Source organism: Thamnophis elegans, chromosome 4, assembly GCF_009769535.1.
Source record: "Thamnophis elegans isolate rThaEle1 chromosome 4, rThaEle1.pri, whole genome shotgun sequence".
NCBI lineage: Eukaryota > Metazoa > Chordata > Lepidosauria > Squamata > Colubridae > Thamnophis > Thamnophis elegans.
The window spans coordinates 79,756,921-79,829,009 of NC_045544.1; the positions used below are offsets into that span (position 1 = coordinate 79,756,921).

At 37.3% G+C, this 72,089-nt stretch overlaps 1 protein-coding gene and 2 long non-coding RNA genes across 3 annotated transcripts; 2 read left to right on the plus strand and 1 right to left on the minus strand.

Annotated features, from left to right (window-relative positions):
- The first annotated feature begins 12,135 nt into the window (after nt 1-12,135).
- LOC116507011 lies at nt 12,136-14,141 on the plus strand. The gene is made up of 3 exons (XR_004255127.1): nt 12,136-12,335; nt 13,714-13,774; nt 14,047-14,141. It is a non-coding gene; the product is annotated as an uncharacterized LOC116507011 (long non-coding RNA).
- Nucleotides 14,142-14,194: 53 nt separating this feature from the next.
- LOC116507076 lies at nt 14,195-21,410 on the plus strand. The gene is made up of 4 exons (XR_004255144.1): nt 14,195-14,233; nt 14,345-14,548; nt 16,065-16,145; nt 20,397-21,410. It is a non-coding gene; the product is annotated as an uncharacterized LOC116507076 (long non-coding RNA).
- A 5,391-nt stretch (nt 21,411-26,801) lies between these two features.
- Nucleotides 26,802-57,812, minus strand: KCNK5 (potassium two pore domain channel subfamily K member 5). Its single transcript, XM_032216235.1, has 5 exons — nt 56,970-57,812; nt 34,939-35,050; nt 32,393-32,559; nt 30,885-31,053; nt 26,802-30,241 (listed from the first exon to the last, which is right to left on the minus strand). Exons 1-5 carry the CDS (start codon nt 57,153-57,155, stop codon nt 29,421-29,423), a joined length of 1,455 nt encoding a protein of 484 aa, XP_032072126.1. The 5' UTR covers nt 57,156-57,812; the 3' UTR covers nt 26,802-29,420.
- Nucleotides 57,813-72,089: the final 14,277 nt, after the last annotated feature.

A 72,089-nucleotide genomic window follows, 5' to 3' on the forward strand; every position in this document is an offset into this window, starting at 1 on the left:
AGGAAATATTCCAAAGATGCTATGGTATATGATATATGGATGCATGCTTGTACCCAAGGAAGGGTAATGCTTTCAGCATGGATAAAACCACAATGAATAATAAATATATTATTTCGGGGACATAAATACATACATGCCAGTGGTAGGATTCAAATAATTTAACAACTGGTTCTCTGCCCTAATGACCAGCTGGGTAGGCATGGCTTGGTGGTCATGTGACTGTGTGGGCGTGGCATACTCAACATCACTCGGTCGATGGGCGCTTTACCTTAGCTGTTACAATGTAGTAAGGGTTAACCAGAGAGGCACTTTTTGCAAGCAGGACAATAAAGCAGAGATGGGTGGGTTGCTCCCGGTTCGACCCAGTTCAGCTGAACTGGTAGTGGCAGTGTTGGAAGGCTTCGCCCACCTGCCCGGACACATCTGCGCATGCACGCAAGCATGAGTGAACCGGTAGTAAACTAGTTAGCATCCCACCAGTGCAGTAAAGATGAGGGTAGAAACAACACCAGAATGTTTCCTTCCTGCCTTCCTTACAGGATTTGCCCTGTAAAGTGGGGAAAAAAACAAAATAAAATTTCTTCCAACAACCAGTTCTTTGAACTGTGTAGAAAGTGAACAACCGGTGCTCCCAAATAGGTGCAAACTGGCTGAATCCCACTACTGATACATACATACATACATACATACATACATACATACATACATACACACACACACACACACACACACACACACACACACACACACACAAACGTTCAGCAAAGAACTATACGAAATATGAAAGAACTATGAAACTATAAAGAAATTATAGTTTTTTTGGTTGATTGAGGTTCTGGTTTTAATGAACTAATAGAGACCTATGTTAGATGGAAATGCTGTTGAATAACAGGAAACAGCCAACTCAGTGCTATCAAATTTAATTTACTGTAAGTGAAAACTTTTCAGGGATAACTGGGGGTTACACTTGACTTTGAAAAAAAAACTTTTAAAATACAAGTGGATTGGTAAAAGGAAAGTGGAAAGGGAAGGGTAAAGGAATTGAAACATCCCAAGAATGCTTGAAGTTCACTCAAAACCACAATAATATGCCTTCATCTAGATTATACACTGCAGAAATTATTTAACAAAGGCAAAGAGTGTAGTTAACAAACTGTGGCAATGCAGCCATGATGGAAATGAAAGCTTCCTTTAGATACAGTGGAATTATTACATTAGAAGCATTGTATTAAGAAGTATTGAAAAGACATACACAAACATGAAAGTACATGAGAAATGCAAAATAATTGCACTGCATACTAAAAAATGCTTTGAGATGCACATTATTATTAAGATGTATAATAAAAAATATATAGACCAGAAGCAGAAAAGCAACTAAACCACCAGTTGAATTGAAGAGTGTGACCCAGAATGTCCTTCTAAGACTTCTTAAAATTCAGCCATGACATTACTAAATATTAAAATTGGAAACTAGTTAAGGTAAGCACCATTTTTTTAAAAAAATCTTGGAGAAATTAAAATATATTTTAAGTAAATTGATGAAAAATTTCACATATATAAGAAAAAGCAATATAGCTTCTGCTAAGGAAATCTTTTCAGAGGTTAAAAAAAACATATCTGAACTTTCAGGGACAGATTTTTATGAAATATCTTTCCCCAAGAGACCCACTTGACATCTTCACTGAATTTTTTCCTTCCAGGTTGAAACATTTATTATCTCTCGGACATGTTTTTAAATTAGTTCTTAATTATAAGGACCTCATCATTCGATAAAGTCTTTAGAGAGTTTTATAATATCTTCTGGTGCTATTTATTAATTTACTTTTCTGTTTTTATTGTTTTATAGATCTTCTCTGTCACATTTTGAAGTGATTTTGTAATCTAACTGGAGGACTTTGACTATTGGGTGGAGTATAATAAATAGTTGTGATAGCCATTAAGGTGTTCAAAATAAAATGTAAACAGAAAGAATGGATACCGAAAGGCTTAAGATATTATCCAATGCATTTTACACATATGTCGTTATTTCTCAAGGCCAATGTAGTTAAAACATACAAAAAGAAACACACGCTCCATTCTTGTGAACACAGAATGTTCTTCTTGAATTTACACAATGAAAACTATTAACTAAAGATCACAAATTATGAAAACAAATTATGATCTAGTAGTAAAGTAAGACTTATAAAAACACAAGTATTTTTCCAACTGGAAATGTATTTTTTTTTTTTGTTATGGGACAGACTGGAACAATTACCCATATTATTCCCACAGTATAATGCCCTCAAGGAGATATTTTTAGAGTTTGTCCAAATCCTCTCACCAAACTCTTTCTCTACTTCCATTGGTAGTTTGAAGCTTCCAAGTCCTGTGTTCTTTAAGATATATATATATATATATATATATATATATATATATATATATATATATATATATATATATATATATATATATATATATATTTAAAGTCACAACCCCTGGTATGCCCAAATATGGGAGGAAGGTCACACTTCCACTCTCTGTCTTCGGCTCGTCATAAGAGACCATCCAGACAGAAACCCAATATTTTTTACTGTTGCCTTTTTGTTACATTTGTTATATTTATGCTGATAAATAAATAAAGGGAGACTAGTATAGATCTATTTCAAGCTATTTAGCTCTCATCAGCTAGCCATACCCTATGTTGGGAATCGAACCTGTGCTCTATTGCCTCTCAGGCAGATGTGTTAACCATTGAGCTACAAGTCTCGACTCCTTATCAGCCAGCCAGGGTGAGAGGTATATATTTAAAGTCACAACCCCTGGTATGCCCAAATATGGGAGGAAGGTCACACTTCCACTCTCTGTCTTCGGGGTTGTGACTTTAAATATATACCTCTCACCCTGGCTGGCTGATAAGGAGTCGAGACTTGTAGCTCAATGGTTAACACATCTGCCTGAGAGGCAATAGAGCACAGGTTCGATTCCCAACATAGGGTATGGCTAGCTGATGAGAGCTAAATAGCTTGAAATAGATCTATACTAGTCTCCCTTTATTTATTTATCAGCATAAATATAACAAATGTAACAAAAAGGCAACAGTAAAAAATATTGGGTTTCTGTCTGGATGGTCTCTTGTGACGAGCCGAAGACAGAGAGTGGAAGTGTGACCTTCCTCCCATATTTGGTCATACCAGGGGTTGTGACTTTAAATATATACCTCTCACCCTGGCTGGCTGATAAGGAGTCGAGCCTTGTAGCTCAATGGTTAACACATCTGCCTGAGAGGCAATAGAGCACAGGTTCGATTCCCAACATAGGGTATGGCTAGCTGATGAGAGCTAAATAGCTTGAAATAGATCTATACTAGTCTCCCTTTATTTATTTATCAGCATAAATATAACATACATAAATATAACATACATATATATATATATATATATATATATATATATATATATATATGTATGTATATACATACACACATACATACATATATACATATATATATATATATACATATACATATATATATATATACACACACACACACATACATACATACATATATAGATGGATACATAAAGGCTAACTCAGAGAAAGATCACAGAGAAAGAGAAAGATCTCTCCTTTTTAACAAAGGAGGTTAGATACATTTTTAAATGGATAGTTCAACAATTTTAAAAGGTTGCAGTGAAAGAGCACATAATTGTGCTTTGAATTCAGATATAATGTTTTCATAAGCAAAAGATGGAAAAAATAGTTGAGAAGCAAGTTCTTATTTTCTTTTAATGTATTTTCTGGATTCTAGGGAGGATGAATTATTGCAGGCTCAAACCCTTGGCCAACCCTCTAAAAGGCATATTTAGTTGTTTAGCAGTAGCAATAGCAGTTAGACTTATATACCGCTTCATAGGGCTTTCAGCCCTCTCTAAGCGGTTTACAGAGTCAGCATATTGCCCCCAACAACAATCCGGGTCCTCATTTTACCCACCTCGGAAGGATGGAAGGCTGAGTCAATCCTGAGCCGGTGAGATTTTAACAGCCAAACTGCAGTCAGCTGAAGTAGCCTGCAGTGCTGCATTTAACCATTGTTCCACCTCAGCTCTTTTGAAATAAAATAAAATAATTGAGCTCTGTCAGATAGTCTAAGAAGAAGAAGAAGTTGAAAGCTGCTGGAGCAATAGAAGAAGAATTAGGTAAAATGTAATTTTGAGAGAATTCACCGCTAGAAAAATATAGGAAATTGTTTTTTTCCATACCACGACGAAGAAATTCAAAAAAATTTGGAACCTCTTCTGTAGGTGTGGCCTGCTTTCCGGGTCTACTGGTGGAACTTCTTCTAACCAGTTCAGTAGATTTGACGAACTGATTCTATCGAATAGGTGCGAACCGGTAGGAACCCACCTCTGGACCAAGAGAACAATCCCTTCTATATCTGAAAAGATGCATTATGTTCCAACAACTACTTTTGTATTTTAGCAGAATAGGAACAAATTATACAGTTTCCACTCCATGACAGCAGTTTGACGGACTACTCTATGTTCACTGGGACTTATTTGTGCTTTTCTTTTGTATTTTTAAACTGTTGTGCCTTAAAAAAAAACTTGTGTTTAAAATGTGTTCAGCAGTACAATACTATTTTGTTCAGAGACTTTTATGAAAGTGTCATGAGAGACTTTCATCCCTTTTTGTGTGTTCACTTGCTGTATGTGTTTGCCTAGCTTTAGTACATTCCCATATTAAGGCACAGCAAAAACATATTTTCAAGCTGGAAGACTTAGCATGAGAAGGTCAAATTCAGCACAATACAAGGAAATATAAGTGATATACGCTAAAGAGAAGAATTATAATTTCCTGTATAGATTAATGGAATCTAAACAATTGAATAATGTTAAAGAATGAAGAGGATCTTCAAATAGTGGATAGTCTTAGTACGCAAATGTTGATAGCAGCAAATTTCATACTGATAAATTTCATATTTTTTCTTATAGAAAAAAAATGAACATAAATCCATCAATATTGCAAAAATAAACTTTTTGTAAGTAAGTGACATATACAATTTGTATTTCTGCATCTCAGGAAGAATACTGTAGAGTTAGAACATGTTCAGAAACAAGCAATTAAAATGCCTGAGAGACCTGAGCAAACACAAATGTATTTGATTCTTTAAAACTGAACAAGTGAAGAAATGATAGGTGTATAAAATTAAATATGAGCAGGAAGATACTTTATTATACTACAATTTCAGGTTATCCCATGAAATTAAATTGTGTAATATTTTATAGATATTGCTTTAATAAAAAAAATGTAGTATTTGACCCAAACAATTTTTTTTAAAAAAACTTTTCTCTGGATAACTTTCTTTCTTATGTTGTGATAACAATGGAGCAGCTGCCATAATTTGAAAAAGATGTAAATCCCCCCACACCCCAAAAAATCAATGCATGGTAGAGGGCTATGATTGCAAGTACAATGACAGGTTGACTGCATGTCTCATAGGGAAGACCTTGATATCACTTAGGTTGATTATGAATCATGCATAAAGTCTTACTCTTGTTCCCAAATTATGTGCCTTAGCATTTGGTGTCCATCCTCATTAATTTTTATTTCAGAAGAAGAGTCAGTACTTTCTTTGTTACCAGGTCCCTTTTGAGGGAAGTAATGAATCAGTTTTTGATTATGTATAATGTACTGTATGTTGTTATCATGGCTAAGTGCTATCTTAGACAAAATGCATTTTTTTCTCTTTCCTAACATTTTCCTGGAAGCACAGGGTCTTTTTTTGGGATCAGTCCACAAAATACAAATTGAACGAGAATAATAGTAATCTTTGTAATTTTTTACCTGCCACAAAATCATAATTAGAGATGATAGTAAGAAGATTACCATCTTATTTGTTTGGACTCATACACGGGTGCCAGATTTTCCTGAAGAGTCAATATCCAAATTATTCTGCTGTGGTATAACTTCTAAGAGAATTGTAATAAACAAGATAATATTCTTTATGAAGAAAACAGCTGTGGCCATCAGGACATTATAATAATAATAATACCTGTAGGGAATCATACATAATTCACTCTGATAGGTAGTTGCAAAGCATTCAGAAGAGCACTTCACAAAGTGTGTTAAAGCAATTAAGATTCCTTTCTCAGCCTGTTAAAGTAGCTGCATCTTTTGAAAATCTTTTACATTTGCTTCGAAGTCTGTCTCCAGCTGCTATGGATGTATTTCTGCTACCGTATATACTCGAGTATAAGCCGACCCGAATATAAGCCGAGGCACCTAATTTTACCCCAAAAAGCTGGAAAAGTTATTGACTCGAGTATAAGCCTAGGGTGGGAAATGCAGCAGCTACGGTAAATTTCAAAAATAAAAAATCAGTGTTATTTGAAACTCAAAGTTATGTTTATTCAAGGGACCCGCTTAATTAAAGTGTTCTATAATATCAGTATGACTTATAATACTGCAAGTCTGCAATATTAAAATACTTGTATAGGGGATCCCCGGGATCCCCCGAAGAGATCAAATCACAACCAGTATGCCACCTTCTTGGTATATTGTTTTTATTTTCACTGAGTTTTTTAAAATGAGCATTATTTCATCCTTTTTTTCTTTATGTTTGATTGGTATCTGCAATTTGTGTTAATTCTGTTCATACATATAATATAAATGAAAAACCCAGCTCTCTTAAAAAATATTTTAAGTTCTTTCTGGTGCTCCCTTTTAGAATTGGCCAACTAATATTTCTGTTCACCCAACTAATGTCAGGCAGAGTTAACTGAAAAAGTAATTTTTCATGAAAGGACATTTTCCTAGGATTTTAATTGTTCTTACTGTCAGATTGCTCGTTATTTCCAGCTTGAGTCTCCTTCTGACAAGTTTCCATTGCTTCTTGTCCTGTCCTCAGGTGCTATTGCTGCCGCCGCCTCCTCCTCCTCCAACAGCACCAGCACATTTGCTGCCCAGCGCTGCGGCTGAGGTGAAGCCGCCAAAGCTCCCGCTGGCGCCCCCGCAGCGTTGGGCGGATATCCGGCAGTGCTGTTGGAGGAGGAGGAGGCGAACCAGCCTGCCATCGCCGGCCACTGCCAGCCCCGCCGCTCTTCCCACCCCCTTCCAAGCCCCACAGTCCAGCGGATGGAGCAGCGAAGCCCCGGGGCTTCGCTACTGCTCCCCGCATTTTCTGCACGGGGCAGGGCTAGCGGTGGCTGGCGATGGCAGGCTGGAATCCCCTCTCCAAGGGATCCCCGTGCAGAAAATGCGGGGAGCAGTAGCGAAGCCCCGGGGCTTCGCTGCTCCATCCGCTGGACTGTGGGGCTTGGAAGGGGGTGGGAAGAGCAGCAGGGCTAGCGGTGGCTGGCGATGGCAGGCTGGAATCCCCTCTCCAAGGGATCCCCGTGCAGAAAATGCGGGGAGCAGTAGCGAAGCCCCGGGGCTTCGCTGCTCCATCCGCTGGACTGTGGGGCTTGGAAGGGGGTGGGAAGAGCGGCAGGGCTAGCGGTGGCTGGCGATGGCAGGCTGGAATCCCCTCTCCAAGGGATCCCCGTGCAGAAAATGCGGGGAGCAGTAGCGAAGCCCCAGGGCTTCGCTGCTCCATCCGCTGGACTGTGGGGCTTGGAAGGGGGTGGGAAGAGCGGCAGGGCTAGCGGTGGCTGGCGATGGCAGGCTGGTTCGCCTCCTCCTCCTCCAACAGGCAACAGCACTGCCGGATCCAGTTGTAGACTCGAGTATAAGCCGAGGCGGCTTTTTTCAGCCCAAAAAGTGGGCTGAAAAACTCGGCTTATACTCGAGTATATACGGTATATTTCTTTATGTGTATACAACCTTCTAAGGACACGGATGCAACAGGGCTTCAAAGAGCATTTCAGCAGCTATATAGTGCACCATTTGAATGTTTCGCACAGGCTTAGACAGTGGGCCTGGTGAAACTGCAGCCAACTACTCTTCATTGGGCTCTTAGAAGAAGACAGAGTTTTCCAGCTTACAACCTTGGTTAATACAGTATCTGAATCTTATACATCAAAATTAAAAGTGGTCCAGGACAATTACAATGTCTTCCTTCCTCCTGGTGTTGCATTTTGATTGAATGAAATTGTCTAAAAAGTCTTGCAATTACTCAATAACCCAGTAGAGGTCACCGAGTTACAAGTAGAGACTTTACATATAGCATGAGGCTATGGGTCAAACTACATATTACACATCTCCAGAAAGATTATTTTTTAAAAAAAATAATGTTAGTCTAATTAAGAAAGGGTGGGAAGAACTGATCTGCTTCACAATAAAAGGGGGAAGCAGATAGGAGCCATTTAGTGAGGAATAATTGCTGAACAAGGGGAGTTGATGCCACTACTCTTGTGTTTAAACTAAGCACAAGTAGATTTTAAAGGAGACAAAATTAGTATATGTTTATACCTCTACAAACTAGATATTGTCAATATTTTAATCCAGAAAAAATGTTACTTGTATACTATTATTTTCCTCCTAAGACCAGAGAAACCAGGATTGTTATTATTGCTCAATTTATACATATTTTTGTGCAGATATCCTTATGCTCTTATTTGTATATCACTTTTCCTGATATAGGCATTTAACACAACTTTTAAAGTTTACAGTTTCTTTAAATGCAGTTTATATAATTGTCTTAAATATATGCTGATCAAAAGTTGCAGAAAATTTAACTTCGCCCAGCTTGTACTGGTAGTACTTCTTTTGACAGAGAGGGGTAGATTACCTGAAAGAAATATTCCACAGTGACCACCACAAACATCTAATTCAAGTATTGTTGGAAAGGTGATAAATATGGTCAATATTATAACACCTTCATACACATCCATGGATTCATTAACTTCTGAATGGCATGTATAAATCAGGGGTTTTTTTGCACATCAAGAAGGATATCAAGGAAGAAATGGGAACCAAGATTATCATGGTGCCCAAAGACTTCTACAAAATACAGTTACCATATTTTTGGCTATCTAGTTTAGAGGAAAAACAAGAGGACAGAGAGATAGATATTTCTATCCTTTTCTATCCATATTAGAATGTAAATTCATCATGTGGGGTTAAATGATGGAAGATTCAGGGCTGATAAAAAAGTTTTTCCATTACAGATAGTTAAAATATGGAATTTACCATAAAATGTATAATAATAAATTTAAGCAGATTTAGAAGAGAATTGGACAAATTCATAAAGCATAATTCTACCAATAATTACAAATTGTGATGGGTATTTGCATATTACCTCCACATTTAGAGGCCACATACTTCTGAATACCAATAAATAATAACTCTGCTTATGTTCCTGTGTGCCCTTTAAATTGGTTTCTCATGATGCCGTTGTTTTACGTCTTACTTTGATCTCAAGGTTGAAGACAGAATGTCCAAGAGGATGGAAATATCTGCTTTGCATGCTCTGGTTTATAGCATTCCATTTGTGGCCATTCACTTGTACTCTGAACAGCTGCAAAATGTTACAGGGAAATGATGCTGTATATAAGTGGCAATGTGTAGGTTAGGAAAATGAGCCCATTGCAGTGCAATTGATGATATTAAGCTCATTAATCTTGAAAGGTTCAAGAATGCAGGATACAGCATAGGATTTGTGTGAAAAACATTCCAAGATTTCATTATTGGGTTTTTAATATTGGATTTAAGATAGAAACATCGGTGCTGGAGGAAATGAATAGAGGGTGTAGAGCTTCCTTGCAAAAGTGGATCCTTTGATTTATGCTACTCTTTTATGTCTAATTGTTGCTATTAAATGATGCTTATTATAGAACATTGCTTATAAGCAATAATATTATGATTTTAATAGTTTAGTCATTATGTTATACTTGTTGAATATAGGGATTATGTCAGTTCTGCTAAGTGTCAGTCTAGGCTGGGTTCTCTTTAAAATCTTCCCGGGTGTTTTGCATAAGCTTCTAAAACTCTTAGTTCTTTTCTGCACAAAAACTAATCAGAATAACTAAATGGACAACAGCTTCTACTTTTTCCTCCTTTGAATAAGAACAGGAAATAATAAATGAACTTACATCTGGAACAGAGCATAGTATTAATATGCTGCCTATAATGCAGGCTAACAGGTAGCAAACAAGAAGCATTTATCACATACCAACATAAATTTATGAGATAATTATCAGAGCTTTACAAGAGCTTTGCAAAAGCTACAGTGCACCAAAAGAATTGAATCTGCATATATCCTTTGATGGCTGGCATTTTATCAGTTCAACTGATGGATATCTAAAATATGGGGACAATCAGAAATAGCAATAGTGGTTTATTTACTGAATTTGCTTAAGAGCCAGGAAATAAATACCGCTAGTTTTCACAGAGTTCGCCCTGCAATGCTCAGGATAGGTTTCTGAGATTTGTTTTAGGAATACATATATGATTGATGGCAATTTTATCTATTGTTACCTTGCAGTATTTACTCAGTGAAATTTCCATGCAGAAAATCTTTTTATGAATGTTCTGGCTCCCTATAGAAAAAGTGCAATTTAATGTGTGCCTTAGGGAGAAGTACATGCCAGCAAGAACCAGCTTCAAATTATTAGCATAAGAAAAGGCTGTTAAATTCTGGAATTCCTCTGTGATCTTTCAGTGGAAACTTACTGACCCTGGAGGCTTGCTTTGAAAAGCCATTTATGGGAAATGACACACAAGCCTATATATGTTAAGTGATTTCTCTCTAGGGTTCAGAAATAAAATTTATTATGTAAAGATCTTCAAACAATTATAGTACAGTAATCAAGAGAAGAAAGAACAAAAGCTGTTCCCTGGATTGCTGTCTAAGGTGAAGTTCTGAGAAGGTTAATAAATTATTGTAATTATTTAAAGGAATCTTTAGATTTATGATAAAAAAATTCCCACCAATTTGCATGTTGATCAGAAATGTAAAAACGGTCCTCGCTGGCCAAAATCTGTTTATGAAAATTGAGAGCAAATGTGATGATTACTGACAACGGATTGCTGGTGGTGGTGATAATAATTGGGCTGGCGGGACAGCCTTTTCTATCTTCTAGAAGATGTTTTATTTTTATTTGATTAATTGTAAATAAGGTAACGATGCCCTCAAGTCGTATCACTTCCACATCTGATGAGGACATGAACTCCTCCATGCAATCACATGACAAGAGTTGGGAAGTAGTTTGACATTAGCTTCCTCTGGGATGTGGTTCATATCCCTCATCTAATCTACAGTCCTGGAATTCCCTGGGTGCCTCCCATCCCTTCCCATATTAACCAGGCCCCATCACTGCTGAACTTCAGAGCCAAAATAAAGCCTGGCACTTAAGACCAGAACTTTAAAATATATGTTTTATGTAACAAAGCAAAATGTGGCATATGCAAATAAAAAAAACGTAGCTGTCTAATATATCATTGTAAATAGCAGTAAACTAAAAAGCAAGGCTAGTGCATTTATTTATATTTTATTTTAAATACAGTAAATGTCATGATATTTATATGTTGATTTATGGTTAATATAGCCTCATGTTGAAATCAGTCATCTGGGTTTTCCTTTCTTTCACTTTCGAATCTCTCTTCTTATAGTATATAGTGCTGGTTTTTGGTCCACCAGAATTATGCTAGCTTTGACAAAATATACCTGTAAAGCTTAAGCTACTCTGAAAGAAGTATTATCTATCAATATCATCTATTGATAAGAATGAACAACCAAAATTATTTTGGAGTAAAAGACTGCAGTGGATAGGATACCTAATTAATAGGATGGTGACTAAGTAAACAGAGACACCATGAGAGTGGGCATTTTGATTTGAAGTGAGAAAAATATTTAGGGGATGGTTGAAGTGTCTCTTGAGTATGCTAAATCTTAAAAAAGAAACCATATTATTTATTTTTAGAAGTATTACTTTCATCAAAGCAATAGTAAATTGTACCATTGGCTGCACTGACATTTGGCAGCATGATTTAGTTTCTCCTCCATCATTGTCAAGGAAGACCTCAATAACTGATAGTGCCTAGACTACTGTCATGACTTGGACTTAAGTGAGTGAGATTTGCACAATGTCAGCCTCACTTTTTCTTCCCATAGCCCATCTGGATTCTCTGGTAGGACATAGTCAAGATGACTGAAGATGTGACTAAGTACAGTGGATGACCAAGATATCTTCTATGTCTTTTTCTGCTTGCAGAGACTGCCTTCTTAACCACAGTACCATCCAAGAGTCTCATCTCCTCAATCTGCTGGAGTCTGTCTTTCCATAGTGGAATAGACAACTCACTGTCGTACCAAAGATTAAAACCCCATTGACTATCTTCACCTGGTTTAGCTGACGATGAAGCCATTGCCGAGGTTGTGGCCACTGTTGCATGCAAGCAGCCACAAGGAGCCACAGGTGAGAATTGAGTACCAAGGGGGGGGGGGGCACAGGTGGGAAAACTGCCATAAAAAAGATGGGATATGTCCCCCTCCACTGGTGGCACCATATTACCCAATCTTGATATTCCATACACCCTAGCAGCATTCCATACTTTGGAAAGTAAGGGTGGAAATGAACAGCTAATTTCAGGTTGCCCAGACCTGATGTAGCAATAATCATTCTTACAATTTTATCAGTAGTTGATGTGCTACAAAGCACATTGTCAGCTTCCAGCATCACCTTAATTTTTAGAAATGTCTAACATCTTATGTAGGCATCTAGAATGTGAGAAAATAAACATTGCAGCCCAGTGCTATCTGTGAGAAACCACCCATTAGATCAGTGGAGAAAAGATGAAAATGAAAGTTTCTGATAAATGAGTGTATTTTGATTGGTAAAATTTCCTATAATTAATTTGTGAACATGGAACCCACTGGAGCAACCATTTTACCCATTGGCCCATAAAGACTGACAGGTCTTAAGTCATATTGAGCTACTAGGGTAGAACCCCAAATTCAAATAATATAGCTAACCTCACAGGGCAATTGTAAGGACACATCACTAGGTTAAGCTCCTTGCAGAAAAGGCGGTGTATGCTTATGTCTCTCCGTATGCACACATATAATAAACCAATTGAAGTTGGCAGCTATGATGGCTTCAAGAATTTTTTTTTGGACTGAACACCAGAAGCCACTGTCACAAGAATTCCTGTCTGGAAAAATCTGTGATTGTCTTTAAGGGTGATATATAGATAAATAGGGCCAGATGTTCTCACTCACAGGTGTTTTGAAATCAGTAAATTGTATCTAAATTCCCTTTCCAAACAGCCAGAATTCTCTAGTGAGAAATTTTCTTTCTGATTTGATTCCCAGACTTTCATAAATGATGATGGTATTTTGATCCACTGGAGAGGAAAAGAATTGCTAGACCAGACAATGATCAGGGTCATTCATATTAAGGAGCTGAAGTTTTATTTTGTTTTTTTGTTCTTTCCTGGAAGATAGACAAGCAGAACAAAAACTTCTGAAATAAAAATTAGCCCTTAGTTTCCAAATAAAGTGAAACAAAATTTTTAGAAGGATACCTTAAAGTTACAATGTTAAACAGCTGCAATGCCTGTTGGACTTTTAATTCGTAGGATAATTTGAGATGAGAGTCACATTAGGTTAATTGTAGCTGATGAAAATCAGTGGGTAGCATGAGCTTTCAGCCACATGTCATAGCCCAGCTGTTTCTTGTCATGAATATGAAACCCATATTGAGGGGACAGGCAACACATGGTCAATATTTATATGTATGGTGGGGCACAGGGCAAATGTGTAACTGAGCCCTTCAAATATTTCTTTTTAAACAGAGCAAATCTTTGGGATGCACTATGGAGGAGGCGCCACTAAGCAAGTAAAAGTAAGAATCAGGTAAATGTCACTTAGTTTAGTCAGAGAAAAGATCTTAGATTGAATTGGGACTTTAATATTCATGCTGAAAGCACTTTGGTATTGTTTGGCTAAGGTTCTCATGGGGATGGTATTTTCAATACCTCCCTCCAAACAGATTTCAGACAAACCTTGAAATGTTCAAAGCTAAATCCTAGCTACCATTTTCTCTGTGACTCAAAATTATTGGAAAATAAAATCAAATATCCAGCTTTTGAGTGAAACTAAATCATATCCACCTCTTACAAATCCAGGAACCAGCTGCTATCAATGAAACCGGCTGAGTATTACATAACTAAGGAAAGGACAGTGCAAATACCAAGTGCAAAAAGAAGGAGGAGGAGGAGGAGAAGGAAGAAGAAGAGGAGGAGGAGGAGGAGGAGGAGGAGGAGGAAGCAGCAGCAGCAATATGAAGCTGGATTCATTGCAAATAAAACAAATGTAATGAAACCATAGTTTTGTTTGTTATTAAAAAAATGAGCAATATGTTTCCCCTTTACAGTAACCATTAATGCTGGACTGAACTGATTAATTATTATTTAAATCTCAAAGGCAACCAAGGGAAGGAGAGAGGAAATGCAAAGAAAGTGGTGAATCAGAGCATAATAGCAAGCAGCTAATTTCTAAAATGGAAGGAGAGTGGAGAGAACTCTGAAAAGTTCTATGATGACAAAGCCTTATGAAACTGAAATGGAATTTTTGTTGTCTTCTGAGTTAAGACAGGAACATCGTTCCTCCAGACCTTCCTCTGGTATGGTAAGTTTAAGTTCATGCCTACTACTTTAATGACTCCATCCAGCCATCTCATTCTCTGTTGTCTCATTCTTCTTTTGCCCTTAATCTTTCCCAGCATTGGGTTCTTCTCCAGTGAGTCCTTCCTTCTCCTTAGGTGGCCAAAGTATTTGAGTTTCCTCTTCAGGATCTGGCCTTCTAAAGAGCAGTCAGGCTTGATCTCCTCTAGGACTGACTGGTTTGATTGCCTTGCAGTCCAAGGGACTCACAGGAGACTTTTCCAGCATCAGTTCTTGGCACTCAGCCTTTCTTAGGGTCCAACTTTCACAGCCATACATTGCAACTGGGAAAACCACATTAATGTTACTAAGTTAGAAATGTATTAAGTGAGTTTTGCCCCATTTTATGACTTTTCCTGTCATGTTTCTTAAGTGAATCACTGCAGTTGTTAAATTAGCAACATGGTTGTTAAGTGAATCCAACTTCCCCATCGATCTTTCTAATCAGAAGGTTGCAAAAGTTGATCGCATGACCCCAGGACACTTCAACTGTCATAAATATGAACCACTTGTCAATCATCTGAATGTAAATCATGTAAATCATGACGCAACAGTCATAAGTGTGAAATAATGGTCATTTTTTTTTCAGCAAAAACAATTTCATGTTGCATAAACACGAAATGAACAGTTGCAAATCGAGGACTATCTGTAGTTAAGCTCTGAGTAGTGAAGGACAGGAACACACTATTTGTTTCTCAGCTTACATAGTGTTGGAAGAAATGTCCATCTGGGTTCAGTTCCAACTGGGAAGAAAAACTGGAAACATGGAGACTGCTTAGAAAGTGGTTTTAATGGTGGACAGGACCACATGGTTTGAATAGCGATCACATGCCTTGGAGCTCCTGGATGGGAAAAAGGGAAGAGACGCTGAGAGTCCCTGGGTTTTATGCCCTCTCTGGGCTTTGAACTTCCTGGGGGACAGGAAGAGCATCCTGATTGGTTGCTATCAGAGGTCATAGGTTATCTGTGTGCTAAGTGTGGTTGAAACTTGGTGGGAGGTGCAATGAAGGGCAATGGGGTAGATCTTAGTTATATAGAATAGACTGGCTCAGGCCTAAATGGCCCATTGACAAGGGGGGGAGGTTATTAAAAGTGAGTCTGTTTCCTGCTTAAAAACATGTTTCTCCATTTCTCATCCAGAAAAATATAATATTCTGCCTTTTTAATATTTCCTAGGATATTTCTAGGAGACGGGTGGATGCTAACTTCCTACAATGGCAAACTCTGGATGCAGATCATTGCTACTTTTTTGGGTGGCATTTTTTGAGATGTGTAACTCACTTTGGCAACTATTGGGAGTTCACTTACCTTCTTGGTCCTGTTCTTTGTTTTCCTTCCCAAGGTCACTGCCTCCTTTAGTTACACAAATGATCCTACGCCCTGGCAGTTCGGTTTCTTTTCTTTTGTGCGACTGCTGCTGATTGGGAGCCAAGGCCTTATTTGTACAAGTGACTGGCTTAGTTTTCTTTTTTCCATTTCAGTGCTAAGCGATGACAGGAATGACCTGCTGCATCAGGAATGATAGTGCACAATGCATGGGAATCAGCAGCGTTGCTCTGGAGGTAAACTCCATTTGCCCTGATGCTTCAATTTGGGGAAGGGAATGAAACTTAGCTGATAGTATTCCAACATGGAAACTGGAAAGAGATCATGACAGGCAGGAAACTGCTGGCTAGGAATAATTATCAAATGCAATTTACAAAACTTACAGGAAGATTGCTTGCCACAGCAGGAAATAAGGATAGAAACTTCTCTGCTGGTTTCTAATTTATTCTTTTGAAAAGTGCCTGCCTGGATAAACATAAGATTATAGTGATATTCTAGTGAGACTCCTGTCCTAATCAGTCCTTTTTGTTTGCTTATGATGAAGACATTATCTGGCCCTGATTCAAATGGCCATGGCTCCTCTTAGATTTGATTGGAGTGTATTGGAGGAGTGTATTGGAAGAGGATGAGGAGGCTATAGCAGGAAACCAGCTGCCCAGTATTTGTAAAGTCTTAATTTTATTAATTGTATCAGAAATATAAACTCACTTTTAATTCAAATTCTGCAAAGGGAAATTATTCTTTTCAAGGACAAAATGTTGTCTCTTCTATTTCACATGTCTAACAAGACTATGGGTTGATGGTGGATGAATACAATGTGGGCACATGCTTGTAGTTCATCCAGAAGCTGTAGCTGATTCAGTTCCTTGTGCTTCTCCATCAGTGTGTGCTATATCTCTGTTCTTCAAGTTGCAATGGTTGCCAGTGTGCTTCCTGGTTCAAGATGTTAGTGGTTACTCTAAAGCCTTGCATAATATGGAGTGGGGAGTTGGGTTATTTGCAAGGCCACCCCTCCCTAATGGTGCCTATCATCCCATTAGCTCTAGCAAAAGAGACATGTTATGTGTCTCATTGATTAAAGCAGGGTTGTTCAACTTTTGTTACTTTAAGACCTGTGGATTTGAGTGCCCAGAATTTTCCAGTTCTGGGGGATTCTGGAAGTTGAAGCCCACAAGTCTTAAAGTTGCCAAGGTTGGACAGCCCTTGATTAAAGAATCCTATCTGGCAGTACCCAGAAAGAAAGCCTTTTCTTTCATAGTGCCTGCCCTGTACAGTATTGTGACCCTGGAGATTAGATTGGCTCCCAACTATGTTGGACTTTCATCAGGACTTAGAAACATGGCTGTGTTCCCAGACATGAGGGTCAGAATCTCAGCTAGAGCTCATTGTACTAAGAGTTGCTTGTTGTTTATCTTGGCTGCCAGCTCTGTATTTGTTTTGATGTTGATTTATTGTTTTTAATAATTGTTAGCTGTCCAGGGTCATCTTGTTACGATGGGCAGCCATATAAAATGAATAAAATTATTAATGAAAATAGTAATAAAATAAATAAAACAGAGGAGGGAAGATTGAGCTGGCAAAAAGGTGTGATATAAATGTGGCATGAAATCAATATTTGGAAGAAGGCCCTTGCACATTAATACATTAATATCTCCTTCCCTGATATGGGCAGTATAGTTCTGCTGACTACAAAGAAAAGGGTTTGGATAATTGAGTGAGAACAGGGACAACATAGAAGGCAGTTGTCCTGCTTCTGTGTTCCTACAGAAGTTGCATCACCATCCTTTCTTATAAGAGAACAGAATAGACACGTAAAAGGAAATATATGCCTACCCATGTTATATCTAGTGAGGTTCCTAGATGAATAATTGCCCATTTTATATTTCAATCATTAAAAATTAAAGACATGGACATTATTTTCCCATAATAAGGTCAGTAGTTATGGTATGAGTAAAAGATTGCACAGTTGAACCTGAGAATCTGGTTCCTCTAAGTGGCTTGTGTAATACGGTTTTTTCTTTGCTTACATCAGAAAGAAGCTGATGAAAGCCGCTTCTTAGCAACCGAGTTATAAGCAACCTCTATCACTAACTGTACACTGGAAACTTAAGATTCATCTGCATGTTCACTAACCGTTCATTGAACCTATGCACACACATTGTGTCAAAATCTCTCAGCTCACCACATAGGAAGCTCCTCCTCATCTTTGCTTTACATCAAAAATGGTGCTTTCGGCTTCAGCTGCCACAAGCTGTATGGAGCAGTGAATCATTCTAACCTAAGTTGAGAAACAGGGCTTGCCATGACACTAAGCTACTGTGGACAGGCCCCTCTATCTGGGTGATCACCAGTGATTGTTAGGGATGCTCACATTTTGGCAGCAGGAAAATTCACAGTATCAAAAAGAAGCATCAATTCCATTTGCCTTGCCAAATGACAAGAACATGAGAACAGGAGGAAAGAAGAAAGAAGGATGAAGATTTCTAGGATTCAGAAGACCCATTTTCCCATATAGAGTAGTTGAAGAGAAAAGGGCAGAAGTAGTAGAACAGCCCACACCTCCATTGTAAGGTCAAAACAGCTCTACCACAGGGATGCTGGCTACCAAGTTCAAGGAATTACTGCCTAAACCTCCTGCATCTTAGGCACCACAGCACCAAAGCCAAGGGGGGAGGTTCAGTGGTCTTCTGATAGGGTCTAGGACAATTCACCATGGCCAAATTGCCACAGCACAAGAGTTACACTAATATTGAAACAGTGGGATAGAATCTTTAAAGAAAGAAAATTATTTTAAATAATTGAATTGAATGGTTGAATTGTCCCACAGCAAGTGGGCCATGGCGAGTTGTCCTATTCTGTTTCTGATACACCACTGCACATGTGTCTTAAATGCCTTCTGCCGTCACTGGGTACATTAGCCCCTTTCCATGGCTTTAGAAGTGCTGTCTTCCGATAGCAGAAGATCTATGGTTGTTTGCAACTATTTTCCTACCCTGCCTCTCTCTTCCATTGGGATCTCAGTGCAGGCAGAAAACCTTATCCTGTTTTCATTGCCAAGGCAGAACAGAGGTTTTGAAATGCAGTCGACCTTTTTTGAAACTGCTGTTTTCTTGACAGCTCCTGCACAGCATTTACAACTGGTTGCAGCGTCATGTTTTTTTTTTGCCATGTTCCCATTGGATAAACTGGATTTGTACTTATAACATGTGATTCACTTAATGACCCTCATAAAAACAATCACAAGACTCAACTTGTGACCACAACAACGTATGATTAAAATGCTGGGCTCAATTTTGATCATAAGCCAAGGATACCTGCACAATTCACTTATAATTCACTAGCACCTTCTCTTCCTCACTTTGTCAGTCTTGATCTAATTTCAAGCACTTCATTTAGCTGAACATTGCTTTATGTTTCTAAGTAAAGCGCTCTCTCCCTCTCCCTCCCTCCCTCCCTCCCTCTCTCTCTCTCTCTCTCTCTCTTGTAATTTTGGACACTAGTGACTGTTGTTCTATTTCTGTGATCCTTTTTCTGACCAAGGTTGTCTGCTTGGTGACCTATTCTTGATACCAACTGCTATAGAAACAGCTGATATAATCAGAGCAGGAGCTGGCTGCTTTTAACCATAGGATGGAACCATTGCTAGTGCTTTCTCTTGTGATGAGATGGATTACTGGACGAGACAGATTTCCCCACCCACCGATACTTTATATACACAGTGAAATATAACTGAAGTACCAGCAGAAGTGATCAGCTATATGTTTCTAGAAGAATAAACCAAGGGACTTATCGTTCTTTCTGATTCACAGTGGTGACATGCTGTGAATCATCACGAGAGACAGAAAGCTTGGAACTTATTTAGTGGACTGAATGCAGTCAGTGACAGGCATAGTGCCAATGGCATAGAAAGATTCTTCTGCATTGTGTCATCCTTAGGATTTACTCTTGTAAATAAATTTTAAAATCTGCCTTCCGCGATGATTCATCACAAACTACCTGTGGTAATATTTCTATTATGTTTTAGGAGGAGCACCTGTGTCCTTGATTTACACTTTAGGAAGACTCACTTGTGCTATAACATTAAAAAAATATATCTTTGTATGCATTTACAAAAGGTGAAAATGCAACCAATGGCAATCCATCTTAGCAAAATGGGACAGTGAGGAGAATAAAAGGCAATTTTTGAAAAGACTGTGTGGTCAAATTTCAGAACTACAGAAGTTAATTTTATTCTGGATCTGTTTTAATCTTCTTGGGGTGGGAGAAAGGGCAGAAATAAATATTGTGTATCTACAGTGACTGCAATTCTGCCCATACATAGGCTGCGAATAATTTATCCGATTATTTGCCCAAGCATACACTTGGGCAAATAATTATGTGTAAATAATCATAAATAATGAAATGTAACTGACTGCTCTTGAGTTCAGTGAAAAAAAGTAGATTATATTTCTCTTGTGAATAACCATATCTGGTCTGTGAAAATTCAGACAACTACTGTGTGACAGCAAAGAGTGTCCATCCAGATTTCTGCAACATCATCAACAACAACAAGGATGATGATGATAATGATGATGATGCAAGATTGAAAGCAGAATAACAAAAGGAAACAATTGAACATCGCGTTTCTAACTGGGAAAAGAACCCTATGGACAGTCAGTACCTGAAGGACATTGAAGGAAAGGTAGGTACAAAGCTAACATGGAGATTGTTAAGATCAGGGGAGATGAAGAAAGAAACTGAAGGCTTCATTTTGGCTGCTCAAGAACAAGCCCTACAGACCAATTCCATTAAAGTGAAAGTTCAACATGTCAGTAACAACAGCAAATGCCACTTAGGCAGTGAGAAAGATGAAACAGTAGATCACCTTACCAATGGCTATAGCAAAATCTCAGACACTGATTATCTAAAACATCATGATCGAGTTGCCAAAATCATACATTGGAAGCTTTGCCAGAAGTTTAGGTTTCAATGCAGCAAAAATTACTGGGAACACCAACATGACAAATTATTGAAAATGAACAGGTCAAGATCTTGTGGGACTTTCAAATCCAAACAGACAGACATCTGGCCCACAACACGCCTATTGTGGAAAAGAAAAAAGGCTGATTCATTGATTTTGCCAGATGATACATGAATTGGAAAAAAACAGCTAGGAAAAAAATAATGAAATACTGCGATCTGCAAATTGAAATTGAGCAGTTATGGAGGAAGAAATCAAAGGTACCAATAGTGACAGGAGCCTTTGGAGCAATACCCAAAGGGCTGCCTAGATAACATGGCAATTTTGAACTTATTGAACCTAACTATTCTGAGTTAACAATGAGATTAACATTACCATATTATTATGGTTCGTTGCAGAGTCAGCCAGATATACAGACTGGATTTGGCATTTTTATTTACCAATCAAATCCTTCCCAAGAACCTGGGATAGGCAGACGTTAGATGATGTTAAAAGTATCATCATAGGATATAATCTGTTCCAAGTAAAGTTACCAATTGAAATTCCCTGATGGTGATTTTGTCATTATTATTATTATTATTATTATTATTATTAGTAGTAGTAGTAGTAGTAGTAATGCTATTATTAAAATTACTTTATCAAGCCATGTGCTTTCCTTGTGATTTATACTGTGGTTACAATTTAATAGTTTGTGCGAATCCAGTCAGTTGTACTTTCTAAAAAACATGGTTAAATAAACCAACCCTCCCTAATTGAATAGTGTCAGTCCAACTATAATAGTACAGCATTACAATGGAAATAAGTTGATAAGAATATGAATAAGTCAATAGGTTGATGAGAGTATGAATTAGAAGAGAGGTTTGGCTAAGTATCAAATCTAAATGCAATATGTATCTGTAATTGCTTCATTTATGAGCCTACATTTATCATTTTAGTCAAATTATTTATTTCCTAGAATGGAAAATGGAGCAAAAGTAATAAGTCAGGGTAGAATCTGGGTTAATGTAAGGACTATGCAGAATAGTTTGAGTTTGAGTTTAATAAAATTTGTATGCCGCCCACTCCCATTGGGAATAGATTCTTAGAAGGCAATAAAAATCATTCTGTATTTTCCCATGACATCTATCACACTATTCTCTTTCATAAAATGCAAAATGTAAAATGCAAAAAGGAGTAATAATCCAAAACTATAGACTGGACAAAGAAAAGGAGCAAGTAACTAAAAGAAATTAAAAGTGTGAAAAAAGAAAAAAGGGAAGAGCAGTTAAATAAAGTTTGCTCTATTTTTTCATAACTTTTAACTTTGCAAAACATCCTTGCTTCTTTTCTGTCCCTACATTTCTTTGTACTTTCCCTTTTGATCTTTGACCTTCTCACCTCTCCCTGTTAAAGATTTCTTTCGCTTATCCAACCACAACTTTCATGGTTTTCTCCATCCATCATCATCTGTTTGTTTTGCAATTCAGTCCTTTAATTCTCTACCGTATGTGATCAAATTAAATTTAGAAGAACAAAACGTAAGTTCAGTACTTCTTCAAATATTTACCAACAGTTCCTACATGCTTACCTCATGTCATCTATGGCCCTCAAAGGAGTCTATTCCCCACCCCCTTCATCATAGTAATCCTAAACAGCTTAAACACAGACACAGTAATATAATTCACAATTTTCAATAAGCAATAGCTTGTTGGGTAAGCCACAATTGGTTAATTTCAGTCAACACAGTAGCCTTTAAATCATGACTGGTTCTATATATTGTGTGATATCAAAACAAAATTCAATGCTATTTATTATAGCTTGTATTTATTGTAATGGGTATACTGTGTGCGGTTCTAGCCAATGCTTGATATAAAATAATTCAGGAATTTTGATGGCCAAGTAGAGGTCTATATTCAGGTTTCTTTAATCTTAATCTGACACTCCATCTGGTATACTGATATAGCTCTGGTTGTTATTTATATAGGTCATGTTGCCAATCTTGAAAAACAAGACAAGCATAGCTCCTTTAAATTGTAATCAATGTTAACAATCATTAGAGAGCAGTGTCTTTCAATACTCCAGAAACTGATTACAAGGAGATAAAAGCCATAAACCTAAGATATTTTTACTTCTTAAAAAGATAAAATCAACAGATAATTATAAAGATCCAGAGTTACTCTGAAATATTTTAAAGCTATAGATTGAGACCATGCATATTTCCAAGTTTACTGTACACTGATAACACAATCCATGAATTCTCTGAATATAGTTCTTTAGGCATTTGTCTGCAAATGTTTAGTGCTGCACAACTGGAAAATAGCAGCAAGATCCAGCAAGGGCTTTGACGTGTCAGAAAGCATATAATAAAATTACTACACAATGATGTAGCAACCTCTCTCCAAATTTTCAGCCTTTACACCAGTTTAGACTGCCGGCTGTAGTGGTGGTGTGGGGAGAAGGGATGGTTTGAGTGGCCCAGAGGTTGGGGATCTCTGCTTTATACCATTTAAGACTCTGAATTGGCCCAATGTTTAGTCCTCTATGCGACAACTATGCTTTCAATAATGGTAGATTTAATTTGCGAAGTTTTTTACCTTCTCTGCCTGAAAAATATATAGTCATTTGATGGTACATACTGTAGATTTGAGATTGGCCTGATTCACCCTTTATGATGGAAGGAGCTCAAGACTTCTGATTTCAAGATGTAGGTTTCTAATGGGAACCCCGCCCTGTAAAAGAATGTGGTCTGGTTGGAGACAGCCCAGCTATGTCCTAAGAGTTGCCTGATGGAAAAAGATACACATCTACATTTCCAGAAAATATCTGGCAGCACTTCCCATCATTCCTCACCTTTGGCATCTGCAAGTGTATCTGCAAATAAGTTAATATCAACCAATGACCTTTGTAAGAAAATTGAATCTCAAATGAGAGCCATCTTCCAAATTCTCACTCCTTGCAAATTACATTCGTGCACAAAATAGTGCTTCTAATAGTTTTAGTTTTGTGATTTTACAGTTTTGCAGTTTGTAACTTTATGACAGCCGTGAGCTTCCCAGAGTTGACAGCCATCATTATACAGCACCTTGGCTATATCCTTCATTCTGAAAGCTTGGCTGAGGCTCAGGCCGGTCAATCTCCTGCTTGCCTCCCATCCATTTGTAGTTCATTGAATGTATAAAAACAGGTAGTGGGACAGATTTGGCCAGTCTTTGCTTTAGCAACAGATATTTGTGAAGAAAAACATGTGAATTAATGTCCTTTCCAGGCACTCTTATTCAGAATTGATGAAACTGTGTACTTTTCTCTTTCTGGGGAATTAAAGAGTTTTCTTCTGCATTTCTAAGTATGTTCGCCTTTCTTGAAATCTGCTACTGCAAAGATTTTGTATATGAGAACACCCAGTATAGTTAGGATCATGTAGCAGGACATATCCATGCCAGAACAAATATAAGTACTGGGATGGATTAGATGAAAGAGTTATTAGAATTCATGGGAATGAGTCTTGTACAAAGTAGAGCTGCAACAAAGGACATTTAATTTTGAAAGAAGATACATTTGAAGCAGAACATCCAAGACACCAGTGTTGTATAATGGTGCAGTGTCTTATGGTCATGTGAACACCATTTCTGACCTTCAGGCAACCTCAGTGAGTCTGAAGGAGTATGAGACGGCATCCCCAAAGGTTTCTCCATGCCAAAAGCTTTTGCAAACAGATAAAAGGCTTTGGGGAGCAATTTTGTGCTGTTTCAGGCTTTCCTTCCCTTTGTAAAAGCTTTTGGTATGGAGAAGCCTGAAGGAGCCAAGACCGTGTCCCATTCTCTTGTGTGAATGGAGCTGCATGTGCCTGTGCATGTGCACTGGCCCACTGTTCATGCAGCCCAGTTCCTCTCTGCCCCCCCCCCACCAGCCAGGCCGCCAAACTGCAAAGCTTGGTGACCACTGGGGTAGTGGTAGAATGCAGTACTGCAGGCTAACTCACTGCTCACTCCAGGAGCTCAAATCTGAGTGGCTCAAGGTTGACTCAACCTTCCATCCCTCTGAGGTCCATAAAATGAGGAGCCAGATTGTTGGGGGGGGCAATATGCTGACTCTATAAACACCTTAGAGAGGGCACCGTGAAGCAATATATAATATCTAATTGCAATTGCTATAATATTATATTAGCCAGTACTATAGTGAAAATTCCACAATTTATCCCAAATATAGTGTATGTCCTTCAAATAGCCAGTGCTGCTATTTATGACAAAATGGGCTTGTATCCAATTGCATGGTGGTGTAAAATTAAATTCTAAATATATATATTATCAATGTTCGTTGTCAATGTTACTTTCAACAATGAGCCTGGACAAAATGTTAATTAAATGGGAGAAAATCATTACAAGTTCATTTCTCATCTAGTCCCTTTAAAGAATGAAGACATCAGGGTTTTCTTTTATAAAAAAAAACTTCATTTTTATTGAAAAAATGTTAAAATAAATTACATTTTATAAAGTCTAATATTTACATACAGTGATTCCAGTGACAAATTAGCAAACAAGAACTGATAAAAACAACAACAACCTTTTGTCTCTTTTATGTGATGGAGTGACAGTGATGAGATCAAGACTGTACAGATTTTGTGAACTATTTGAAACAGTGACCCTTAGCTCTGGGAGTTCCGTGCAGCACAGAAGGTATAAAATTAAAAATGGGTCAAAGTGGTAGCCAACATTTATGTCTCAACAGGAGTTTTATGCATAGCTTTTTATTGCCAATTAAAACAAGATACAAAAGGTAGCATCCTATAAAAGAAAGTGGTAAACCAGGCCACATTTACGGTTTCAAAACAAGAAGAAGGAGCTGTGAGTTTGCTATGTTTTGATATATCCATTGCCAGCAATGGAGTTAATCATACCTGCAAATAAAAAAGACCTTTTTCAAAATGTTTCCCTCTTGCTTCACAGTACTGTACTCGGTTCTTTCAGTGGCACATTTTAAAATAAGTAGGAGTAGTACTGTGCTTTACATAAAACTGTTTTGGAAACTGTGAATTAGTTTTGTATTAAATGTATTTGGAAATCAATAGTTAGTGTAGTTTCCATTCTTTATCATTTTGCCATATAATTTATTGAAAACAACTCCAGGAAATGCTACCAGGTTTAATTAATTGTGATTAATTGTGGGAAAATTCTACTGAGTAATAGGAAGAAGAGTCACTCATCTCATTGCTTCAACTCCTGAAACAATTTTAGTTTCCAACAACACTATGAAGTTTACAGAGTTAGGTTTTTTAGGTTTTTCTGATCCAAATCACAATATTGGTTATAGGGGGAAAACAGAGAAAGCAGCATTATTAAGGCTTCATGATCCACAGTTTATAGAGATATCAAGGAAGAGCCCTTCCTCTTGTTCTGAAACTTGTGAGTACTACTGAAGCTCTGGTGCTTTTGATAGCTAGCAACCATTTTGTTAAATACCTTCTGTAAACAGCTACACAATATGAACACAATGCTAATCTGGTTAGCTCAGTTAAACTGTACAGTCCCCCCTCTCAAATAAAAAAAAAGCAATAGTGGTCTGCAAACCTTACATTTCATATTATGCAAATTCTTTCCAAAATGTAGTCAAGAGCCAGAGAATCAAAGACACTTCAAGTGCTATTGACTCTCCTCCCTGAATCAATGTCTCTTTAATACGTTAGTTCGTCAAATCCCAAAATCAGAACAAAAATTGTTTCCTCTGTCATCGTATTTAATTTATTTGTCCAGGGCCATAAATAAAGTCTCATAACAAAAAGTCTAGTTTCCCTTAATACATGGAAGACGATATTTCCTATCAGAATGGTAAGGAAGATCAATTCTCTAATAGGGCGAATTTACCACCATGTAATGCCTGCTGGAAAACCGTACTCAGATAAAGGGCAACTGAACACATTATGCAGCTAATAAAACATTTCATGCACCTTTGTGCTAGTCACAGTGAGTAAGTACATTTTGTCATTTCACCTGTAGCAAGGCACAAAATGGAATTAAGGCTCCTGTCAATGGTCCAAGCACTTGGAATAAATCTCCACTAATGAGCTCAAAAAGAAATCAAAGTCTATCAATTTTATCTTGCTTTCAAATTTAAAAACATGATGCTTATTTGACAGCTAGACAAATCCCTCAAATTATGGGGCACTTTTAAAGAAAGGTATTAATACCCTGTGCATGAAACCTAAACAGCAGCACAAATTCTGAATTTTAGAAAGGACCTGATATCTAGATCCAAGCTGTTTTAAACTTGTATCATTCACATCTGTCTACCTGACATAAACAATCCAAAACAGACACATCTAAAGCCGCAACATACACTCATCATCCACTCTCACCTTTCTGTTCCTGTACTATATTTAAAATGCTGTAAAACATTAATAACATTCAATTTACACACTACTGTGTGCTTCTTTAGTGCAGAGGCAAACCTCTTAGCCATTCATTTATGAAATATATCCCAGAATACATCAGCTTTACAGGGTTACTTTCAAGAAAGCCAGATATACGTTTGTCACTTACACATGACACAAGTGGTACTCATAACTAAGAACCGCTCGATTGGAAATGTAAATTTAAGAGAAGATCTCTGGGTCTTTAAACTGTCTGATTATAAAGAGGGTTTACTGTATAGCAATACAAAAAATCATCTTGTCTTTCAAGGAACCATTTACTGAAATAGCTACCATGTATTAGAAAGCAACAAGAACAGCCTCTTGAGGTAGAATTCAGCAATGGCAAAAATCATTATATAATCCAAATGGTAACCCCAGAACCTTCAATGGAATAACTGTATAAAAATACAACTGTTTGGGTTCCTTAGTAATCAAGTTCTGCAAACATTTCTGCATAAACAGTGTACAATTCAAAACAGGAATGGACTTTTTTTCAGCAAATTTTTTAAACTGTCTTTTCAAGAAGAGTTTGCAAACAGGAGTGTACACCTAGTCAGAGACATGTTTCTAAAGATAATAGAATACATCCTCTCTCACAACGTAAGATTAAAATTACAGCACATGAGTGGATTTGAATGTACCTTATTCACAATTAGTACTGCAAAATTCCACTTGGCCTTATTACCATTTTCAATTCTGTAATCCTCTCAAGTTTTCAATACCCATAATTTTCATTCTATTTCCAAATTGAAGCCACTGAACTATAACATAAAAGATTTACACTGGAGTGTAAATCATACAAATAGCTCCAGTACTTACACTGCTAGAATACGTTTGAGAATTGTTTTTCAGCAGAAAGTTACAAATCATAGGCAGCTTTCTACTTTAAAAATAATCCCAATCATTGTGACAGTTTTATAGCAATATAAAAAGATAGATAAATTTTGATGTGACAATTACATTTCGTGGCTTCAATAATACTTCTCATACTCCTTCTCTTTTGTTAAGGGAGTTCATTATAAATAAGCTAGCACTTTATTTAGAAAGCCAGCTGAAATACTACAGCGGTATTTCATCTCATAACACAATATTACCTACTCTAAAGTACCGGATGGAGTGGAGAACTTTATAGAAATGGAGCCACTGACAGAACAAAGAAGAAAGTAGTTATTAAATCCTTCAAATGGAACTTCAGCTAGTCAACCTATTTAATAAGATACACTGATTCAAAAGCAGAGTTCCTTTAAACTTCACTTAGACCTATAAATGAAGTTCATTCAAGTATTTCCTCTAGAATATGGATGATGGTGAAAGGGCACTTCTGATGCAAAAGAGAAGTTTGTTACTGTGCTTTTCTTCATTTTTAAATGTCCTCTATGTATCTTCTTGCACCATTCTATTTTACTGTATTTCAGTCCGTTATATGTGCTTTTCATGAACACTAGGAGCATTTGGAAATATTTAGTTTCTTGTCTATACAAGATCCATACTTCCAGTAGACTGACCCTGTGTTTCAAGTTAGTATTTTTGTTCATGAACTTCAGCTCATAATTCAACAGAGCTATATTAACTTAGACACTAGTCAAGTCACCCATGTTTCTCAACTCGGGCCTTCAGAATACTCCGTTCTTCCAGTTCAAGCATCCCTTGAGGGAAAATTGAAGAGAGTTTTGTGGTGTGACTGTGATAAATCCATCAATATTTTCCCCTCTGAACCTTGGCATGAGTTGCATTCAGTTTCTTCAGGACTGAAGAGTTAGTGCAGTAATCCAATGCAAACATGGCCTACAATCAACTAAAACCAGTCTGATTGCAATCTTATAGAAGGAAGGAAGGGAGGGAGGAAGGGAAGAAAGAAGAAAGAAAGAAAGAAAGAAAGAAGTGGAAGAACAGACAAGCCCAATCAGTTTAGGCTTTTCCTCTCTTAAATTCAAAAACCATCAAATCCCTAGAGAACCTTCAAGGTTTTAGGACGGTTGTTTCAGGTGAGTAAAATTCCTCAACAGATAAGATCCAGGCAACACGTGTTTTTAGTCTGCTTAACAGAAGGAAGTGGTGGAAAATATCTCATAGGATATTCCCTTCTTCACTTATGGTTGTTGATTTAGATCATTATCTATTAACATTTTGCATCATATGATTTCAAGAAACTCCCTCCCACCTTTCTCACGTTGCAGCATTGGCAGTATCTGATGTGTTATAGTCATTCATAAGCTTTTCATAAGGCACTGATATCTCCATCTCATTACTGGTAAAAGTAGATTCATCAGAGGATGAAAATTTCATCAGTTTCTGGGGGCTTTGAGGCTCCTGTGCAAGATTGTCATCTACTGAAGACTTTGAAGTTTCTTCATCATCTGAAAGATCCTCCTCTTCATCATCACCCTCATTTACAAATGTTATGTTGGCATTTTCAAAAATCAAAGGCCGATAATCCCGCGAATCCCATGCTTCCCCTTCTTCTTCACTGATCCGGTCCAGCTGATTTACAAACACATTGCCTTCTGTTGGGCTGTCCCCAAGACGTTTGTCAGTCAAATGCTTCATCATATGATAGTTTTGCAGTCGAAGAGAAACATTGTCATAGTCAAACACATTGCTCCTTGTGTACATCACTTTGAGATCTTTATTGGTATTCGGTAAGGTTGGCTTGGTTTGCTCCGAGTTGAGAATTTTGTCATTGCTTTTTTTCAAAGCCTTCTTTCCAATCTGTTTAATGAGATCATTGTAACTTTCTTCCTTTTTGGAAAGGAAACTGAATATTTTGATATCTTTCTTGTTTGACATCTGAAGAACTTTTTGGGTGGGAGAGTGATTTTCAAAGGACTCTTTTCTTTTCTTCCTTCGTTTCTTGATTGCTTTGTGAACCTCTACAAACATGCTGACTTTCCAATTGACAAACAATGAAAGCCAAGCAAGGCCTAGGTAGATCCACAGCTCCACAAAGTATCTGTAGAGGGAGTGGTACTCCATATTTGGATTCACACCTAAAAAAAAGACAGCAAAATAAAATAAATTCAGCTACTGTACACCTGTAGGTGATTAACATTACTAAAAACTCAACATTTCCTTGGATAGGTTGTGCTTATGGCACATCTACAGCAAGTTTCAGCAAATCTCTAAAAGTCTAATTTGTCCCCTTTCTGAGAACTCAGTAGTCAACTGAGGCTCAGATACTAAGATGACAGCTGTCTACTCTGGAAATTAGAAAAAAAACATTCAAAGTTCATTAGCTAAATGATTATACAGAGTTAGAATTATAATTATTTCAACTTCAAATACATACAAATAAAATAACATCTTACAATATAGGCTTGTTTATTTGTCAAGTCAACCATAAGTTTAGACAATGAAAGCATTGTAGATATCATCTGGCTTAGAGGAAGCAGAACAGCAAATACACACAGTTCCATGGTTGTTCCTGAGATAATTTTTTCATCTCCCCCCACCTTTTTTTTTGTCTTGAGTCCCTGCATTGTACAGAGACCAACATATTACTTAATCTTAATTGTAATTAGTTTTAGTAATTCTCATTTCTACGTACAGGTTTTAAAATCTTAAAGGCAAACTGCTGAAAATTCACAAAATATTCATGTTAGAAGCTACTCAAATGACAAGTTTATTACTGACCAGCAACATAGTCTCCGAATCCTATTGTGGTGATGGTAATGAATGAGAAGTAGAGGCCTTCAATGTAATCCCATTCTTCAGTCACCATAAAAACCAAAGGAGGAAGAACCAAGTGGACTAGAATGCCCCAAAAGATGAAGATAGCTGTGCAAGTAATTTGTGCCTTTCTCTGTAATAAATGGAAGAAAGGAAGATGGATCAATCATACAGTGCAATCTACATTTAGTAGATTTTTTCCTCATATTTAGAAAGTCCATCCTATCATTTTATATACCGTCTTGCAGCAACAACAGAATAACTATAAGTTATAGGAAGTTGCTATTATTTCTGGATATTTTGTGCAGAAGGAAACAAGGTTGAAAATTTCTACTTTATTTCCCATTTCATATGTGTGCACAAAGTCCTATATGCGTCATTTTTGCTTGGTGAAGTGTTCTCATTGATCCATCCCTATTCCACCAACTAATAATAAATTGTAGAAATTATTTGAGAAATGTTTTCATAACACTTTTATAATTTCTAATTCACCTATAAAGGCTTTTTGACCCTTCATCACTGAAACGCCTATCTACCAAATGCATTTTCCAAGACTATATTAAATGTGATCTGTTAAAACAAGGTAATATTCAGGCCTGGAACATAAACTGCTGGATTGGACCCCTGTCAATCTAGTCCAACAGTATATTCCTACGAAGGCCAGTCAATTGTACAAGGAGACTGCTGCCTCTGATCCTCATGATTTTTATGAATTGGTCCAACATTTTTTATTCACACCATTCAAAATTTTGTGTACCTCAATTATGTCACCTGTCATTCACTTCCTTTCTAAATGAAAAATCATCATAGACAAACAGCTATAGCCCCTTGACAATTTCAGTTGCCTTCCTCTTAACTGTCTCTGACTATACTATGCCTTTTTGAAGTCTGGGGATTAGAGCCCAACATAATATACCAGATGCATCTGCATCATCAATTTACATCAGGGCATTATGATATTGGCTGGGTGAATGTTGCACTAAAATCTAAACTGTTAAGCTTATTATTGTTTAGAGTCAGCTTTCCTATTAGTCAAGGAAGTTATAAACAGCACCAAGGAACAGGAAACAGATAGCTGACATAGCAAAAAGCAGAAGTTGCATAAGATGGGCAGCACATAAATACTTTGTCTAGTTGAGAAAGCAGAATTCTCAAATCTAGAGAATTTAAAAGAAAAGAGAATATTCCTTGCTATACAACAGTTAATACAGAAAATTTAGTGGCAATTCTGGGCCCCAAATCCAAAATTATAGAGAATTATGTGTTTAATAGAAATTAATTTTTTTTTACTATTTTTGTCCAGGGGCAGATGTGGAACTGCAGCATAGATTTTTTTTAAAATCACATCAACTATTAGTTAGGATTTAAAGATGCTAGAGAATCCTTCCTTAAATTGGGTTTTCTTGATATTGTTTATAATCCAATTCCAATAATTTTCATGTACTAGAAGCAAATTAAATAGACTTCCATACCAGGCTTACTCCTCTCTTTGTTAGGAACTGGCCCAGCCTCTTGGCACGACCAGCAAAAAATTTCCCCAAAGCACTGATCCATGTTAAGCAGAGTGGAACACCAAAAAGTCCATAAAAGATACAGAAAAGTCGCCCGGCTGGAGTCTTTGGAGCAACATTTCCATAACCTGAAAAAGAATATTGTGATTAAAAAGTTAACCATGCCTGGAGTGTACCATATAATAAAAGGTGTAATTTGTCTTTTATCATTATATGCTAGAAAAAATATAGAGCTTATTTTTAGCAACCTCATAGATAGAGATTTTTCCATGATAGTCTGTCCCTAAAATGGTGACCATTTGCCACTACAACTGTGTCTATCCACCTTGATGCTGATTGTCTTTTTCCTCTTTCCTTCCATCTATCCACAGCTAGGTCTTTTTCATAATATATCCCAGTCTTTGTGCGTCGAATGACAACTCTGTATTGATTTGTTATCTTGGCTGCCCTTTATATTTCTCAAGAATTCTCCAACACCAAAGTTCAAAAGCATGAATATGCTTCTTTTTCCTGCTCCTTTGAAGTCCAACTATATCACAAATAATAATTCCCTTTGCAATTCTGAACTTTATAGTTATAGACACATCAGGGTGTCTGAATAACTTTTCCAAGACCTTCATGCTGCTCTTAATCTGTGACATATTTCTTAACTGCTTGTTCCTTTATTACTGATGGTTAATCCTAAAAGGCATAAACTATCCACCACTTTGATACAGTACCTTCATTGTAAATTCCAAAGATAGTTGTCTATTCTAAAGCATGGTGTCATTAATTTGGTCTAATGTTTGCAAGTATTTTGCTTTTTCAGATATCAAGTAGTGTCATTGATAGTAGTTATTGATACTGATATTGCTTCCTCCAATTTTAAAGCCATGCTCATCTTCTAAACCAGCTTCCTTTAATATATATTCAGTATATATAGGTTGGGTAAATAATAGATTATAGAGATTATATAGTCTTGCCTCATTCTTTTGCCAACCTGGAACCAGTCTGTTGCTACCTGACCTGCATAAAGGTTTTTCACAAGAACAATGAGGTATTTTGAGATTCTCATTTTTTAAAGCACATTCCACAATGTGACATGATTTGACAATTCAAAGGCTTTTTAATAATATATTCAGCACATAATCACTTATTTTTTAGTATTCTTTGGCTTTCTCAATTATCCAGCATGCAACAGTAATGAAGTCTCATGTTTCTTTTCTAAAGCTTGTTGAACATTTGCCATTTCTTTGCTGGGATTGCTTTGCTACAAAATGTAAAATTAAGAATATTGTATAATAGGCTCAAGGTTGACTCAGCCTTCCATCCTTCTGAGGTGGGTAAAAGGAGGACCCAGATTGTTAGGGGGCAATATGCTGACTCTGTAAACCACTTGGAGAAGACTGTAAAAGCACTATGGAGTGATATATAAGCCTAACTGCTATTGCTATTGTTATTCTACTACAGAGTTTCCCAATGTTTCCAGCTTTGCGGGCTGATGGGGAGATGGGATGGTTCTGTGTGAGCAGTCGGCAAGTGTGCATGCATGTAGTTCCATTTGCGCAATTGGCATGATGAGTGCAAATGGAGTGCATGCACACGGACGCCAGCCATTTTCCTAGCTGGGTTGCAATCCACTCATAGACTAGTAGGCCACAACTCACAGGTTGCGTACCCCTGTTCTTGTAAACATTGTAAAAGCCAAACTATAAAAATGTTGTATTGGTTTTCTTGAGTTGTTTATGGGAAATATTGGAAGAGAGCCACCATCACATATATTTCAAATAGATTTTAATAATAGCAACAAATGAAACATGGTGCTTTATTTGATTTAGCAGCAAGGTTTCTAATTCTCTTTCCCACTTTCCCAGTTTGTTTTCCAGCACTATGTGTGTTCTATATCAGAACAAACAAACTTTGTAACACTTATGTTTTTTCTGTATCTTACAGGGATAGCACAAAAGCAAACCTGAAAAAAATGTCATCCCACAGTTCCGTTATCATATTATTCTGCAATTTTTCCATCAAAGTCAGCAATACCAATGCAGGGAAAACATTTCTCACTGCGGTATTGTAAAGCCACCATCTTGAAATACATGGGTTTTTAAAAAAATAATCTTCTCACAAAACAAAGGGCTATATGTTCAGGAGAATGAATTTAGAAATCCAATTATTTGGCATTTCTAAAAAAAATATTGCCATAGAAATCTCTATTTCCCCTGTGCTTTCTTTCCCTATGTTTTACATGATAGATTGATTGAAAGTCAGTAAACAAAGAATCTATTCCTACTAGGGCAGGTAGCGTTATTCATGATGCCAATATTTGTGTCTCTAAATTGCCAGTCTTAAAAAGGAAAAGAGAAATTGAGGTCTAGAAGACTGCCAAACTAAGGCAGCATATAATCAACCCCCTCCAGCTTCTTCCAATGTGTCAGTTTTTCATTTTATTAAATAGTATTACACTATATTGTTTAATATATAAATGATATAAATGAATAAATATATATGGACAAACTGATACTTGCCAATGGTTGTAATAACTGTAGCAGCAAAGATGACAGCATTAGGCCAGTTCCAATAATTAAATGTGTCGTTACCATCGATTGAAACTCCTTGCCCAGCAGCTTCTGAGACCACCTATAAAAAAATGATACATGTCGTTCAAAATGCAGTAAAATGTGATAGTAAAAAAAAGAAATAAAATATGTTTTTCCAATTCTTCATATGTTTGTGACCTAATAATAAATATGGCTGTAGTAACTAGTTTTAAATTAGAAAATATACTATCAGCACAAATACACAATGTTCAATAATTGTGGATTTTAGAAACTGAATATAAAAGCAGCAGTACGAGGTAAATCATTTAATTTTCTTTGTTACTCATTATTGAAATTTGATTTTTAGTACTGAAAGCAAATTAGGTTCTGTGATTGTTAAAACATTATTTCCAAGCATTTATCCAGTAACATTACTTAAGAAAATCAACTACTGTTCTGCACAGTCACTACCTTGAGGCAACTTATACCTTTTCTTATTGGCCTATTTATTAATATATCCACCATTTCACCAGGCACATGGGGATCAATTATATTTTACTCGCACTATAATAACTCTGTGGGATATGATATGTCATTGAACCCAGTCTTCCTGGTTTTAGTTTACATCATTGTGCTAACTTTCTGAGAGATGCATGTGCATTCCAGATATAAAACGAATATAAATAATCTAGTAGTTGAAGCATTTGACTAGGCCCAGGAAGACTCATTTTGAAGTCTTATTCAGACACATATTTATTGCATGACTTTGACCAAATATCTATCTCAGAACTAGACTTTTCTTCTGCTGATAAAATAAAGTTAGGCCTCCTTAGTACATCTCTTCAGAAAATGGTGGGGCAGCAGTGCCACAAAATATACCAACAATGAATATGTGGGAAATAGCAATAGCAATATCAGTTAGACTTATATACCGCTTCATAGGGCTTTCAGCCCTCTCTAAGCGGTTTACAGAGTCAGCATATCACTCCCACAGTCTGGGTCCTCATTTCACCCACTCGGAAGGATGGAAGGCTGAGTCAACCTTGAGCCAGTGAGATTAGAACCGCTGAACTGCAGATAACAGTCAGCTGAAGTGGCCTGCAGTACTGCACCCTAACCACTGCGCCACCTCGGCTCTTAAGGATTCATTCCTCCAGTGAAAATGAATGAAACGACTCGTATAGTCTCTGTAATAAACAAACATTTTTGCTTTATGTACCAATTTCATGAAAATTGAAACAGAAGGTTGGTCTGAAAAGTTCAGATGGGACTTGCAAAACAAGCCACACATCTTCCCCATAATACAGCTTGTATGAAAATTCAGGCAATGCCTATAACAACATACCAACTCTTATTCTTCCCGTATATGTTAAATAATAGCATCACTCTCTGTTAAAACATGAACAGGTAACACTGATTGTAAGGCCAAGGCATTTGTGCAGAAACATCTGATAATTATAATCTGTCTCATAGTTCAGGGTCAGATAGAACATTGAAGACAAAGGTTGGCTTTATAAAAAGACAGAGAAGAGTACGCAGAAGATAAAAGTAAAGTTAATATCAAAACAAAATGCATAGCTTGGCCAAGAGATTGTTGCTGTAGCAGGTGAAGCCCAGGTCACATTGTTGAGGCCCTATATTCTCCACTGCAGATGGAATGGCCAATAGGCAGGAATGGTGGAGGTGTAGTCCAGTAAGGGTCTCACCCCACCCTCAATTCCTGATTCAGAAAGGATATCTAAAGTCAAATACATTCATATGCAAATCAGTGATGTCACGGCTTTCTCCATGCACCTTTTAAACAACCATAGTTGAAACAATGATTCAGTCTGGCATGATCTATGCCACCTGGAATCACATGAACAATTGTTTTGATAAAGTGACCTTGCTTTGCACAACAGCAGCCATCCATTTATATTAATTCATCATGCTACTTGCATGTGTGAATGGCTAGAGCTATTTTTCTGAATCTATTGCATGGGTGTCAAACTCACATGACGTATCAGGACTTTTTCCTCATTCACTAAATTGGAGGGTGCCAGCATGCAGGGCTGCAAGTTTGAGACCCCTGATCTATAGTTACAATGCCACAAAAATATTACTTTAATCAAAAGATGAAGAAAATAAAAGGAGCATGTGAACCGGACACTAGTTTTCCCACAACAATTACCCCAAGTAGGTGGGTAGGTCTGTCTGTCTGTCTGTCTGTCTGTCTGTCTACCTACCTACCTACCTACCTACCTACTACCTACCTACCTACCTATCTCTATCTCTTATGCAACAATTACCCCACAGGTAAGTGGGTAGGTCTGTCTGTCTGTCTGTCTGTCTATCTATCTATCTATTTATCTATCTCTTATGCAAGATATTTAGATATCATTTGGCCATTCCAGCTTTAAAAATACCAAGACCAGCAGAGTATATACACATGTATAAAAGGATCATTTCTGACAACACATAGCTAAAACTCTGCTTTTGTTTTATTTTATTGCTAGCCGTTAGGTTAGAGAAACTGTGTTAAGCAGAAGTAAGTTTCACTGGGCTTTTTTGATTTATGTCATTTTTAACCGTTAACAAAGTTTCCACCCAAATGATTTACTCCAATTTCTTATCCGTGAAATAGCTGAAACAATCTTTAAGTGTTTGTGTTGCAGGGTAAGAGGTGGAAAGCATAAATCAGCAGATGGAAAGGAAGAGACCATCATTTCAGTTCATATCCTGAGGAGGCTACGGGGCCAACTCTTTTCACTGCTGTGTCAACATTTCACAAGTTTACACTCATAGCTCTTTCTCTGCCAAAGATGCACCTCCCTCTGGTCCCTATTGGCATGCTTTGACTTAGGATGAGCTGTGGCCTTGCTTGACACTGCTTTACTTCCCACATATTTTAGTTATAGTACTTCTTAACTTGATATTGAATCAACAAAATGATTTCATAGTGCACAGAATAGCTATAAAAAAAATCAGGATATTTCTGACAATTTTAAGTATGAAACAGAACATGCATTATCCTATTGTCGCTTTTAATAATAATAATAATCATCATCATCATCATCATCATCAAAAATCACCATCAGTCAAATGAAAAAGCCGCACTGCTTGGATCCGCACGCATATTACGAAAATATGTTACGACGTCCTAGGCCCCTGGGTGGGGCCCGACTAGTAATCAGTGCCAAATCTGGCGAAACAACTGGCCACTGTGATACAATTCTGTTGTTGTGATAATAATAATAATATCTAGCTTTTTTTTCTAAAAGTCCTTCAGTTTTTATTATCTGGAAGCTGCAAAACCAAGACTGAATTTATGGAAATTATAAGAACTCATGAAAAAATTTAACATTCTTAGCTGAAAGCTTTTCCTCAGACTTCTTGCAAATTTAATACATTGTCTAACTCTAAGCCATAGCTATTTGTAAGATAGTGCAGAATCGTGCCTTTTTATATATAAACTTCTTAGATTTTCAGAAATTTGAAACTAAGTTTTGCTAGTTTTGCTCTGATCAGGAGATGACTGAAGTTGTTCTATAGATTTGTAAAGTAATTGTGTATTATGGGAAGCAATTATTTTCAGTACACATCTATGAATATTTGTCCAACACATGTTTAAAGCCACAGTGTAATCCATTCACATAATTAAATCCCAAAGCCCTTATAATTCAGATTTCATGCTTTATAAATCTTTGTTATCCACCATATGCCTACATGGAAGTATATTTTAAGTTTAAATAAATTCTAGTTACAAAATACAGTCAAACAGGATTCTTTTCCCAAAATAAATCTTGACTTTTAGCTATGCTATACACAGAAAATATATATACAAGGCATGTCTCATATATATATATATATATATATATATTATATATCTATATAATATATAATCTTATTACTCAGAAATTAAAATTAAAAAAATCTTACAGGATAGAAAAAACATTACTAATGTGAAAGTATCAATTGGAGTTGAGTTGAAATGTTCTGCACTGTGACGAAAGAACATAAAACAATTGAGCATTCATACAAACAGCACTGAATGGAATGACTTATTCTAGGTCTGTGAACTCTCACCATACCAAATTACTGAAATAATAAATCATAGACAGTAGTTTGGGAAGTGGCAGGGAGAGTTAAACCTGAATTCTGGAAACATTGCTCAGTCTTCTGGGTGGTTTTTTTTAAGGCTTTAACAAAACAATAATGTAAATCTCAATTTAACAGACTAATGGAAAAAGGGGCATCAATGGGAGCTGGCTGTTTGTTAAATGGCAAATGGATTTTTTAAATATGCAATAGCACTTAGACTTATATACAGCTTCACAGTGCTTTATAGCCCTCTCTAAAGGTGTTCAGAGTCAGCATATGCTCCCAACAATCTGGGTCTTAATTTACTAACCTCGGAAGGATGGAAGGCTGAGTCAACCTTGAGCCAGTGAAACCTGAACTGCTGAACAGCTGGCAGTCAGCAGAAGTAGCCTGCAGTACTGCATTCTAACCACTGCGCCACCACAAGTTTATGTATAAAGTCCACATAAAATACGTGAGCATTATCTGCATTGAGGATCTTGATGGTTGCTTTAGATAAGCATGTTAGGGACAAATTTAAATGTTGTTTGTTAATCCAAGATAATGATTCAAAGTTCATGAAAACAACGCTCCACTGTAAATATTTTCCAACCTCTCAGCAACCCAATGATTGTAAACTTCCTTGAAAGTTATGTGGTACATCCATAACCCTGTGAACAATTATGTGACAGCTGACAAAGTGAGGCACGAAGCTCCAATCAAAGTTTGTTATGAACAGCTGCTATTTTTCTAAACATACTAGGACATTATTATTGAAGTTAGATTAGTGCAGTCAATTCTGATCAACACTAAAGCTGAATATTACAATAATAATATTCACAACAATGAAACTTGTTAATTATAGGCCAAAGGTTTCACTAGATTATGTTAATTGTTTGCCCCTTGGCATAAAGAGGCTTACATGCTAATACAAGTAGGATCAACAGCACAGCCAATAATATGAGTGTTTTAGTGCCAAGAAAGAGCTATATTGAAAGCATAAAAATAAGTGGACTGACTCCAGATTTCAATATAGGAAGGCCTGAATGTTTATCAATGAACATTTTTAGAACAGTTAATTTTCTGATAGTTAATGCAGCACTACTACAAACCTTCCTTCTCCATCCCCATCCCCCATCCCTATTCACCAGTGTTCTCTTGCAATTCAACTCAAGAGTTGCAACAGGGCTGTCACAGCAGATGTGATCAGCTACAAACCATCTGTTTCTGGACAGCAAACTGGTAAGTGATTTGTTCTCCAATAATCTCCAGTCTTCAAGTTATGTTTTTCCTGGCAGATAGGCCCACTTCCAAAGAAGAATAAGTTGCGACCATCTACTTTTATATTTTATTGGAGCAATGATCCCAGGAGATGGCACATACATTTTAATTAAAGTGATATTTTAAAGCAGGAGAAGGGAGCACAGCAGGCATCTGTGGACCCCCAACAGAGCCATATTAGGATTCCCAACCATCATTGTGCATACTTTTTAAAACTCTGCTACTACTGAGGCTAAATGAAGCAAATTTAGTAGGTCAATTAAAAATTGGAGGTATTTTGTTCTCTACAGGTAGTGAAGTACACGCAAGCTGAGACAATCCGGCATTGTGGGCTATGCCAAGCTAACTTGGAACTGAAAAATGGAAAACACTTTGTCGTTTTAGAGATGATGGCTACAGCAAAAAGTCATTTCTTCATACTGTTCAAATTGTGACATTGTGAAAGAAGGAAGAGAAGGACATTTCGCCCATTTTCAATATATATTAAACTGTTAAAATGTGAGACATTAGTTGCTTGCTATTCTGACATGTCAGAATTTGGAGTCCCTTTTTTCAACTGCAGACACATTCAGCCATCGCACACAGTATGAAGACTTGACGGTGTCATCCTATTATCAAATATTTCTCCCAATACCATATAAATACAAGTACAGGCACTTTAGTAATGATTCATTAGTAGCTCATATAGCCTGCACCTCCCTTAAGTGCAATTGGTGGCAGTACCCTTTAGGCATTTCGAATATATGTACAATGCATAAAAGCAAATTCATTTACAGGCATTACGGCTGCCTCAAAGTAATCCAAATCATAAACATGTGATCCTGATTACTGCCTATCTCAGTTTCCTATACCAGACATAAGTGGAAATGTTATGGCCCTTCATTTAGCCTCTGAGACCCCAGCTATTTACATAATAGCACATAATCGGGGCAAGATGAGGACTTAAGGAAATAACTCTTGTAAATAGCTAAGCCACTTGACATCCAACCTCTCAAATGATTCTAGAAACTAATGTAGCATGGCTGATCATTTTTTTTTCTCTAGTTCCCTTCAACTTTGGTATTTGAAGTTCAATTTCGCACCTGAATTTTCTGGAACATTCTATGATCTTTGGGTAAGAGAAAACAAAAAACCAAACTGCTAGAAGTCATTGTCACCTACTGGGATTTTTCACTTTCATTTAACTGGCATTTATTGAAAAGCAAAACTGAAAGTTGCAATAGAGAAAAAACATAGGATATGAGACCACATTTTTTTACTTCATTTAGGAAATAAGAGATCATAGTTAAAAGTTGTAAAACTTCACAAACACTCTCATCTGAGAACAAGTTGCATACACCTAATCCACTATCAACACAAAATGTTTAAGCATATTATTGTCTAGAATATATTCAAGAGGCATTTCCTGTTTTGATCATTTGTTTCAGCCAAAAGCTTCAAAATAACTTCTCACTAAATTTACTCACAAATCTTGAAAACTTCCTCATCAGTTCTTTAAAAACTTTGTAGAGTTGGAATCCTTTCACGTATTTTACCAACCCAAAGGTTACTGATAATCAAATTGGAAATGTTTGTTTACTCTTAATTTGTTGTTATGACTAAGTTGAACTTAACATACTCTATTATCAAAGTTGTCACTTCTTGAAATAACATAACATAATCTCTTATAGATTAACTGGCATACAAATTCAGTTCACCCATCTATTTTGATAGAAGACTTTTAGTTTCTTTTGATAAGTATGTGGAATAGTTAACCAGAGAAGCAAGGCCAAACAGGCACCAGTAGCCATCATAAAAATGAGCCCATCTTCACTGAAAAGTAGAGGTTATAGCAGAAGTGACAAATGCTGCCTTAAATACATGTTCCTGCCCCTTTAAAACAGTAGTACAGCTATTTAATGTTGTCACCATTTGGAAATTATATAGAATGTGTTTTTATTGCTTTAATATCCAAAGAGGGTAAAATAAATACGGAACAATCAATCTTTTTTCAGTCATAGATCACCAAATAAAACACAAAATCACAATTAAATTAATGAAGGAAAAATATAATTGTTCTAAAATATCTAAAAAATGATTAGAGGAAATATTACTGTACAAAATATAGAAAAGTAGCAATAGCAATAAGACTTTTATATACTGCTTCACAGTGCTTTGCCCCCAACAATCTGGGTCCTGATTTCACCGACCTTGGAAGGATGGAAGGCTGAGGCAACCTTAAGCCAATGAGATTCAAACTGCCGAAGTACTGGCAATCGGCAGTCAGCAGAAGCAGCCTGCAGTACTGCATTCTAACCACTGTGCCACCATGGCTCATACTGGTCAAGGAAATAAAAACAGATTGATCTTATAATAACAATTTAAGAGAAAACAGTGAGTAGGATTTAGTAAAGAATGAGGATATTTGCAACCTTCTTGACAAGCAAAGTCAATGGGGGAGCCAGGCTCACTTAACAACTGGTTTATTAACTTAAAAACTGCAGTGATTCACTTAACAATTGTGGCAAGAAAGGTCATAAAATGGGGCAAAACTCACTTAACAAGTGTCTCACTTAGCAACCTATTTTTGGGCTCAATTGTGATTGTAAGTTGAGGACTACCTGTAGTGAAGTTCATTTTTTAATATATAATTCAAAAGTAACTCCCACCTTAAAACCATAATGATCTTCATAACACCGAATCACAAATCCAAGGTTTCCTTAAATGAGACCGATTATCTGAATAATTTTTATAATCTAGTTGCAAGTCTGATTTTGAGATAGAAGCAGCTTTGGTAAATTATCTACATATAGCATTGGGCAAGGCAAGCACGCTCCTGTTGAAATTGTGATTTGGGGAGAAAGTGGGAATACACTTGTATCTTCTTGCTCCTCTGTCATTATCACCTCCTCATGTCAAGCATGGACTTATGAAGTAAGGAATTATTTTAAATTTAATTTAGGCCTCCTGTATGTATAGCGCTGCTTACATTTTTGAACTCTCTATTTAGTTTTAAGATTTGTGTGGAGAACAGCTCAAGATTTAGATCAAATTGACACAGAAATATTGAAAATTCAAACTTTTAAGGAGCACTATAGTTTACCCTTAGTGCATAGATATTAATTGAAATAAGATTGACAAGTAAAATCAGCAAGCTCATTCTCATTCACGAATTAAAATGAGAATGATCAATCACACTTTACATCAGATAAATATGAATTTCTACCCTTTGCACTACAGTTCTTTGCAAGAACTATCTAAATAACATACTTCCATTTCTCTTGCTCCACTCAGAGACAAAGAAAAGTGAAAAAATGCTCAAATTGTAGGTATTAACTTTGTATTCTTTGATAACTGTTTAAATTTGCTAAGGCCTTAGGCAAGTTTTCCCAGTACTTTCTTTTGTATAGGACTGATTGTTGCCAATAGATACCATTTGTTCATTTCAGCAACTGACTGCTGATTCCGCAATTCTTTCTTGTGACATAAGCAGCCATATAAATTTGATGAATAAATAAGATAAAACCGATTCCTTTTGTAGCTATCTTTTCAAAGAATGGAAACAAAGTTCATGGTGATATTGCAATCTTTCTGCTGAAGCATGAATATTTCCAAGTTGTACTGGCTTAGTTAGATTTTATGCACAGCACTGGATTATTGCTTAAATCAGGCTATAATCAAAATAAATGTTTAGATGTAATCTTTTTCTTATTATTAGGCTATTATGCAGTGCATAGCATTAAAATGATATTGTGGAAAAGGTGAAATTATTTTTTAATTAAAAAGATAAGGACTCTGGTTAAATAAATAAAGTGATCTCTAAGTAATACAAGTGGGGATTGCACAGAAATTAACAGATTACAGATATGTACCATTTCAACTCAAAAAACAGCATAGGTAGAATCCTGATGTACACTGAAGCATTTAATACAGAAAAACATAGATCTGACTATAGTTTTGACTGTTCTTTCAATATTTATATAACAGTACTGCTATTTAGATATTTTAAGGCTGCAAAGTAGACTGTCTTATTTATTATTAATTGTATAGTTAGTAAGGCAGCAACCTGATCTTGCAGCTGAAAGAACCTCTCTTTCCTATCTAATGGAATGTCACAGAATGTAGGAAAATTAGTAATTTGAAGTCTTGAAAATGGGAGCAAAAGATGCCTGCTTTCTTATTTGTTGCAAGACTGAATAAATGCAATGAACACAGTTTTATTTTTTTACATAATTTCATAGAATACAGGTGGGAAATGCTTTTATTCTTTATATTAATCCATCTTTCATGCATTCATTATTTACTTTTTAATTAATGCATTTTGCTACAGGGAATATAGGATAAATTTGCATAGCTGTAATATTAGAATGATTCAAGCTTCAAGAAAGGGAATCAACATAAATAGAGGTAAAAAGGATTAGAAATATCAGGATAAATGCCTTTAGAACAGGGCTGTCAAACTCCCAGCCCACAGGCGTCACACTGGCCACGCCCATGCCCAACCAGGCAAAGGGGGGGAAAGTCCTGATATGTCATGTGATGCTGTCATGATGACGTTTGACACCCCTACTTTAGAATATACATGCAAAGGTAAAGACTATCCAAAAAAAGTTTAAGGGTACCTAAAAGTCTCCTTTAATCCATGGATTATTAGCATGCTCAGTGTGGGGAAGACAAAGCAATTAATGTAAAATGACATTAGCACAGGAAATATGCTGTTTTAAGCATCAATATTAAATTAGCAAGCAATTCGCCTTTACTGTGGAATAGCATCTGTTCAACAACTGCAGCACAATTTCATGTATGGATAGCCTTAAAATTATTGATAAATGACATTAAAACATAATTGATTTCTTAAGCAAATTATCCATATATGTATATAAATTTTTTGTAAAAAAAAATCCTCAACAGAGGAGCAAAATATGACAGCCTAAGTAGCTGCTTACAGTAGTCATAAACTGAGTACTTTTTATGACAACCTGCACCAAACTAGGATTCAGACTGCTGGATCACACCCAAGGCAAATCAGTGTCATCTCTGAACTTTTGACCTACCTGCATTATCTCAAAACAAATAAGTAGAAGCTAAGGAAAACATAGTTATCTCTGCTTTATACTTCTCAGTAAGACTGAACTTGCTTTTCTCCCTGTCCTCAAATCACAGAAGCTACCTCTTGTTAATAAATTACAAGCATTCTTGAAGACAACAGCATCTCTTGATAATCTCTTCTTAACTGATATACTAATTTTAAAGTAAGTAAAAAGGGGCAGAATATAATGGTTGCAGTATGTTTTGGATCATGAACAAGATTCTTACATTTATGAAATTTGATGGCAAATAAATGGGAAATTGTTCCAGTTTCCTGATTGTACAGCATTATATATAAACCCTATATTTTCTAGGTTCCTGTAAGCATTTAAGAAATGCTCGAGGATTTTTTAAAGCAGTAGACCACTTTTGTTATCCTTGCAGTTTTAGGTATATCTTTAAGACAAACCATGCCATGTACATTTCTGCGGTATTAAACTTCCTTAATACAATAATATATCTCTCTCCCTTCCTCTCCCTCTCCCTCTCACTCTCTCTCTTTCTTTCTTTCTTATCGGTTGCACTGTTAGCCTATGTAGATAAAGCAAGATTAGAGAAAACATATTTCCACATAATTGGAAAGGAGGCGTGTTTGAACAAACTATAAAAAGCAAAGTTACACAAAACTGATTGTTGTTTCATGGAGTTCCTCTTCATATTTCTCTATTTTATGGGCTTTAAAAAATCTATTTAGAAACATTTCTAATCAACACATTACAGCAAGGGGAATAAGCTTACTGTCAATATTCTCATACTGATGTACTTGTGTGCATGGTTGACAGTAAAACTGTGATTGCATCATTGCATATTAGCACAAATGCAATCAATTTTAATCCATATATGAATTGCTGCACAAAGGCCATTTTATATTTTTCCCTTCTGTTGCTTTCATATTTTAATAGCTGCTCTCATTTGCCTTCTGATGACTCCAGTAAAATGTATTATTATAAGTAAAATAATTTCAACATAATCTTTTCCTAGCATTAATCAGCATCTGTTTTGTAGAGAGATATGTAACAGAGATAAACACATCTAATTCTGTTTTCATGAACTTTATACTTCATGGCCTATATATGCAATATGTGTGTGTCATATGTGGGTGAATACAGCCAAGAAATAATACCTCAAGTCCTTCATAATATAAATAGTTATTCCTCATCCCTTAATAACATAAAAGACCCTCAAAAATAATATGCAGAATATATTCTGTCAAAATGGAGGCAACTGCATATTCATAAGATTAGAGTATGCATTATCTATAACGGAACCTTTATTACTTAGAATTAATGACCTAATTTAGATATAAGATTACTCCTCATTCAATTGTTCCCTGTTCTGTTCATACACAGAATTACAATCAAGAGAAATAAGCACAGGACAGATCATTGAATTGAATTCTAAGCCTTGTGTATCCATCCTAGAATCAAAATCAGCACCACACCTAACTTTCATAATAAAACTTTCGTGAATTAGAAATCTCATTTTACTTTGCTACCCAAGAAATTTAGATGAAGAAATTAAAAGCAATACTGCTCTAAAAATTTCTACTTTAAGTAACTATTACACCAAATCCTAGCCATGCTTTAACAAAAATATATACTATTTTACATCAGAACCTTTCAGCTCATGTAAATATACTTTTCCTCTAACAGATTTCTGGGTGGCTGCTCAGGGAAGAATGGTCAAGGAAAGTTATTTCGGTTCTCTGAGTTCATGGTTAGCATTTAATATTAATTATGTTTGACTGTTCACACCTGCACTTTGCCAATATTATTCAAGTGGTTTGAGGGATTCATGAAATCTGAAATCTTCTAAAGGACTATTCAATATGGGCTGCAAACATTTGGAAGACTTAACAGCAAAGAGGTGCAAGAATTTAAATCCTTGTTATTGAGAGGCTCCCCTGATTTTTTCAGCCCAGATATTAGAGCTCTAGGTTATAGTAAATGTCTGCAAGAAACTTTCCTAATAAAACTTTTTGGCTTCTATCCATTGTAGCCATTTGATGGAGTCTCAGTTCAGATTAAAAGTTTTTAGCAAATTTCTTTAAACTGTACATTACCTTTCACATTTTTTTTGACTGGGATGTTACAGAGAAATAGCAATAATAGAAATATTATAAATAGGATTTCAAGTTCTCATCCATGAACAGAATAAAGTTCAAGGACACTAGGCTGTGGAGGCAGAGGTGACAGGACAACAGAAAAACACGCCTAGTCTATAGTACTGCAAATCATAACTTTGAGCAAAACCGCTCCAAATAGATGCTCCCTCCAAGGATCCAAAGAATTCAACTAATAAGATATATAATAAATCTAAATGATAAAGGAAGCATGGCCCTTTAAAGCAGTTTATAATGAAGAAAAATTAAAAAGCCCTACTTTGAACACTGGATTTTGACTTTATATAGTATTTTTGGTGCCAAAACATCATGCTTCTCACAAATTGTGGTTGGCTCATTATATAATTAAAATAGTTGTATATTACACTGATAAATCACATAAAATCAGATCTTACCAACAAGTTTTCCAAGAAAGGAGACCATATTATATTAAGAGACATTTGTATGGATGATGGTATAAAAGGAAAATGTTCACATTTTTGAACAGGTCATCATTTGCTTGAAGCAAAAGATTTCTATTCATTATTCTTTTTCACCTTCCTCCCATTTTAATACTCTCTATATCTATTTATAAAGAAAAAATAAACACCACAAACTTCCTTCTCTTAGCCAAGTTGCATGTTCAATAACCACTGAAAACAGAATACCCTTCTTTTGAAACAAGTGCAGCTGCAAGTGTTATTGCATCATAAAGCCTGAAATGTGATCATCTCAATAGTTTGCTGGTCACCAAAGGGACAACAGCTGTTGAGACTTTAGTCTAAGAAGCAGCTGTCCATGTTGGAGGAGGTTTGGATATAAATTCTTAAGATGTCTGCAAAATTAAAGCTTGAATACTGAATACTAAATGTTTCATAGATTACTGCTGTCACACTAATTTTATACTTGTTTCACATCTCAATTAAAGAATCACTCTTTAACATGATTTTAATTGTTTGAAATTGGGAAAATAACATTGAGAAATCTCTCTAGAAGCTTAGCAAAACTGCCCTGTGATACAATATTCCACCATTTTAAACTGATTGTATATAATCAAAAGGAGTGGACTTCATAGAGCAGATGCCAGCAACAATCAATCACTTTGGTAGTCGTCTTTAGTCAGAAGTTTTAATAATAATTCTTTCCAATTTGTAAATGGAAGTTATTCAGGTTTGGTTTGGAAAATCTTCTGCTCCAGTTCCTACAAGGAAATACAAAATACTTTCATGATGCATCACACATTTATTTGGGACCCTGGCTTTGTGATTTTTTTTAAAAAATTAACAATATCCAGAAAAAAATGTATGGCAAGAAAATGCTTTATCAAAGACAGCATCCTCTTCTTTGTAAACTACAAATATGTTACATAATTCACATTTAGAATTAACTGTAGCTGCTGCAGCTGCTTCTTCACTTGCAGCCTAATCCAAATGAGACAATCAATAGTATGATATGTCTATCTTAAAAGGCTGTGTGAAAATCACCATCCTTAATTCACTGTCTGTAATACAAGTTGCTTTGTTCTGGATTTATCTAGCTTAGTAGATGATTGGCAGGAGCTGGCATGAAGGGTTTCCTAACCCTTTAAAAGAATCATTTCTCTTTGGAAAAGTAGATGCTAAATTATGTCAACAAAACAGACTTCTATGCACACGCTTCCAATTTGGAGTTGGGGAAGACAGTACTGACAAGTGTTTTACAGCTATTCTAATGAGAAACTTACAAGACTAATGAAGGGGACACAAAATCATCAAAGTCTGACCTTTCAGTGGCTTGATTTCATGTAATACACAAGAATTCTCATGACATCAGTACACTGCCTGATACATCACAAGATTTCTCATGTGCTTTGTGGAATCCAGAGATTAATGGAAGATAATGTTATATCACAGTTAATTTCATAAATGAGCACAGTTAATTTCATAAATGAGCATAAGAATGTAGTTAGTTTTTCACCATACGCTAGGACTAACTGCTTAAGCACAGTTGCTCCATAGAGAAAAATCTGCAATTCACTACTCAGCTGCATGGTAAACTTAAAGCTCACAGACTTTTCTCTGCACATATCTATACCAAACATGTAAGGAGAAAGGCTAAGGTGCCAAACGGTCTTGGATCTTGGCTCCATACCCACTTTCCACAAGTAATTTGCTTTCATAAGAATCATGGATGAAGCAAACTTCTTTTAGGTAGAGGGCTGAAATAGACTTTATGCATGCCATCAAATCAAACTACTACCTATCTTATGAAATAATCTTTTAACAATTCTAGATCAGTTACTTATTGCCCAACTCATACAGAGGAAAGAGGACAAGATCTATGCTAGTGTTGTTCCTCCCTGGCCCTGCCAGATAACATGCACTGTAGTACACAAGAGAAGTGATCATCCAACAACTGGTGGGCAGATAGTGGGACTGAAGCTGATTATCTTCATTGCAAGTTTAACCAAAACAAACAAAGAAAAAAACCTCAAGCTGTTCAATTGTTGGATGGAAGATTCTATTCCAGGCATGAATTATACATGTACTAGAGAAAGGGATAACCTGAAGGGAAACTGGTTCTCTTCTACAATTACATTTTGACAAAATTCTGAATTTCAATGGCAATGTATATTTGCACCGTGACAGTATCATACTATTTGAGCATTATGCCAGTAATAACAATCTTAAAATATCTGAAACCTACGCATTGGTTGTTATGAACCGATCAACTGAACAAAAAAAAAAATCACATTTTTCTATGGCAGTGCCATAACTGTTCTAATTTGGACCTAATGCTGTTCACTGCTAGCCTATAAAGTTTAGAAATCGGGTTTTTAAAAATGCTTCAGATAAAAATCTAGGAAATAGACATTTGAGTCAGGAAGTATAGCATCCTAACAATATTTTTAGGGCTATAAATGGCATGTTTGTGGGGAAATGAAATGTTGTACACTTCATATAAAAGTTTCCATAATATTTAGTAACCAAATCATCACTACCAATACAACAAGTACAACATTTTCAAGTTTTCCCTTAGGAAACCTAAGAGGTGAGAGATATAATCAGATTTACATTCTTTTGTCTGTTGACATGTGAATCAAACATTTCTCTCAAGGCACTGACAACACATTTTCCCATAAGACAGGAACCATAATTATAGAGCATACTTAAAAAATAACAAGCAGCAAATATAATTTTCTAAAGGAAAGACAGGGAGGTGTGTTAAAATAAATTGTCAATGCTATGCTATTTTAAAGAAGACTCCACTTTCTCTAAAAATTATCAATTTGTAAGTCGTGACAATATGATAATCTCTCTCCCCGCCTTTCTTAGATGTCTTCCCATTCCCATGCTATTCTGACTGTCACTGGGAGCTTTCCTTTACAATGCTAATAAAGATCCTTTCATCAATTTATCCAACTGAGAAAAAAAAACCCTAGCCTATTCATTTTTGTTAAAAGGGAGAAAGTCTCCCAGCTTGGTTCCAAGAAACGAATGGATTATATGGCTGCTTACTTGCTTCTTTATCCCCCAGCAATGGTGCAATGTTTAATTAAACACTAGTAATATATTTTTGCTTCTGTATAATTGTCAGACCACAAATTGACCAAATTTAAGTATACCCATGTAAAAAAAAAAAAAAAAACCCCTAACTGGCAAATACATCCTTATTTTAAAAATACAAGACAGGAAATGGAGAGAAAAGGAGTGCAATACTGTATTAATTTTATGCAAGATGTAACAGGAAGTGTTGCAACTTGCAAATGAGACTGTGACAAAAACTGAGACAGGCTAAAGTGTTTTAGTGGCATATAACAGTTTCCTATCAACTAGACAAAGCTGTACACTAAGATGGATGGGCGTAATTCAACTTGTTACTATAGAAGTGCAGTAAATTTATCTTGCTCACATTCTAAGTAAATTCTAAGTATGTCGATTAGTTAGTAGTATCAATCATACAGCAATATCAGGAAAAAAGAAAGCAAGTTCCATTTTCCTAGTAGTTAACTACTGACAAAGTAGAAATTGCATCAGTTTATCATGTGAAAAGATCTGGCTAATTCTTTTGATATAAGAAAATATAAACCCTCTATGATATACTCAACCCATGATCACAATTGAACCCAAAATTTCCATTGCTAAACAAGGCAGTTTTTAAGATTATTTTGTCCCATTTTATGTCCTTTCTTGCCACATTTTTTAAGCGAATCACTCAGTTGTTAAATTTAATAATATGGTTGTAAAGTGAATCTGGCTTTTCCATGGACTTTCCTTGTCATAAGGTGGTGAAAGGTGATCACATAACTCCGGGACACTGAAACCGACATAAATACATGCCAGTTGTAAGCATCCAAATCTTGTTCATGTGACCACGGGGATGCTACAACAGTTAAGTGTGGAAAATTGTCATAAGTCACTTTTTTCAGTGCCATTGTAACTTCTTACTATCATTAAATGAGTGGTTATAAGTCAAGGACTACTTGTATGCAAAGATCCATGACTAAATGATATTCAGTAGAGTAAGATACAACTAATCTATTTTTGAATGTATGTCATTGTTTTCATAAACATGTCTAAGAACAATCTGACACTTTAGTTTCACAAATGATAATTATATTTTGACAATATGAATTAATCAGATGTTGCAAGTTTGTATTTATAATTATCTTGACAGAAATCCAACAAAGTTCTGGAGAAGCTTTTATTCCAATATTGTTATTATAGTTAAGTCTTCACTCTTCAGAAATATATTTTAAAAATGACACCTTCAATTTTGATTGACTTGGGTTTAACCTGTTGCTAGGAAACTGAGGAGGGAAAGGAGAAAAAAAAGTATACATAACTGTGGAATTCAAAAAGTTGGAACAAAGCTTTAATATTGTTGTAGAGAGCCCAAACATCATCAGGTAGTATGAATATCAGCCAATGTAACAGTGCCCAAATAAGTTAAATTAAACCTAAGTTAGAAAAAAACATTGCCCCAGTGAATAAGCTAACTGTGATGCTATCTTTCATACATTATTTATTTTATATTACTTTATTTATTTATATGCCACTCATCTCATCCTGCCAAGCAATTCTGCATTATTGTTCTGTATGAAAAAGTCATAGACCAAGAATTCTCATATTTTGTGGTTTTGTGGCCCAGTATTCACAAAACACAAATTGTTCCTGTACCCAATACAATTTCTAACTGATAATGCTTCATACATATGAAAAACAAGATCTAATCCTCGGAAGATCTTTTCCAGTAAAGTTGCCACCCTCCCTATGCATACTTATTAGATAATAAGTCCTTCTAAAAGTAGATATGTTCCAAAATAAACATGCATAAGATTATGCTGCTATTTTAAACCCACCCCTGAAGACATACAGAGAAAAATATCTTTTCTAATAACCCCATTCAGAAGTTCATGACAGCTTTTAAGACAGAAATGCACCTGTGGTTTTAAAGAATAAAAAAAGTGTTCTATGTACCCTGTTACAGGAAATAAAAACCAGTTACTTAACAGTTACAGTTTATGACTCAATGAAGCAACAAAATAGGGACATTTTATCATTACAAGCTATGTCTATGTTACTTCATTACCAGCATAAAATGTAACAAATTATCTATTAAGAAAAATGTAGCATGAACACCAACTTTTAAAACAATTCATAGAACTACCATTTTAAAGGGGATAGGGGAGGAAAAAGAATATAGCTTATTTGTAACTTTCAGGAAATTGAGAATAAAAGGAGGAAGATAAGTAATATTTTTAAAAAGTAAGAGAATATATAATTGGAAACCTAATACAGGCCTCCCACATGTACAATATATGCAGAACAAAGCACAATTGTGCAAAACAAGAAACAAGTTGTGTCCAAGTTGCATATGAGAGCTACTAGGGATTTGAACATGGGTGTGGTACAATAATTTGAGCACAGAGAAAAAGAGATAGTCATACCACCAGAATTCCTGGATTCACTTAAGAACTTTAAAAAAACAAAAAACAGAAGTTCTAGCTACTCCAATACAAAGTGTTCAAAATTTTCATTAATGGAAATGGAAAATAAAAATCAATTTGTATTAAAACAAAAACCCCAACAACCCCTCAGGATTTACTAATTGAGTAAACATGGCGTGTGTGAAAAACACATTTAAAGGTCTTAATAATCATAGTCTTAGATGATCATTCATCTATGATTATTAGGACCTTTAATTGCATGGATTCCTCACTTCATTTAGAATGATACAATATGTGCAGCAACCAATGTAAGATCAGTGGTACTGAAACTTTACTTCAAGAAGCCTTTCCCTACTTCCTGGGTACATTTTAGGTGCAGTCTGTTAAAGAAGAAGAGGAAATGCTAAGAAGTAGAGGTTTCTAAAGAATGTCTTGCTATCTAGGTAAATACTTACACTTCAAAGTGTACAGATTTGCCTCTTAAACAGCACAAGAACCTTTCTGAAAATTTTGAAATAGCCATCAGCTCTGTGAATGGTTCTGTATATGTGCCCAATCACTTCAGCAAGATATATGCCATAGAAGAGTTTTAATTTGAAAGTCTACCAAGCATCCTCCCACATGGGTGTAAGACAAGAAAATACAAGTCTATGAAAAACAAGGAAGCAGAGTAGCACTGTTTCATGCATCAAAGTTTAAGAACTTCACTGACCTGAAATAAGGGACTTTTTAAATTACAAGTGAACAAGAGGAAAATCCAGTTGTAGACTAATTTGAATAACAATATGGAGACATCTAATTCATTTTGAACTGAAACAAAGCTTATATATCATGCTAGTTAACTCAGTTCTCCCAGATCATGACATATAGATTTATTTGGCTTACATCACAGGTGTCAAACTCATAGTGTCACATTGCTATCATGTGATTTTTCCCATTTGCGGAGCTGGGATGGGCGTGGCTTGCATATGACACAGCTGGCCCACCAGTTTGATACCCCTAGCTTACATTATAGGTTCATCCAGTGACATTTGCACTAATTTCTCCCAATCTCAGTTCATTCAACTTAAAATAGGGTATTGATGGCCAAAATGACATAAACCAAATTGAAGACAATTCAGTGATTATAAAGCACTGTGCAAAGTTAAAAATGCTACATGTAAAATGCAAAATGTGGCATATAAATGCATTATAACAAAACTATTTGCCTTTTTTCTTCTTACCTCCAGAAAACCCCTCCATCTTATAGAAAAATGGAAAGAGGAAAATATAGAATATTCCAAACATGCAGCCTTGGCTAAACTCAGTAACTGGTTCAGATTGTACTCATTTGTCACAGTTCAAAAAAGTTAATAGCACAGGTGGAAGAGTTTCAGTGGAACTGCATTCCTTGTGTCTGCCTTTCTCAAACACGTGATCTAGAACGGTCATGGAGAACCTTTTTCACCTCAGGTGCCAAAAGCATGTGCATGCACTATTGTATGTGCTTGCATGCCCACCCTATAATTTAATGTCACCCCTGTGCCAATGCCCCTGCACATACATGTGTGACACCCCCCCACATGACTTTCTTGGAGCCTGGGGAGGGCAAAAACAGCCTCCCCCACCCTTCCAGATGCCAGAAACGGCCCATTTGCTGACTTCTGATGGGCCCAGGAGGTCCATTTTTCACCCTCCCCGGGCTCCAGAGGCTTTCTAGGAGTTTGGAAGGGTGAAAATGCCCCCCCCCCAGAGGCCCACCTGGAGGCTGAAAACAGCCTGTTTTTTTTACTTCTGGTAGGCCCAGAAGGCTCGAAAATTAGCTGGTTGGAGTGCGCATGTGTGCCGGAGATGAGCTCCCATGCCCACTGATATGCCTCTGGTGGCATGCGTGCCATAGGTTCACCATCACAGTCCTAGAAAGTATAGCATTTGGTGCACAATATTTTTTTCCTATAATTTTAAAAGTAGACCCTGCACTTAGCAAATGCTAGTTAGGAAAAATCATGCTACACACACACACACACACACACACACACACACACACAGAGTACATAGTAATGTCAATATTAAACAAGCCATTCTTTTACAGGAGAAATGGAAATGTCTTTTCCTTGAAGCATGTAACATCCTAAAAAGAAGATCTGTATTCTTTAAACATTACAATAATGGATTGTAATCCAGAAAAGTTTATTTAAAAGGCTACTGCAGAACATCTAACATTTCTATGCTAAAGACTAACATTTCTATGCAAAAGCCAAAAGGGTACAAGTGCAGCAAGGACTTGGCCTAAATTGTGACTCACTCAGTCATAACAAATATACTGCATTCTTTATTGTACTCTCTGGCCTCTGTGCAAGACAGAGCTTAACACAAGTGCCAGACAAACTTTTCTACTTAATGGAGCTTAACAGATAGATAAGAAGGGGCAGGCAAAACAAAGACTAAGGGAAGGACACATTCAGCACCCTCCTTTGTTTTTCAGATCCTTATGAAGTTCAGCCAATCAGGTGCTTACAGTCTAAGCCCTCTTGAAATCTTCAGCCTTTCTACCCACTCACTGAATCCAAAGGAAATAAATAAATAAATAAATAAAACAAAACAAAAGCTGCATAGCCATTTTCCCGTGAATTATTTTACAGCTCACCTTTGACCTTTTGAGAACCTGAGGTGCACCAGCAGTTCAAGAGACTGCCCATATCCATTCAATGAGAAATTTCAGCTGCCTGTTGACATTATAGCCCTAACTTATTTTGGCAATAATCTTAAAAGTCACCAAGAACTGCAAGAACTGCAGTTCTTAACTGCAAGAAAACTTAAAAGTGCAATTTGATTACAAAGCAGGCCTCCCTTGCAACATTAGTCTCATAAATACCATTTTTTCTACCTGTTCACATGTTCAATTTCAGAAATATTGCTGTGCAACATTTGGAGGGAGGGAGGGAAGAAACTGCAAAAAAGCACCTGCTATTGAGATAAATGCTCCCACATGGCATTCAGTATGCTTAGCAAAGCACATCATAATCACTGCTAAAATTTTACCAGTTTGGTTTTTCACAATATCAGCCAACCAGCCAAGTGAATCTGGACACTTCAGAAGTAACCTGCTTTTAAATGTAATTTCAGAGACCAATATTTGCACAGCAAATCCATACTTTCCACTATAGCAGAGTTCAGCGACTCTGGATGTTATCCATGCCTTGTTAAGTCTGTGCAATTCAGTGCACGAAGAAGCACATACCTAGCAGTAAAGCCATCAGAGTCGAACAATGTTTTTACTGTGTTCAAAGAACTGGTTCCTGCCTTCCAAGAGGATGGGGGAAAGCAAACTTGTCTCAATTCAGAGGGCAATATCCCTTTTTTTCACATTGCAAGGTGTGTGTGTGTGTGTGTGAGAGAGAGAGAGAGAGAGAGAGAAAGAGAGAGAGAGAGATGCGTTTGAGGGCGCGAATTTAATTACTGCAGGTGCCACTTGCTCAAGCGTAAAGTGTAACTGGCGCCCTGCAACAATTGCACGTTTTAAAGGAGGCAACCCATTTTGTTCCAGTCGAAAGAGATAGCGGGAAAGAAGCTTTTAAACAAACAAAAAAAAAAACACCTCACCCTCAGGATCTTATCTAGCCCCTCCTGGCTCAGACAGGGAAACTCTTTCAGGAGCTCCGACTTTTTCTGCTTGTAACCCTCGGCCGCGTTTTTTAAATAAGGGTGCTCCAGCACTTCGAAGATAGCTGCTCCGATGGACAGGTAGAAAATAATCGCCGACGTCAACAAAGGACCCCTATCTACCATGGCGGTGCACAATGGGTAGTCTCAGCTCCAGAGGAAGGGAGAGGAAACGACTCGGGGATTCCTCAGCAGGAAAGCAATAAAGCGAGAAGAGTCCCGCTCCGTCGGTAGGGAATGCCAGGGATCCTCGGCTTCCCACCTTTTCCCCCTGGTTTTCTTCTCCTCCCAACCGCCGCCGCCTTTCTTCTCTCCCGCTTCTCGCTCTGCTCCCCGACTGCTCGGTTTCGGGCTACTCCTCCGGGTTTCCTCGCGGCTGCCTCCGCCGTTTGAATTTGGAGCCCTTCTCTTCACCTACTCGCTTCCTCGAGCGGCGCATGCGGAGCGTCTCCCGGCCGGCCGCCAACAGCGGCGGTCCAAAGAGCGGCCAGCGAAAGAGCGAGGGTCGTCTCCGCTCGAGTTCCCTGGCCGCAGCACGTGGCCGAGGGACCCACTCCCCTCGAGGCGGCTCTTACGCGAAATTCGAGCGAAACGGTCGCGGCGGCTGATTGAGACAAACCCGCGCTTCCGCTTTTGACTACTTCGGCCCCGCACGCTCGGAGGCGCTCTCGCAACTGGAGCGTGGCCTTAGTCTGCGCGCCGTCTTTAGTACGGAACGCCCACCCCGCGGTGCCAGCTTGTGGGACGGTCGGACTCGGAGCTCTTTGCTACTGCCACCGCCTGGGTGGGGGGTGAGCTGCGAGTAGCGCAGATATAACTGAGATAGCTCCTAATTCTTACCTTGAAGTAGGTGGGGTCCTGCGTAATACGTCGTGGCGAGTGACACCCACGCCCGCGTTTATATTCTCCTGCCCTCTTTTTTTTTAAGGGCTGCGGGCAGGATAAACGCCGGCCAGTTCTTTCGAAACGAGAGAAAACCATCGGATTTGGTCCCCTCGGGTAGAATCACTGCCTTGTGACTGCTGAGGCTAAGAAACTATCCGATGAAGGGAGCCGCTGATTCTGCGGCTAATAATTCCCCCCCCCGCCCAATAAGTTGTTGCTACCGTAGTAGACTCCTTATCAAAGTATTGGGGGGGGGCTGCCACAAAGAGAGTCCCTGACTGTGCCCTAATAAAGTTGTCATTAGTAGATTCCGTATTTGAGGGGTTGCCACAAAGAAGATGTGGGAGGGGGAAATCAACTTGTTATTTTCCAAAGCACCCAAAGGCAAGAGAAGAAACAATGGATGGAAACTAATCAAAGGAGAGAAGCAATCTGGAATTAAGGAGAAACTTCCCGACAGTGAGGACAATTAACAGCTGCCTTCAGAAGTTGTGGGGCTTCATCACTGGAGGCATTTAAGAAGATACTGGGCAGCCACTTGTCTGAAATAGTATAGGGTCAGGGGATTGGACTAGAAGACCTCCAAGGTCCCCTCTAGCTCTGTTCTGATTGATTGGTCTACTTTTAGCCCCAACTCTCTTGGTTCTTCTGCAATTTGCAGGAGAGAAAATAGTGAGCCAAGGTCAGGATCTGTTGGGTTGCATGGGCTCATAGTGGATTGTGTGGTGTCAAGGGCTATGGGTGATACTGTAATAATTAAGGTTCTGATACTTGTTTTTCAGTGTTTTAAGAAAATGTTGCGATGATGAGCAACATTTTAGAGTGCCACAAAACTTCGTTCTTGCTGTAATAGATGAATGTGGTTGGAACTAGGTAAAATTTTGTTTTAGTGCTAAATCTCATAAATGTTATTTCTCCCAGAGCTATGTTGATAGGGAGGGTGGTCAGTCCTCATTTCACATTGTGGGTGGCCTTTGGCAATATGCTTTGATAATGTCACTGTTTTCTTCTCTCAATGGGTTTAATCTTCCAGCCACATCACCGAGGGTGGGTGGCTACAGTAAGAGGATCATGTACTGCCTTTTGTTAGGCCCTCTGTGGGGACAATTTGGGTGGGTGGCTACAGTAAGAGGATCATGTACTGCCTTTTGTTAGGCCCTCTGTGGGGACAATTTGGGCGGTTGACCTTGAGAGCAGTATTGTGCCAGTCTCTTTCCTTGTCTGGACCACTCAGTCACTACTTGTGTCAGGAGCAGATACTTCATTTGCTTTCCTCCTGACTGATGCAGCATCAACAAGGTCAGTTTTCCCTTTTCTCTCTCTTGTCCTCAAATGCACTGGGACTGAAAGTCCAAAATGACATGCAGGAGGAAGCAGTGGCCATCTCTTTTTTTTCTGCTCACTTTTTCTACCCTTCATAGCTGAGAAAATAAGGTGGGCGATAGCCGCAGGTGCTTCTTTTCTGATTACTGTGCTGTAGTTTCATGGAAATCCAGTAGCTTTTACATATGTCAATACTGTAGAATAAGTAATAATTAATTATGGAAAGATGTATAAAAGTACTGATGAACCAATGGTCCATCAAACATATCAGTCCAAAGTTTTCATTCAAAGTGCAAGTGATCAGGCTCAAATTATCATAGTTCAGACTTTTTATGTGAGGATCTAACTCCCTGGAAAAGGCTCTAATGCTGGGAAAGGTGGAAGGAAAAAGAAGAAGAGGACCAATGCAAGGTAGATACACTCAATCAAAGTGGCAATGGGTGTCCTGTTGAGAGCCCTGAAAGAAGAGGTTTGGGAATAGAACATCAAGGAGAAAATATATTTACATGGTCACAAGGTCTCAAAAAATGACATGATGGTACATAACCAACTAATCAATGCAAAAAAAAAAATCTGATCTTGGCATCCATATAGAGTTCATCTTTTTCATAGTAGTTTCCAATTTTTGCAATTGCAAAACTAATCTTTAATCAAGGTAATAGGATAATGACATTGTGGATACAAAGCTTGAACTACATGTGCATAACAAGCCAGTATGACAAAGAATGTCAGGCTAAGGTGAGGAAAATGCAAGGCAGAATGTACAGAAAGCAAGTCACTCATACTGAGAATCAACATTGCTGGTCATTTAAGGGACACCAGGAAAACGAAGTGCAGTTTCTAAAAATAAAAAAAATCACCCAACAACCATTGCAACGTTGTTGAAAGAAGTATAACTCCTCCAGATAAATCAGTGCTTAGTAGCAGATGCTTCTTTTCATCATGTTCTGTTGCTTTATCTCATGCACAATTCAATGCTGCAGAAAGAAAAGAAGCATAAGGAACCTTTGGAATAATTTGTGGATAAATTATGTGGTTTGCAGAATATTTTCTGTTACTTTAGAAATTATAAAACTTTAAAATATTATCTTGACAAGCCCCATTCAGAGCCCCATACAGAGAATACAGTCTATAATTTAAATAACTCAGCCCTACATCATCAATGTCTGCACAGATGGGGCAAGCAATGAAATGTGCATTATGACATATACTGTATCTTGTGACTGATATATTTGTTTCCGACAGCAAGCACAAAAGGCTGAGATTTTTGACAGAACAGTTGTTACATAATTTTTGCATCACAGTTTGTACCAGATGCCTGTATTCTTTGCATTGTTTCTTGCTGTGTAAAATTATACAAGTGATTCAGTTCTCATATATAATCTGAATGTCTCTGGAGTAATCAAAGCACAATTGAATTGAATTTTGATTTATATCCTATATTTGCAGGCTCTGGCAGTCAGTGACATGTGCTTATCCTCCATCTACTTTGCAAATATTTTATTAGGCAAATTATATATGTGTGAATAATCTTTATAACTAGTATGTATCATCCATACATGTACATTTATTATAGGAAGGTTGTCGGAAAGTCAGGTAATTTTAATGCTCATTCTTGACCAGTTTCTCCATAAGCAAAGCTCACTTCTTTTTTCTTCTATCAGCAGGGTGTGCTTTTCTATTTAACTGTGGAATTCATACATTAGTAGGCAACCCAGCGCTGTTAATATATTATTATTATTTTCCTTCTGAAAATTTAGTTACCTTCCTTACTTTCAGAATTTCAGATTGACTGAGAATGCCTCTGTCTTTGGAAATGGAGAATTTGTTCTTGGTACCATAAATATCAGGTTATCTGTATGATACATAACAGGTATCAGGTGGGTAGGTTACCTGTATTATTCTTATGACTTGACTTATTCTCATGAGAATGCAGCCTTGATTATAAAGTAATCCATCTGGATTGAGGCAGCGGGTAAATTCCATAAATAAATCCTTTGTTCTGTTTAATCTCTTCTTTCATATGTTGCTGTTTAAATATTGGTGTTGCAGTTAAAATATTTTCCATAGCTTTCTGTGATGATATAAAGACTAATTCTTATTTCCAGCTTATATAAGAACTAAAAAGTAAAGCAGTAATGCTAAATTACAAAAGGATCTCAAACTCAAATGCCTCAAGTGTGATATAAGGAACAGTCCAAGGGTTATAACACCAAGAGACCAATAGAAAAGTCTCCAGTAAGTAAAATAAAATGGACCCAACTTCTATACACAACTGCCCCAGACTTTTCATAGAGCTACCCACCAGTGGTGGGTTTCCATTTTTTACTACTTGTTCGCTTGTGCACATGCGCAGAAGCGTCCAGGCGAGTAGCAGAGCCTCCTGCCACCGCCACTAGCGGTTTGCCCAATCTGGGCTGAACCAGGACCAACTCACCTCTGCTATCCACTCCTACTAGCACAAGGGAATATTTGCAATGCCCACCTGAATTTGGCAAGCCGCTCTCCCTAGCTCTGTTGCCAAAATACAAGCTGAAAGTTTGAATTTCCTCACAATTCTCCAATTTATCTGTGCTGAAAAAAATGTAATAATCATTAAATGCCAGCAAAGAGATATTAGGAGGGAAAAAGGAAAAGATCTTTTTGCTGCCATTTAGTAATTATCCATACATTAGCAATCCATAAGTGGTAAGCCTAAGGATCATATAGAATAATACTACAATGTAAATTATCTTTAGTCTATTCAGTCTGTAAATTGGCTAATGAATTCAATGTTTGTAATTGTTAAGTAATAAAAGAATTCCATTTTAATATACTTAGAGCAATTTAAGAATTCAGAAACCAAATTCAAGTTAGATGTTGACCCAGATGGACATGGAATAGGCCATAGGCAAACTAATATAAAGGAGCATAGAAAATTCATGGAAATTCCATGTAGCTATTAGAAAATGTTTCATTTATTTTAGTGGCTTTTTATAGAGCGAAAGCTAAAATAAATTTATATTATGGACAGGACAGGGGGATGATGCCAAAGCTAAGAGAAAATTGATGGAGTTCAGTTGTATCTATTTAGGCTTAATTTCAGTGTGTGTGTGTGTGTGTGTGTGTGTGTGTGTGTGTGTATGTATGTATGTGTGTGTATATTATATATATATATATATATATATATATATATATATATATATATATATAATATATATATATATATAATTTTAAATAAATAAAAAGCTTAATCGTTGTTAATTACAATTATACATATAAAGACTAATATGAACTACAAAAAATAAAATATTAACAATATATTAACAACATAATACTTCTGTTAGAATTCAACAATATTCATTCTTTTCAATCATTCAGCCCTGCTCTGTAAAAGTCCATTAAGGGTGATCAGAATAATGATATATCTCTTTTTAACCTAGATCACATAAACCCATTTTATATTCCTTTCTTTTAATTTTAATCTTGATCTTTAATCTCTTCAAAGATTGTTATATTTAAATTCAAATCTTACTCCATACTCTCCTGTTTTTTCCTTAAACTTATATTTAAAAGTTCTTTCACTGAGGATTAAAAGAAACTCACCCAGAGTATCTTGTTGATAGAAGTTTCTTAATAGTTGAAGCAGTTAAGGAACAAATTCTAAATATGATTAAGAAAGACCAGCAGAACCTTATGTCCATGTAGGCTACATTACAGCAATGAGCTTAGATGAAATGTCCCAACTCCCAGCCACTCGACTCCTGAACCAGCTGCAAAAATTTCAGATCCTGTAGTTTACTCATGAAAACATATCTGTCCAGAGTATAATGTTCCATTTATAAATTCTCCTTTTTCAGAGAGATTCTGGCAGCCAGAATTCACCCTCCAGTTGTTGATATCTGATATAACCCCATCATCACTTTTTTTAGAGAGGTCTACTTCACTATGATCCTCATCAATAGTCTAGACTTAATTTCTTTATAGAGTAAATAACATTGGGCCAAGGTGGCGCAGTGGTTAGGGTGCAGTACTGCAGGCCACTTCAGCTGACTGTTATCTGCAGTTCAGCAGTTCTAATCTCACCGGCTCAAGGTTGACTCACCCTTCCATCCTTCCGAGGTGGGTGAAATGAGGACCCAGACTGTGGGGGCGATATGCTGACTCTGTAAACCGCTTAGAGAGGGCTGAAAGCTCTATGAAATGGTATATAAGTTTAATTGCTATTGCTATTGCTATTTTCAGTTGGTCTTGATAAATATCCCTCTTTGTTTTGTAGTCCCTATGCTGCATTTCAAAATGGAATTCAAATGTTGATTTAATCTATAAAACCCTTTGTGACTTGATGCCACCTCCAGGACCACCTCTTCTAATCATATTTGATCCTTTTGAAACTCTTCCAGAGAGACTGTCAATAATGCTCCTTATTCCAAGGAAGTTGTCTACTGTTATTTCAGTAAAATTGCCCTAGTCTAGCCTCTGGGATGGATTTCCCTTGGAGTTATGATTAGCTCCACTGTAAATAGACTTCGGGAAGCTGGTTAAAACTAAATTATTCCAGGAGGTTTTGGGATAAGTTGTGAAAACTTTATTGCTGTCAATTATAACTGTTGTGAACCACCAAAGAAACATTGTAGCACATAAATAAATATATGAAACCTCCTCTTTGCAATTGAATGGCATGTTGAAAATAAATTACATAATAAATAAGGCTTAGAATTCCGTCTATCAACAGGATAACTCCCTGAAAACAGAAGAGAGACGACCAAATTTGGTAGGACAAGAGAAGCTAACAATAGCAACAAAAGTACATTTGAAAATGAACTGGATCCAGAGGTAAATAATAATAATAATAATCCTCAGTGCATTCCTGAAGGAGAGAGAATTGGGCAATGCCTTAGAATGCTGGTGTCTGCTCCATTCTAAGTTCGCTTTCCTCCTGGTCATCTGCTCCAGAGAGTTGTTGCTATTAAGAGGTGGGAAAGAATTCCAGAAACCTTGTTCTGCAACTTTCCCTTACTTTGTCATCCTCTCTTTCCTGCTACTTTTGGGTTCTAGGAATTTTCAAGCACATTCTCCCCATGCTCAACTTAAAAGTCAACAAAGTTGTTTCTACCAAGCACCCACAGAATTTATATATGAAAAGGAAACTTAGCTGTATTTTTGTTTTCTTGGGACAACTTAAACAATTATATTTGCACCTCTGCAGAAATGTGTAAGGCCTAATGAATACCTTAAAACCACAATACCAGCCATGCTAAATTTAGGGGAAAAATGTATGTAATTTAACAAGAATGATTTCCCACAAATCACTGTTGTATTGAGAGAGCAATAATGAATGGTTACCTAACAATCCATTTTAGGTAATCAAATGATGCATTAAATTAATTATCCCTTCAATGCCTGTAGCTGTTCAGTTTTGTTCTCCCTTTTAGTTTTACCTAACATTTTGCCTATTTGATATGGGAGATGATGGAGCATTTGTGAAAGGAGCTAAATAATGCCTCAAAATAGCAAGCCCATTGTGTAATAGTGTAAACAGAGGATAGATGTATTTATGAACAGTCTCCTTTCTGGCCAATAAAAGAAACATTCCATTGATAGACGATGGAAATACTTGAAACCAAGTGCGAATTTTTTTTATATTCAGTAGAATTCTAGAAAAATTAAGAATTTCCCTTGGATGATAATCATACATTTTTCTCCACAAATATTTTTTACAGATGTTGAAAATACTATGAAAACCAGGAGAGGTAGATATAACATTTAATGGAATAAAAGAAATTTAAATAATTACTTCAAATCTGTTTCCCATTCTGAAATTGATATTACATTGCATTAAAATCAAATGTATTACATTAATATCAATGTAATGTATACAGAGGTGGTATTCAGCAGATTCTGACCAGTTCTGGAGAACCAGTAGCAGAAATATTGAGTAGTTCAGAGAACCAGCACATACCACCTCTGACTGGCCCCACCCCCATCTATCTCTGCCTCCCGAGTACCAGCTGATGTGGAGGGAACGGAGATTTACAGTATCCTTCCTCTGCCATACCCAGCAAGCCATGCCATGCCTACCAAGCCATGCCACGCCCACAGAACCAGTAGTAAAAAAAATGAATCCCATCAATGTATTATATTACCTGCTTGCTATGTTAATTAGATTTAGTGGTTTTCAGCTAAATATATAATATTGAAATGTGTGTGTGTGTGTGTGTGTGTGTGTGTGTGTGTGTTTTCATAGATTTTCATGGGTGTAAGAAATATATATATATATATATTCTAATATATATTAGATTTTTACAACCCCTGGTAAGCCCCAATTATGGGAGGAAGCTAACTGCTTCCATCATCTGTCAATCGGCTCGTCACAAGAGTCCATCATGACAGAAACCCAATATTTTTACTGTTGCCTTTGTTATATTTGTGTTTTTTATTTGTGCTGATAAATAAATAAAGGGAGACTAGTATAGATCTATTTCAAGCTATTTAGCTCTCATCAGCTAGCCATACCCTTACTGGGATTTGAACCTGGGCTTGATGATGGAAGCAGTTAGCTTCCTCCCATAATTGGGGCTTACCAGGGGTTGTAAAAATCTAATAGATACCTTTCACCCTGGCTTTGCTGATAACGGATAAGAGCCTGTGGCCTCATGGCTAAGATGTCTGCCTAGTATGTAATATAGCCCAGGTTCAAATCCCAGTAAGGGTATGGCTAGCTGATGAGAGCTAAATAGCTTGAAATAGATCTATACTAGTCTCCCTTTATTTATTTATCAGCACAAATAAAAAAACATATATATATATATATATATATATATATATATATATATATATATATATATATGTGTGTGTGTGTGTGTGTGTGTGTGTGTGTGTGTGTGTGTGTGTGTGTTTCTGTGTGTTTCTGTGTGTTTCTGTGTGTTTCTGTGTGTATATAGTAATTAACATTGTACTTGTGTGTATGTGTGTGTGTATTGTGTGTGTGTGTGTGTGTGTGTGTGTGTGTTTATTTGTGCTGATAAATAAATAAAGGGAGACTAGTATAGATCTATTTCAAGCTATTTAGCTCTCATCAGCTAGCCATACCCTTACTGGGATTCGAACCTGTGCTGTATTGCATCTTAGGCAGATGTGTTAAGCATTAAGCCACAGAGTTCTTCTCCTTATCAGCTGAGCCAGGGAGAAAGGTATATATTTAAAGTCACAACCCGTGGTATGCCCAAATATGGGAGGAAGTTCACTGCTTCCATTCTAAATAGCTTGAAATAGATCTATACTAGTTCCCTTTATTTTTTATCAGCACAAATACAACACAAATGTAACAAAGGCAACAGTAAAAATATTGGGTTTCTGTCTGGATCAGGGACGTGCAGTCACTAGATGCAGGGGAGGCGGGGCCTCACCAGTCTCCTGAGGGAAAGGAAGAATTTTAAATAATTTTTTTTTAAATAATTAAAGCCAGGGTAGTTGGTACCAGATTCAAAGTCACAGTGGCTTGGTGTCTCCTCTCAGTGTTAACTATGGGAGGAGGCCAGAGAACTCGGGGCCTCTTTTGCCTAAGGAATTTTTCGCCTTTTAAAGGTTAAGGAGGAGTTAAAACCCGAAAACTTTCATATGCAAAAGAGGCACTGATTCTCCCGCCTCCTGATCGGGGAGCAGCGAATCATGCCTTATAAGCACGCTTACGTTGAGCAGACAAGAGGAGAGTTGAGAGAGTTTCCACACCTGGAAAAGGTGGATCGGACGGAGGGAGAGGGGGGATTCAAATTTATTGTAATTTAATTTGTAATTTTTTTATTGTGAGGTTTGTGTGTGTGTGTTTTTCTTTCTTCACAGCGGTAGGGTCGGAGGAGGCGGGGGGCGAGGTGGCAGAGCGCGGAGGCAGCAGGGACGTTCTCGTCGCTGTGTCCCAACAGGCCAGGTATCTCGTGTTTATGTCCACCATAAACGCGAGATGCCTGGCCTGTTGGACACAGTGGTGGCAGGGGGAGGAATGGGCTGGCTGGCTGGGGAGGGGGGCCCTTTAAAGCCCTGCTGCCGCGTCTTCCCAGCAAGACTTCCTTTGGGTTTTCCTTGCCTGCCTTAACCAAAGCTTGGCGCCCTGCCTCTGCTTTTGCGCTCTCCCTCCCTCAGCTGTGCAGCAGCATTGGCGGCAGCTCTTGGCCTACGGCGGCAGCGTTGCACAGGCTGTGGAAGGAGGAGGAGGAGGGAACCAAGAGAGGCTTTTACCGGGCGTGCGCCCCACAGCCAGGACCGTCATTGCGCCTCAAGCCGCGTTTCTTCCTGCAAAGCCCTTCGGGCATCAGGCAGAGCTGTCGGGTTGCCCAAAGGGCTTTGTAGGAAGAAACGCGGCTTGAGGCGCAATGACGATCCTGGCTGTGGGGCACACGCCCAGTAAAAGCCTTTCTTGGTTCCCTCCTCCTTCCACAGCCTGCGCAACGCTGCCGCCGTAGGCCGAGAGCTGCCGCCGACGCTGCTGCACAGCTGAGGGAGGGAGAGCGTGAAAGCAGAGGCAGGGCGCCAAGCTTTGGTTAAGGCAGGCAAGGAAAACCACGAGCCGAAAGGAAGTCTTGCTGGGAAGACGCGGCAGCAGGGCTTTAAAGGGCTCCCCCCTCCCCAGCCAGCTAGCCCATTCCTACCCCCGCCACCACTGTGTCCAACAGGCCAAGTTGCTGGGAGGAGAAAGTTTGGGCTGCAGAGCAGAGTTTGAACTGCCGAGTGACAGGCGGTGAGCTTCATGGCTGGTGAGGGTCCCGCTCTATGGCGGACGTGGTGCTGGGGCTTCGGCGGGGCTTTCGCGCTTGCCTCACCGGCCATGAAGCTCACTGCACGTCACTGGTCTGGATGGTCTCTTATGACGACCTGATGGACAGAGAATGGAAGCAGTGAACTTCCTCCCATATTTGGGCATACCAGGGGTTGTGACTTTAAATATATTTATATATACACACACACATACATACATACATACATACATACATACACACACACACACACACATACATACATACACACACACACAAGTACAATGTTAATTACATATTTTGTCATTTATTTATTTAATTAGTTGTTAGGTTTATATTTCATTCAGCAGTTCAAGTCGGTGTAGATATGGCTCCCTCCTGTTTTTCTCACAAGAATAACCCTGTGACGTAGAGAAACTGAATGGTGCAAAGTCACCCAGCGGATTTGTGGAATCTGGTTCTCCCTGGTGTCATTCCAACAATTCCATCACTACACTTGTTCTTTTTTTTTAATAGCCATTTTAATGTTATTATTGTCAGCCAACCTGTACAGTTAGCTTATGGCTTATATAAGTTATAAATAAATTTTAATTCTAATAGGTTTCAGAGATGGAATGCATAAATAGGAGTACCAGGTCTTCTTATCTACTGTATGACTAAACCTATTGATATTCTCAAGTTCTTAGGACAAGTAATGATTGCTGGGCCAAAGGTCAAATAAGGATGACAATATTGCTTATTATGTCATGTATAAAGTCAAGCATATCCACAGGATTTTCAATTAGAAAGTTTTTTTTTTTCTGGAATTAAGTCTCCCTGACATTAATGGGGCCTACTTCTGAGTTAGCATAAACAGGATTCTACTAACCATGTCTCAATTCACACAGTGCACTACACAATTTCATTTTGCTTTGATATCAAAATGCATACTACAGTGGTTGCATTCACTTACTGCACTGGGCCAAACAATGACATTGTGTATAGTTTGCTGTATGAACACTGTCAATAATCTTTTTAGTATGAAATCATGATTCAGTTCATAAGTGTTATAGATTTAATTTTTTGCTTAAACTTTAACACATTTGTATTAAATAGAATTAGACTACTTTAGAAGAGACACAAATTTTAATGTTTGAAAAAGTGATTGCAAAATGAAAGGCTTGTGTTGGCCAGCGTGCATTCTTCCTTCCCTTGGTCTGTTTCCCTAAGACTTTAAAGCCTGAAGAGCACTGGACTGCACCTGATTTCCAATTATAAAGGAACATGCCAATAGCACTGGAGAGTGGACAGTGTGAGTATCGTGTGGGAGGGAAGAGAAGTTGTTTTTATCCAAGGGAGTAGAGCAGCCATTAGTTCAGCTGGTGACTGAACCAACAACAAAAAAATATATGAAAAGGGAAGCAAAGATTCTGAGCCTATAACAAGCTGCTGGTATATCACCCTTATTTCCCTTTGCCTCTAGTCCAGACTAAGAAGCTACAGCCAACAGCCACAGCATCCTATTACCTTGAAACTGGCTTAATGATAGATAAAGACTCAATGATAGCTAAATGATAGCTAAATTCAGGAAGCAAAGAAGATCAGAATGTTTCCTAAAACTATTTAAGAATTAGGTAAATATATAGACACAGGAATATTTGTATAAGTACACTGTAACATAGACTTAGTGATGTGTTAAGCTAGGGGTTAGGAAATGAATTCATTAATTTTTTTAATATATGGAAACAGGGGGAAGATACCAACAGTGTATTAGCGGTAAGATGGTGCAGAAGCTGAGCAAAACATGCAAGAGTTTTGAATGAAAGAAAAGCAGAACCTGCACGCAGGAAATTGGAGTTTGGTCCTAGAAGGGCTAGGGCAGTTATGGCAAATCTTTTAGGCATCGAGTGCTCAAACTGGAAGGCGCTTGTGCATGCGCGCACACATACATGCACTGGAAACTCGAACACCAGCTGGTCAGCATATGTTCCAGAAACCCAAACACAAGCTGGTCGATGGGAGACAGGGCACATGTTCCCTTGCAAACAACGGTGAGAAATGCCACGGAGAAACGTGGTGGAGCTGAGCTGGAATGACAGTGCATGTACCCACAAGGCTCTATGTGCCACCTTTGGCACGCATGCCATAGGTTCACCATCATGAAGCTGGGACAGTACAAGGCATTGCCTAGGTTCTCTCCCTAAGCACATATATAGACTTGTGCTTATGTAAGGAACTTGGAGAAGAAGACGGAGGACGGCTGACTCCAAAGTCCGAGCAAAAAGTAAAGAGATTTTCCTTGATTCCTGGCTACATATTATAAGAGACATGATCTAGCAGTAGGATGAGGAAAGAAAAAGAATGGGAGGATGAAGATAATTGTGGAGAGAAGCTGAATGAAGACACCAATTTGAGACAGAAATACTGGTTAGAGAGGAAAAGAGGAAAGCATTCCAGGAGATTATTGCTCTATTGAGGAAAGCTTGAACCTTTCTTGTTCCACAGTGGCTGGTATAAAGGAAGGATCCCAAACTTTTACAGTGGAGGAATGTATAGAATCTTCTTTGTGGCATTGGAATGTGTTGCAGTTGCTTGAAAATAGCCTAAGGAACAGTGGGTGGTTCTGCTAATTCCATGCTTATGTACAGGGCTCCTTTCAGAAGTAATCTCTGATTATAATTATGTTAAGGAGTATTGTATAGGCATGGAGTGACTAAAAATACTTACAGACCCAGGTTTAAGGCAGTATCCCTATAACCACAGGAAGGAGTAAGACAGTTATGGATGAGAAAGTTATAAGATATAGGAAACAAAGTCATTAAAATAAAATATACATGATAAGGAGTCATATTGAATCAAGCTATTAGGACAGTTTCTCCCAAGTTCTACCAACTTATGTTAGATTCTGCCAGCATCGCTTACCAACTGGGCTGAAACATGTAACTTTTGCAGAGGAGTACCTAGCTGCAGAAAAGGCAAAGAGATCAGAAAAGAGTTAGAAATTGGGAAACAGCCACAATAGCAAAAAATAAAAATAAAAATGACCTGGCAAAGTCAACACTGACAGATGATAAGGAAGATAAAAGTTAAAGAAAAAAAGGACAAGAAACTTTCCCACATTTCCAATAAGATATCTACTGGCTATATCTATGGTAAAGCAGGGCATTTAGCCAAGGGGAGAGGTCATAATAATTTTCCAAGAGGACCTAGTACAGCAGCTCTTAAAGATCCTGTAGGACAAAAGATGACTGTCTGTAAAAGTAAATGAGAGACAAGTAGTCCAGTCTAAAAGGCACTGTGAATCCCAAAGTCATTCATAAAAATAAAGAAAACCTTTACAAGTGTATACAATGTCCTTAGGACAAACGCCAATTAAAATAGAAGGAACTACTAAGGAATCTTCTAGAAGAAAAAGTCCCAAGACTTCCTTCTGATCTTCTTACAGGAACCAATTTTCTTTCCTACTGGAAGTTAATTAAAAGCTTCAGACAACAGAATTCCCCAGGAGTAGTTTGAATCACCACAAGAGCTCAGGCCAAACAGAAAGAGAAGCTATAAAAGGTTGGAGTATACTTCCCACCCATTCAGTGTTGTGGGTGGCAAGGGTATCCAAAGAACAAAAACATTTGCTTAAGGCTGAGAAAAGTAGAAGACATCCTACAAAGAATTTAAACATGCCCCGAAGGTAAATATAGGGGAGAAACAACAAAAAGCTCGGTAGGTATTATAGTAAATTTTATCCCTCATTTTGCCATCCAAACCAGGTCTTTACAGATTTAACCTGAAAAAAGAAACCAGTTGATGTAAATTCCCAACAAGATTTGGATAGCATAGATGAAACAGTGAATGGGTAAATGTTTATGTTAAGGAACGAAAATGTATGGGAAGATGTTTGGGTGCTTTTAATGAAGGAATTGGTTTATATGCATTGTATATTGCATGTGTGATTTTGTATCTTTGTGCACCCCAGAACAATATTGCATCCTCTGATGCATGGACAGTGGATTGAGAATATTAATCTATTTCCTGACATCTAAAACAAAACCAAAATGTATTTCATTATTTAGATTCTGTTTTTCCTTTACAGCCTGTAATAAGCAGACTCAGCATAAGGTAAAGGTTCCCCTCACACATATGTGCTAGT

What these genes read in the sequence shown, in the direction of transcription:
- KCNK5 (XM_032216235.1), bottom strand. Translation starts at nt 57,155, where the DNA reads ATGGTAGATAGGGGTCCTTTGTTGACGTCGGCGATTATTTTCTACCTG. An exon ending in GGCTAGATAAGATCCTGAGG is followed by an intron (nt 35,051 to 56,969) that starts GTGAGGTGTTTT and finishes ATTTTTTTATAG; the next exon opens with GTGGTCTCAGAAGCTGCTGG. An exon ending in CAAAGAGAGGAGTAAGCCTG is followed by an intron (nt 31,054 to 32,392) that starts GTATGGAAGTCT and finishes CATTTATTACAG; the next exon opens with AGAAAGGCACAAATTACTTG.